A 71,409-nucleotide genomic window follows, 5' to 3' on the forward strand; every position below is an offset into this window, starting at 1 on the left:
TAATTATAAAAAAGCAACATCATTTTCTATTAATTTATATTTGACTAGCAACCGACTTAGGTTATTGAAAATTACACATATTGTCACATCTCAAGTGCCCTACATTTTGGGTAAACGTGATCAATATTAAATACTAATTGGTGGGTCATCTTTATAATTGCGATTAGATGGAGAAAATGTTTAAAAATGGTGATGAGAAAGGACACTGTACTTATTTGGGCGGCGGCCCCATCGGGGGTGGGGGGTCGGTGTGTGTGGACGGAAGAAAAAGAAAAGGTAACGATAGAGACATGGGGTTGAGACAAAGATTATAATGTTAGGATCATGACAGGGGGAGATTATAAGGTCCAATCACACAGCAAAGTGGTTAGGGGGTTGTTTGTAGGCTTGTAGCCTCTTGAACTTAAGCTAGAAGAATCCTGGCCTGATTCTTGATTCCAATCAAAGATGCTCGAAGAGTGTAGCACTCTTTCTAGCTTTTTAATGTATTATATTATATTATATTAGAATTATGATATTTGTTAATGATTTGTTTTGCATAGATAACCTGTAACGAAACAAGAAGACGGTATGGTATGTTCAATAAAAATATAAGAATGAAAGCAGTAAATATATTATCTTTAGATGTTTTTTATAAGAACGTGAAAGACTTCGTATAAAGTAGAGTAGTCACCTCTCTTATTAGTTGAATATGTTATTTATTCTCATTATCTATAACGTATATGAACGAGACCAATCTTTAGATTCATAGTTCAGCCCCTAGCATATTAGATTTGGACCCTTTAATATATAGGCTTATTCCTCCGAGCCCCTAAGTATCCCAAGCCCCTAAGTATCCCTTCCAGTATTGGTACATGAATTATGAGCATTAGTTAACTCTATACTAACAATAATTAATACAAAAGATGCAAACATCATTCAAAATAAATGAACGTAAAACGTTTGCAGATAATGTGACATGTTTTAAACAATTTTATAAATCAACTACTTAAATAATATTCAGTTAGTATATATCACATAGAATCATGCATGTGTGATTGAGAGAAATAAAATCTATTAAGAAGATTGAAATCAATAATTTTCCTAATTAAATATTTTATATTTTGAGATATTAACAAGCATTATCTAAAATCTAGATTTAATATGATTATCCATGGGCTTAACTTTCTTGCTAGCCCCTCAGTCCTCAGTTACCTGATATATAAGACGATGAGTTTCATGGTTTAAAGGTTTAATTAGGCATTGGAGCTTGCTGCAACTTTCCTAGCATGAGGAGGGTCTTATTTCTACAACCTGATAATTGCGAAGTTTTAAGTTTTTATAAATGTGGCAATCTTCAATTATTAATTGTAATAAATCGTATAGTGAAAAAGAAAAAGAGAACGAAACATTATAGATAGAAGAGTATAAAATTTTGTGAACTTTCAATATTACTAATTGCCTTATATTTTCCTATCAAAAAAAAAAAAAAAAATTGCCTTATATTTAGTGACATGAATTTTTAAATTCTTTTAAACTTAAATGATCAAATAAATGATCATTTAGTATAGAGAAATGTTTTAACCACAAAAATATTTTATAAAAATAAATTTATAAAATAACGTGGTTTAATGTGATATGTTAAATTGTAAAATTACTTTTATTATAAAGTAACTTAACGTTGATGTCATTAGCCTTGGTAAACTTAACGTTAATAGTAATAGCTTTGGTAATCCTAGTCAAAGTGGAGGTAGAGGGATCGTTCGAGATGATAATGGTCATATAATTTTCACCTTTGTCCGATTCTATGGTATTAATTCTAATAATTTTACAGAAATAAGAACCTTAGCTAATGGTCTTAGTTTATGTGTGAAAATGAATATTAAACACATAAAGATTGAAACGGGTTCCATGCTAGTGGTTAATTGGTGGGAGAAAGGTGGGTAAGTTCTTTGGCATAGTCAAAGATTCTAGAAAGAGGCTAAAGAGACAACTCATTAATGGTGATACGACTTAACCATTCTTTTAGAGAAACGAACCAAGTTGCATAGCAGGTATTCAATTCTAGAGACAACCTTTCAAAAGCCATTAAGGGAGTGATTCGATTGGATCAAGCATGTTTACAAGTTATACAATATCGATAACACCGGTGTTAAGTCATTAGGTGAGTGATTCAATTGGATCAAGCAGGTTTACAAGTGACGATGTTAAGCATGTTTTGTTAGTAATTTGTCTGTCTTTGATTGTAGGTTTCTTTGTTAAGCATGCACTTTTGGGTCGTTTGATTTGACAGGTGTTATGTGGATTATGGTTAGTGCTTTCTTTTAATTGTGTTATTGCATTCTATTTTGATACCCGATTTTAGATTTTAGCATTATCTATAATTCTAAATATCTAGCTGTAACTATAATTTTTTTCAACCATAAGTGAGGGCATTAAATAAAATTAGAGTATCATACTTTTTTTAAAAAAAATAAAGATTTAATATATCATATAAAATCATATTAATTTATGAGTTTAGATTTTTTATAGCTATATATAATACTTTTTTTTTTTTTTACTTGGAGGATGGGGGTTCTTGAACTCAAGTTTTTTATTTGAAAAATTGAATCATATGCCATCAAAGCCATCATACTCTTAAATATTAAATGACAAAATATTAACTATAGATAGTACATACACTCGAGGGAATTCCGGTTTAAGTGGACTATAGTCCTGTTTCACTTTAGAAAACATGTGCATCTCTCTCTCTCTCTCTCTCTCTCTCTCTACATATATATATATATATATATATATATACGGGCAAATGGACGGTGGATATCATTTTGCTTCTTCTGTAGTACTCTTTCATTGAAAAATTTGGAAAGAGATGGGCAGTCAATTTAGATACATTATTACTTGGGGTTCGGTTTAGGGTGTTGGGCCTTGTGTGTTTGGAAACATCAAACATCGGATACTAAGTGGTGCATTAGTGGCAGTGAAGTTGTCAATGTTGTTTTGCATAGATATGACATGGTCATGTGCTAAGTACTTTCAGTCATGTGGATTCAACCCACTTCAAAATCGACAGCAGCATATGAGTACAATATTGAATCTTCAAGCCATTGAACATCTCCAACCCTTCTAATGCTTGGAGTTTGCTGGGTGGGTCCTACTTTCCTTTTGCTTTGGAGGATTTTCATTGGAGCATAGAGCGGACACTTGTAAAGGAGATGATAATAAAGAGTTGAGTTCTGTGTCATCTGCCCAGCTTGGCATGAACAACGTCCCTCCTCAGATGAAAATCCAATGCCGTGTGTAAAAAGTACAAAGTTTTATTGGTTGACCGAGATTGGCATCTTGATTTTGCGTCCCAACTTGCCAACAGGTGGCACAAGGGCTGAGCAGTCTGCACAGCCAAGAGCAATCAAATGTTAGTTGGGCGTTGATATTGTTAAATGCGATTTTGAGAGGTGAGATCATTTTAAATAAAAATTAAAAATTAAATAAAATATTATTAAAATATAATTTTTTAATAATAATATTATTATAATATTTAAAAAAAATTAAATTATTTATTATATTTTATATAAAAATTTAAAAAAATTATAATGATAAAATAAAATAAAAGAGTTACTTTTATTATCCAATCAAGCCTATTTGTACGATCTTGTTAAGGAGTGACACATCATTGACCACTTTAGCATCAGAATTTGACGACTTTAAAGACAGGCATTGTCACTGAGGTTTGCAACAAAATAAGGTTCCCCCCTGACAATCATAGTTATAAAAAATTGGGGATGAGATTCAGTTATAAAATTAAAAAAAAAAAGGAAAATACTTTGTTCATTTTGCCTTGATCTAGGATTTTTGGATGTGACAAGTTCTCTCAATAATGAGTGATGCGAACAAGAATGGGTTTCAGTACAGAGTAGAGTTGCGTGAAGTATTGCTAAGGCTCCAATGATATGAATTTGGACCTTTTATTGTTGCTATAAATCACTCGTGCATGAACCGAAAGTTGATTTGCTATTAAAGTGTGGGCGGCGCATAGTCACTATAGCTAGTTTAGATTCAGAGATGAGATAAGGTAAATAAAATAATTTTAGATAAAAATTAAATAAAATATTTTTATAATATTATTTTTTAATATTTTTATTATTTAAAAAAATATTAAATTTTTTATTATAATTTATATAAAAATTTAAAAAAATTATAATAATAAAATGAGATAAAACACTTTACAAATCGAAAGCGTTCGGCAGTACTGAACGTCGGTAGGAAAAGAGAAGGATGGCTCCTATCCTAGCTGTCGGCGTATGAGAAACTCTAGAAAGAGGTGAGTAAATTGGAGAAAACTCGGTTAAGATAAGTGGCCAAAAAAAGGGCTCCTGGATTGGTGGAAAAAAGAAAAAGTAGAGGGTGGAAGATTAAGGGCAGAGGGTGGACTGTGGAGTGGAGGATGAGCTACTTCCTGTGCCAGAATAGAAGAAACAACACTTGGGAGGAGCAGGGAAAGAGGGATGATGGGCGGGAGTGGAAAAGAAGCAAGATTTCATTTTGTTATACATGAAATATTTTAATAGTAATGAATAAAATAATTTTAAATAATAATAAATAAAATATTATTATAATATAATTTTTTAATATTAATTTCGTATTAAAATTTAAAAAAATTAAATTATTTATTATATTTTATATGAATATTTAAAAAAATTATAATAATAAATTAAGATAAAATTTTTAGTATTGTGTAACCAATCCGAGCCTTAAGTTAAGAGCAGCTCTAGTTTTGCACCTTAGCTTCAAAACTTTGGGTGGCTTCTGTCATTGTCAATGTGTTGATTTTTATCGCCTTGTAATTGTCTCACTTTTTCTCATTTCACTATTTCAGTGATAAAGTTAGTATTATACTATTAAAGCAATAAGATATCAATATGGGAGGGAACTTTGAATAAAATAAGTAGCACATAACATAAAATGCAACAATAAAATTAGAACAAATTTATATGGAAAAATGGTAATGTTCTGAGACAGGGCAAATTGAATTCATCAGTTCCATTTCAAGCATGGTCCATTACCCAAGCCCCTCAGCTAAGAATATGTCATTGAAGATTTTGCACGCTCTATATTAACAAGCTTAACAACCCAAGCAGGGTGTTTCCACCACTAATAAATTACAGCCGCAGAGCTATTAAAAAATAAATAAAAAATAAAAAAGTGGGAGTGAGCAGAGATATATGTAATAATATGCATCACGTTTCATTTGCTATAACTTGTTCCAAGTCGAGATAGCGACAATGAAGGCTAAAAAGAAAACTGGCTCAATATAGTGAAAACCAAACCGCCAACGAGGAAATTGAGCAATTCAAACAAGAGCTCAACAAAATCCACAGCATATCAAACAATGGTTTTCATCAGCACTCTCCCATGAATGAGATCAATTACTAGAAGAAACCAACACATGGTACTCATTCAGACGCTTCTGAAATTGAGCCAATTGGGTCTGTAGTTGAAGTATTCCTGCAGCCTTCTGTGAAAGAATGGCATTTAATTTGGAGATATAATCATCCAGTTGATTGCCTGGCTGATCCGCTTCAACCAGCAGATCCATCTCCTGCATAAAATACTCCAGTCATACAAAGTCCAAGCATGGCAAACAAGAAGAATTGAGCCCAAAATAAACTGTTAGTTACCTCCCTAACAATGTCTATTGTCTCTTCCACCTGTCTCCGGTGAGCAGTAACAAGATCTTCCTCTTCCTGCTATCAAGCATGTTGGGATTTTACTTAGCAATTTAATGAGTGAAATGCAAATGCTCAAACTAAAAATGAGTGAAATGCAAATCAGTATCTGATACCAAGAATGTCGTTACCTTTAGCAGGGCAGTAAGATCGTCATCAGCATGAGAATTATTGGCTTCAAAGTCTGCCATGTCCCTCCATTTCACCTGAGTGTCAATCTTCCTCTTATCATCCAAAACTGACCTTTGGTAGGCCTCTAGTTTTTTATTATTCATTCGTGATGGCTTCTCTTGTTCATAAGTCTGCTCAGAATAATCAAAATCATCTTCAGCAATGTCACTTTGACCACCTCTCTGACCTTTGTAATAATCTGAATACACAGATGCAGGCAAGCTTCCCTCCATCCTCCCACTAGTAACACGATCCACATTAAATGGTGGGGAAGGTTCGGTTTCAATCTGTTTTGGCCAGCCAAACCTGTTCTTGTCGTTTGCAACAGAAGTTATGTTATCCTCAAAAATCGATTCAGCAGGTAACGCTGAAGACAGGGGCAATGCAGTTGATTCTCTCAGGTTTGAGGTTGAAGACAAGGGATCCCTCCTGGAGCTGTTCCCTTTCGATAGACTCTTCACTCTGGGAGATAGATATCCATCAGAAGATACAAGAAAAAAAGATCCAATTATCCACCAACTTTTTTGGACAACAAAATATACCTGTCAGCATATCTTAGTGTGTTGAGAGTGTGTTCGCATGATCCCGAGCTAGGTGAAATGCACGATATCATAACAGTGCGGGAGTCTCCAACAAATGAATCCCTAAGAACTTCAGTTAATTTACTCCCTCTGAAAGGAATGTGACCCTGGTCGTTGTCAAGAGCTCTAATACATTCTTTCAAAGCGAGTAAGCTTTTATTGATTTCAGCACCTTCCATTCTAACAAAAATTTAAAATAAGTACAATGATTACAAGTTTAGACACACTGTAACTACGGACATTTGTATACGTGTGAGTTACAGACAGGCCATAAAAGAGACATAATGAAAACAAGTGTTGTAACTTGGTCCAGTTTCTGGCAGGGAATATTGCCCACCTGTAACTTTTTGAAAATGCATAGTTTTACTTCACTGGCATATCAAATGAATGCTCAGATTTCAAGAAAGGATATTCCTACCTTGTTTGCTTGTCATTGTCAGTTGTATCTGCACCGCGTTCACTTCCAGCAAGATCTATAAAGGATAGCTTGCCTACCAGGCGGGCAGGCTTTGATTCACTCCCATCAGCTGATCTCTTGATACAGAGCTGAAGAATAGCATGTGATCGGGAGGATTCCTCATTTGCACCAGTTGTACCAGTACTTCTGGTAGCATTTCCTTTCTCAATAAGCTCCTTGATTGTCTCAACATTTGATACCCTGTATTCTTGCAAGCCCACAATGCAAACCTGCTGTTTCCCATCCTCCCTCATGCAAAGCTTTCTGCAAAAGTAGGATTGATTGAGGAAACAAACCTGGAAACCTGATGCGTCTTTTGTATCCTACAGGATGAAAAACTTACTTCCGATCATTGAGGAGATCAAAAAGTTTCCCTCCATATATCTCAAAAAAACTGACAAATAATTGAAACCCTTGGTTCCGGTATGTATGATGCATTAATCTTAAAATATCTTGGGATGCTTCAAGGGGAAGTGGTTGCATTGTGTAAGTCTTTCCACTCCCTGAAAGAGCAAATATGATAAACTTAAGCTGAACAAAAGAGAACAACCATTCTCACAACTAATATTAGAACTCCAAGATACAATTCTCCCTATACTTTTCTCAATTGAGAAGACCTAAACCACTTGCCTGTCTGCCCATATGCAAAGCAAGTTGCTTTAGTTTTGTGGAAAATCAGTGGGACTATGGGCTCCACGGTCTCAGAGTACACCTACAGTAACAAAGTATGAGATGTAATAAAGCCAGCTTACTGATGATCATAAGATAAACCAAGTCTTGCCATATACTCACTTCGTCATTTGGCACACCTTCATTCAGCACGGCATCAAAAACAAATTCATGCTTCTCAACATATTCTGTTAAGTCAACCTGCAGAAGGTGATGAATTAGATTTTGGAAGAAATCAAGCCCTAGATCACAGCCCATTCATCATACATAGCATTTCAGTTCAAAGATACAGCACATGGATTAAAATTAGTCGTAAACCTGCACAATTCGTAGGAAAAGTTAAATTGACTAGATGAAAAATACCATACGTAAGTTAGCATACCTTCAACCATTATAAATGGAACTTGATCTCCAAACTTTGGTTGAATAACTCAATCTTTTCTCCCCTCGCTCTCCTTTGTTTATGTATTAGTGATAAAAAAAAACCTCACAAACTTTGCTCAAGGGGAGAAAGAGACCAAAAACTCTTTGAAAGGTGTGCAAAAGTAACTCTAGCAATCAAGAATCATAACTTATTGACTCTTTAACTTTCTTTGGAATTCAGTTTTATTTGCTAATTGAAAAAACCAGACTTATGAGAAAAAAAAAAACGCTACCTTTAAATGAGAATTAATAACTTGATTAGATATATCATTTTTCACTTAATAACTTTAACTTAATGGCCTATATTATCTAATTCCAATTTAATAATATAATATGGTAAAATGGATAATGGTGCTTCATTGGAGTAAAACTTCATACTTCCAAAACTTGTTTTTTTTTTATAAGTAAGTTCATGCTTCCAAAACTAAACATTGTAATAGACAGTTCAAAGTATGACCAAGAAATCCAACAGCGATATACAGCCATGATCAACATAGAGAACTATTACAATCATATCTTTCTAATTAGCAATTCAAGGCTCTCCAGTTCCACTCTTCAATTCCAATTTCAGATAGAGTTATAGGAAGGTAAAGTCATGTTCTTGTAAATGCAGATATTAGTTTGACTATCTCATACCAGTTTTTTTTTTTTTTTTTTTTTTTTTTTTTTTATGATAGGGGAACCACCCCACGGCAGAGCCCTTAGGACTCACCCATGGAACCTACACCCCCGCAGAGACTAGCACAGCAACCCACTGCCGTGGCCTCCCACTTAAGTCGTAGTTTGATCCAGGGGGAATCGAACCTATGGCTTGGGGCTCATGCACATAAGTTTGCCCTTACCACTTGGGCTACCTACAGGTGGGTATATCTCACACCAGCTAAGATATGAAACAATTACAATATAGAAAGAAAACTATTACAATGTCAGATATACTCAACTCCTGTGATTTTCATTAAAATAAGTTCATTACCATCAGGAAAACATCAGCATATTCCCAGGAGGATTGGGGGAGAGAGAGGGGGGGTGTGGAGGAAAAAACACATCTAGATATTGACATCATACAAATGACAATGAATAAAATGAACCAGCAAGTTCTCACCTTGAGTTTTGTTTCATGAACGGTCAAAGAATTGGAATTCAGCTCTATAGTAATAATATCTTCCTCTTTCTTTGCTATTTCCTTTTTATTCAGTGGCCTCTTGCGCACCTGTAGCAAAAACCACCAATTATCAGAAGAAAATAGGTGGTAAAACACAGCAAAAATGTATGGTGCACGTCTATGCATTTGTCATGCCATATAGCTTCATTTTGAGGTCGATTTACAACATCCACAGCCTACAACCACCAGCGCTTGACTGATATAGTTGGCAATGCAATTTGTTAAAGGGCTCAAAATTCCCCATTTGCCATGCAGTAAAGACTAGGAGAAGCATTGAAACGGTATCTAAAAGACATACCACAACTTTGATCTTGGCAACATTATTGGCCCTTTCTTTATCTGCTGAGAAACTTTTGAGTAGATTATTCTCAGGCAGTCCACGGGATCTGTTTGTTAGCTTGGCGATATGAGCAAATGGGTCAGAGTCATCAAAACTCTTACCGTGAAGAGTTTGATGAAGTTGCGATCCATCATATATACTTGGAACCTGCACTTAACAGTTGGTTGCACAAGAACATCAGTTAACAGATACTTATACATACGTACATAAGTTATCACAAATCTACCAACAAGTTTTTGATAGGTACAAATTTACCAACGACTAAAAAAAAGTCATTAAATTCTGTTCGATCAGTCGGACAATTTAATCTTTGAAAAACACCTTAGATGACAGAAACTATTTAAAGCTCAAAAAGCGTTTCACAAAGACTAGAAGGTACAAAATTCAGCCTGTGGAATTGCCCATCACAGCAAATTCATTCACGCCTCAAATGATGAGGTGAGAATTTCAAATGTTTTTTCATCTCAAGAAAATCTAAAACTTAAACCTCACCGTTATTTCCAACTAAAGTTGTCATTTCATTCGAAGCGGTTTAAACACATTATAAACCATCATAAGTGGCTACGATGTAGCCATTCAAACTACATCAAATGGGCGAATACGCGCCGAATTAAACATCAGATTCATGTGATGTCCAAACATGCAATACTTTAATTACGTTTATTTTCTTTTATTACGGCTTCTCTATTTTGTTTCTATATTTCAATAATCATCTTTTCTACGGTATGTTGCACAACAAAGGGGGAAACGTCAAATTCAGCATCTTATCGCATACATTTTGAGTGAAGAAATAAAAAGTTGAGAAATTCTGATCAGAAGATGAAAGGCAGAACTAACCTCTGGTAATAGCTCTGTGTCCAAGGAATGGAGATCGAGCAAGCCGGGGCTGAACTCACTGGCGGAGACTTGATCGTCGCCATTCTTTCTCAAGCTCGAGGACCGCGATCCGGTAGGAGTCGAAGGGTCCGCCACGAGGCTCCTGCTCATTCTCGGGCCCTGAACTCCGCCATAGAAACCAAAGTCCTGCACAAGAAATGACTCGTTTTTATGGAAAACAAAAGCGCCACAATCCCAGGAACTATGAGGATCAGTAAGTTTTCAAAAAAGGAAATAAAATGGAGCACCTGAGAGAGACTCGACGATTGAAGCCACTTATTAGACGACGCCGTCTCGATGAAGTGGTCGGAGTACTGACGCTGGTGGTGCGACGACGAACTAGATCGGGACATCTGTCTCCCCACCACGTTCATCTTCCTCAACAGAACTCTCTCTACTACGATCTAACCGATGCGTTTTCGCTTCAACAAAACCACAACACCGCCGGCTGAGCACTGAAGATGAAAGAAAAGTTGTTGTCTTTTCTGCAAATTTAGCTTGAATATGTTCTTGAGTGCTGGGAGCAAAATGTATGAGAAGCAGGGTGCTTGAGCCCCTGAGGGAGCGGTTGGTTGGAGGATATATTGAGCAAAACTGTTTTTTTTTTCCTGCTTAAATGAACCGTACCAGAGAGAGAGAAGGAAAAGCGCAGAGAGAGAGAGAGAGAGAGAGAGTGATTTTTGAAACTTTGAAAAGAAAGGCCGGGGACGGGGGGGAAGTGGAGGGGGCAATTCTCAAGGCGCGTATGTTCGTGTACACGTAGCAAAAAAGTACCGGCGCGTGTCTCCCACTCGTTAATGGGGGCAGGAGGAAGACCAGACGAGGAGCCAGTGGCGGGGTCTAGAGGGGTTTTCCACGGCTTTTATATCATTTCTTGATATTAATGTTCTTTAGATTTAAAAATTTATTAAACAATTAATTAAATTTTGTACGATAGATTCCTTGGTAGATATTATGAAAGATAAAACTTGTGTTTGCCTGGCCGCACCGCTCAAGTATACCGTTCGGTTAATATTTTTTTAAAAATTTAATTATTAAAAAATAATTTTAAATATATTTTTTTATTTTTTAAATATATTTAAAAAATATGAAAAAGATTAAAAAAAAAAAACAGACAACCTGTTCAACAATAAGAGCTAGGCAATATGGTAGCCCGACTCTTTTTCATATAGATTGGATGGACAACTAATGTGGCGAGCCTCGAGTCTTGTCCATTGGAAAAACTTTACTGCTCATTCCATTATCTACTTGTTGGAAATATAAATCATCTTGTTTTATATTGAAATTTTTAATAATTTCTTTCTTAAATATCAGTTAAATATAAGTATTTTTTAATTTTAAATTTTTTATTTTTTTATCTAATAATTACCTAATCTTTACAATTTTTTCAAACTCCAAAACAAAATACAAAAAATAATACAATTATTTTAAAATTTTAAAAAATATATTATATTAAAAAATTATATTTTAACATTATTTTAACTTTATAGTATTTTTTTTTTCTCTTCTCTCCCAAAACCCAACAAATCATCCTAACTTAAACTATTTTAATACTATTTACAAACTATTTCACTGTTATTTACATAATTCTCATCTCATCACATTGCCCAAACATCCCTACCACTCTTATATCACTATTATGAGCTGATGTTATTCATCAATCTTTAAAATCTTTCTCTTAAAACATATGAGATGGTCTAAGGGTAATGGAAAATGTTACATTTATAAAAGAAAAGAAAACGGCTACAGACATAAAGATATTATATAAAAGTAGAAAAGTGGTAGGTCGAAAAACCATTGAACGCTTCAACTTGGCCACTGAAGAAGCAGAAGGTTGGGTGTGGGGACCGATGTAGTGTAATGCCCTATTGTAAAGAAGGACCTGACACTAGTCTTCAAGGTCCAAGATAGCTTGAGTCAGACACATTGAAGAAGTGAAAGAATTGAACAAAATCATAAAAGATCTTAAACAGAACGGACCCACGCTCTATTGATGAATGAAAGAAAGGTTTATGAGCCCTTCCATGATTAGTATAGGTGTTCTTGGATTTCTTGTTTGGGCCCATCATACATTTACCATGGGCTTAGATGTTGATACCTGTTCTTTTTTGGAACTCATAGGCAATTACAGACGCATCATTAAACACTTCGCAAAGTTATAAGAGTGAAAGCTCAACCCCAGGATGTGATGAGTTGACATCTAGGTGCCAAGCGCAAGACGATTCCACATATCGAGGTCGGAATGTGATCGAGTGTTTTCATGTCTCACTGTTGAAACTTGACTCACCCCTGTCTTTCCTATCTCTTTGTGTTTGCTTTGTTCATGACTTGAGTCCTCTAAAAACCAAACTTGATTATAAGTCTTTCAAATGTGTCTTTGTTGCGTATTTGACCCCATTGAAGAGACAAACTCAATCCAGAAAGAAATATCATCACCTTCAGTAGGCCCTAAGCATTGATGTAATGTTAAAGTTTTCACCAATGCTTAATACTATCTAGTCTACATTGTACTCCCATAATAATAAGGCAAGAAAGGGGAAAAAGCAAGTACAAACCATCTTATATGGGATTCTCTTGGTGGTCTATCGTATAAAAAGATAAGATTACAGCTACATTTAGGAGTGCCCTCTCAATTTGAATCGGCTGAAGAGGAATTATTGCTTGAAGCATCAGCCGAACTAACATATCAAGTTTATCCCGAAACAACGAATTCCTCACCCTCAAGAGCCTGAAGTAACTCATTCTCATTAGCCCCAAGCCAAGTAACGAATCTGAATGCCTATTTCTATCTGAATTCATTTCATAAGACCTATCAGAAGAAGCAATTGGTTAAGAATCATATGCTGAATGAGCAAACAAATTGACCGAGGGTCCAAAGGAGATGCTTACACAAACGAACGGAACCTAACTCTACTTTTTTTTTTTCTTTCTTTTGTTGCTATCCTCTCAACAAGTTAGTCAATATTAGTAGTGGAAAAAGCAGAGTAGTCCATGGTCATCAGTTAGTGGTCCTCTTACTTAGCAAAGTCAACCCTTAATGGACAATGATAGGCAGACCAAAGATTTCACATCGCAGTCTAAGCGTGCTCATGCACCGGCACAACAGAATTAGAATTCATTGGCTCAGATGAGTGGTTCACTTCCTTGAGAGGGGGCTTAGGGGTGTAACGATCCGATCTAATGTCTAACAATTAACCTATGTGTTCTAGTCAAGCCTATAACTCAATCAATCAATGAGTTCAGTCTTTAATCAGTATTGAAATACGTAACTGCATCTTTCTTAATTGCTTTGACATATTAGCCCAGATTACGCTTTCAAATCAATAGTTCATTGACCTTCGTACCCCCCCCCCCCTCCCAAAAAAAAGAATGGGAGATAGTAGAGGAAGAACGAAGTATAAACATCTCTCATAGGTTCACCAGTGGTAGCATTAATACCAGCAGCATAGCCTTTTTTTTTTTACTAATAAGAAATGACTAGTACTGAACTAGTAGATATGGTTAAGTCAGTTGTGGATCCAAAAGTAAAGAGGAAAAGGCATTACCAGAAGAATTGTGTGAAATAAGTAAATTTATTCAATTGAGGTACAACATTTCAAACTTAATGGATGAGGGTCTTGAGGGTAATTCCTGAATATTGACTGAACATTAATCAATATTCAAGAAAAGGCACCTCAGGTAATTCAATCTTATGATTCTTTATTATTTGCATATGGCCTAGGTGGTGCAAGTTGTCGTTAGCTCGTGTCGTAAGGTGTTGGGTTAAGTCCTGCAACGAGCGCAACCCTCGATCGATTAATTAGATCGAAGGATAAGGAATAGAGTAAGTGATGCCCTTATTGATTAATACAGTCTAATTAAAACAATTTTCATATATAAGGGACTCATTCTCCTATCCTCTATATAGCTCGTCGTTAGTCTCGACCTTAGTCTTGGACTAATCTAAAGAGCGGACCAAAAACAAACAAGGGGTGGAATACCACAAAATACCATTCGAGGATGTCAGTCAAGCCATTCTAAGAGACAGTAAGTAGGCTGGGACCGAAGCTTGTAATGCCACATCTTGGAATGCATAAGAAAGTTCCACCTAATAGACAGAATGGCAAGCTTCATTACCATTCAATAAATCTCATTGGTTGTTGATTAATAAAAACATGAATTTCGATAGGTCGGAGGACCGATATTATAAGTAGGACAAATGTAGCGAGGAAACTGGATCCTTTATTTTTAGCTTGACGGCTCAACCAACGACACCTAGTATGGATCAGAGCAGCAGTATTGACCTTATTACTTTCCTTTTTTTTTTTGGTTAACCCAAGTCCTCTATCAAGGAAGAGAAACTCATAGCACATACGATCCTTATACTTGAAGGCAGAAACAGTACATGTTGTTAACATAATGGAACTCAATTATTGTATTTTCAAGCAGAGCACCAATAAAAGACCTAGAGGCCTATGAAAGTCATGTTTTTACTTAAGAAAGGGATCTTTATAGGTAGCTAGTCTTTACTTAACTTGGCCAAAACAATGACTAAAGACTCCCATGCATTTCTTGGTTGGACCAGCCCAACTAGCTATTTCCGTCTTCTTGAATTCGAAAAGCAAGAATAAGTCTCTCTTTTCTTTTTTTCTTTTCTTTTTTTTTTTGTTGGGGGGGAGGGGGGAGCAAAGTAGTCAAAGAATGAAGTAAACCAAATGATTGTTCTAGAATGGCTATTCCTAACAATTGTTGTTGTTGATCTTTCCTATGTAGAATAATACAAAAGGCTGAGCCTAGATTAGAAGGAAAGAGCTACTAAAACTGTTTGTCACAAGAGATCTCCAATCATCATCGCCTGCAAGATAAGGCCAAAAACTTGATTTTACTAAACAAGCAAAAGATTGAGGTTTAGAAAGATGTTGCAGCAAGAAAACAAATATGCATTGCTTGTGCACAACGGCTTTCCCGATGTTGCGTGTTCATTAGCGTTTTAGTTTTCTTGCTCGCTAGATGCAATCTTTCTAAAGCGAGGGAGGAGGGTTATTTCAATTGCAAACCCCATTATATTAATATTCATTCTGAATAAGCCATTGAGGATACATCATTTGATCTTGGTTAAAGTAAGGCATTTCCCACCAAATAAAGAGCAGTACTTGCTTCTAATTTAGTTGAGCTCGTAACTACTCTACTTAGAACACCCAGTTTTGGAAGCAACCAAAGAAGGTATTTGAATCGCCCCAGAGATAGGAACGGTTTAGGCATTCAAGAGAGACCATACGGGAGTTCTCGTCAATGGCACTAGGTTAACGCTCAACATCAATACAACTTAGCGGATGCTTCCGAAGTAGTGGTAGCCAAGTGATGAGCTTGAGGCTCATTGAGAATAAAAGGGCCCATTTCTCTTTCATTGATTCTATCTTTTAGCCAGAGGTTGGTTAGGTGTCAAATATATAGAACCCACAATTGATTTGAGATACTGATAAGGTGAATACCCTATCTATTCCATATTAGGCATAATGAGTGTCCGGACCTTTTCTTTTTTCATCCTATCTTATGAACTTTCAGGTGTAAGAAGTTCATTATTTTATTTTTTAAATAGAAGTAGGTAAATAGAGACTCCATTTAACTTAATTTGATCTAGGCTAAAAGCAAACCTGTGTCAAGATAATCCTTCTTTTAAACACTTTGGTAGTGCTTCTTTATTTTGATTGGAATCTAAATAATGAATTAGAGCACACAGAGTCATCTCACTCGATAGAATAAAGGATTCTCATTGTGGACTCTTGTGGATGGAAAAAAAAAGGGTTACCCTTAGCAAAAAGGTAAGAACCTTCGAGGCAAAATACTGAAAAGTTATAGTGAACCAAGGATCACTGTAAGACTTCAAAACAAGAGCAAGGAAGAACTTGCAACAAGCAAATAGTTAGAGCGAAGTGAGCAAGTTCACAATGTGGTTCAATCATCCACAAATCGTGAACTTTCGTCTTGACCTCAACATTTTCACTATCTAGGTGGCAGTTTGCATTCCCATCTATCTTTTCACTCATATGGGGGAACTCTTTCAATGCTAACCTTGTGCAATTATGTACTAAATTCCTCGAAAAGGAAGAAACATCACAAGTGGGGATGCTCCCTCCAACATGGGCTTACCGTTTCACTCGCCCTTTATAGTCATGGTTGTTGTCATAAAAACAAAAGTCCACAGGTCACTCCTCTAGTGAAGTATCATGCCCCTTTTTCGTTGCCTAGGTTATACCTTCAAAATACCCTAGAAGAGAATTTTGCTTTACTTCCCGAAATCTTCACTTTAGGTCTAGACATGCATAGAAGTAGTGGACTAGGAATATATCATTAAAATGGCCTAGACCCACTTTCTCTTGGGCAACAGGGACTATCTACTTTCATTTTGAATTTACTAATAGAGCAAGGAACTTGGAACCATGCACAAAGAGTTTGCCTTAGACCATAAATTGCCCGGTTTAGTTTACAAATGTGTAAAAATTCATAAACTGATGTAGCTTTATAGGATCTGTGATCTACTTTATAATAAAAGTAATTTTATAATCTGACATAACATATAAAGCCACGTTGTTTGTGGGTTAAATTTTGTGTAATTTATTTGTAACTAAAATATTTCTCGAAAGAAAAAGTGTTACACCCCAAAGTAACATCACAAGAATTTAGACTAACAAATTACTATAGCTTAATATAATATGTCAAATCTACTTTATAAAATTAGATGAAATTAAGATAAAATGCGGTTTGTAGCATTACTCTTATTATTATTTTTTTAAAATCTTTTTTATTGTACATTGGGTGTCCGAAAATAAAGTTTAAACTAATCCTAAAGGTGCACATGCCCTCGACAAGAGATTTCTTACAAATGCAGTTCGAGTAATTTAAAAGAAAATCTCTTGGTCTAATAGCCCTTAGAAATTATTTGTACATGAGAGGATTATGCCACCACATCAATACAAAAAGATACATATGAGATGAGAGACTATGGTATAAAATATTTTATTTTTATTTTTATTTCTTTTAATGTGAGGAGAATGCATAAGAACTATACACATTAATATTTATTTTGTTTAATGTGATAGTATCGGACAAATTTCCTTGCATGCATGAAAATAAACTGATTTAATCATTCCTCAATCAAAAGTAAGAGTTAAAATGAATAAAATTAGCATCCGCTGCTCTTCTTTAAAATTGAAGATTCCTTCCATTTTTTAACTAAAATATTATATACGTGCAGAGTTTGAAACGGGATCCGTCGAACCACGTACATGGGATAGGCGGGTGTGTCCAAGCGCGCGTGAATTGTGGTGCTCTGAGGTCTGACCGAAATGGTCCAAGCTTTATTATGTTTAGAGTGTTTGGTAAAGCATGGAAAGGGCCCGTGGGATGGTGGGGGCAGAGCGGCAGGAGAGTTGGTGTTGGCCCGCACGTCGCCGATTGCAGTGGCCCCGCGCTTTGAGTAGATCGCGGGCTGTGCGCTGTGCCTCTGCCTCTGCCCGTGCGTTGTGTGCACGATCTTTAGGCTCTGTTCAAGAGTTTTATTTTTTGGGTGGAGCCCACGTGCTGTTCTTTGTGTTGGCAAACCAATCGCGATTCATTCATTATAATTTGGTTTTTTCGAGTCAGATTTTTTTCCCAGTCTTTGCTTCTTTGATAAGAGTGGGAAATTCAATTTGAATTGAGTATTGCTGTTGGGAGCTTTCATTGTTTGTGACTTTGTACGTGTGATACATGCCAGGTGTGCGTGTGACATGGATAGCCAAATAGAAAGTGATAGCAAAATAGATATGTTAATGTTGTGTTTCGCAGTCTACGTAACTCCTAGGAGGTCCAAGTCGGTCACCTACAACTATAAAGAAAAAAAGAGTTTCGGAGTAGTAGAAGACACATTTGATGTCAAAGTCAATATGATCTTCTAGTGTGAGGATTATGAAAGCCTTTCCTTTTTTTTTTTTTTTTTTTTTTTTCTTTTTTTTTTTTTTTTAATTAAGAAGAGCCGAAACCTACACGCATAGCAGTCCCGTTCCAATTTTATTAAACAACCCTCATTTGTGGCTGAGGAAAATCATGGTTACAACCCAAAGCCTGGGGGCTACAAAAAAATAAAACCCAGATCTTTTTAAATATGAAAGCTTAAATATGAACGTCTGAAGAATCCCTCCCTTCATTGAAGAAGATGATATATATACCTGGCCGGGGTTCTCCCTATTAGGGGAATCGTGGGATTGTCGCTCCGTACTCAGGTCAGGTTTTCCTGTCAACCCTTGTGCTATGCAACAGTCTCGTAGGGTATGGTTGTGGTGACCATTGGCACCCCAGGAGGTACGTCATGGCGTGCCTGCCCTTAGGCTTCATTGGATGCGACATGACTCTCTTGTTGTGGCGTGCCAGTCTTCGTATCCCATTTAATGAGGTTTGGCCTTAGTCAGGCACACCCACTTCTAAGAAGTGCCCAGTTGTCGGGGTTCAGGGACAGGGACTGTCCTTGTTCTTGCACTTAGGGAGTTGTTGGCCAGTAAGGATGTTAGGCAATTCCCCCCTCAACTGTTGACGTTGCGTGTTGTCCAGTTGTTCCTTTCCTTGGGCTTTCTGGGCTGGTTTGGTCTGGTCCATCCTTTGTCCTCGTCCCTTGGATTTGCCTAGGTTTGGTGGGCTAGGCCTATTTGACTTGGCTTGGCCTTAGGGATAACTCCCCTCATAAGATAATTGGTTATTCTTCTAAAATTTGGATGATAAATATTTTAACAATAAAAAGATTTCATAGAAGGAAACTCACAAATTGAGGTCGTTTAATATAATATGTTATATTGTAAAATTATTTTTATTATAAAATAAATATAATAGATATACGATATAAAGATCCACATGAATTGGTGGAAATTGTTGACATATAGACAAATAAAAATAAAAAACTTAGAAAAAAGACTCATAGATCACTAATTCTAATTAGTAAGGTACAATGCAAGTCATAAAGATGGCAATGAAAGAATCCAGTAGCAAGTCGCAGTCCGTCGTCTAACCGGCCCGCGATCCATGGAGTCTTCAGGATCATCAAGTACAAAAGATTGTAAAACAATGAACAACGACACAGACATGAATCAATCATGCCTCAAAGAAGCTGATTGTTTGCAATAAGCAGCCACTGCATGCATGGACTCTGGAGAAACGTCAACATGCATGCCGGTTGCTAACTGTAGTGAACAGCCTTTGAAGGATTTTTATCGATAGGATGGAAAATGGCTACAGCTACAGGGATACACACGATTATTATAAGAAGCCCTGTTCTGTAGGGAAGATGCATTTCTTTTGGGTTGGGGCTTGAACCGGTTGAGGGTTTTTCATTCGACTTGGATTTCTGCGTTTGGTTATCGGCTATCAAATCTATTTCAACTCTGGTCAACTCATCTTATTTAATTATTATAATTTTTTAAAATAATAATAATATTTTAATAATATTTTATTCAACTTTCAACTTTCATCTCAATTCGACTTACAATCCAAACCGTAATGTTGGAAACTTGTTTAAATCATGAAATCTCAACTTCTACAATTCTTGTGCTTCTTGATTGGGAAGTTGCACTCCTCAGTTCCAACTTTTGCTCAGTGCTAATGGTTTCCTTTTCTTTTGGTACATGAATGAAGAATATTTTTTAATAGTATAAAAAAAAATTACCATATCATTACTGCAAGCTGCCAAAGAAGCTAAGAAAAGAACCAAATTTTTGTGCGTAATTTTTTACACCATTGGCAAAATTGGACATGAACCTCATACGTAATGATAGGATTAGAATTCAGGTTAATTTGAATCCACCCGAAATTGATTTGATTAATAATTAAATTTAAGCTTTAGTGTTATGTGTATGCAATATGTATCTTAATATTAAAAAATGCCTTGCTCTCATATAATATTATATTATTATTTTTTAGGAGTTTAAATTTAGATAAATTTAATAAAAGAATTTAATGAAATGTTTTAGCAACTTTCTTATATCAAATGTTTAATGAAAAAAGGTTAATAAAAATAAAAAATTTTATGTGCAGTTATTTTTTCATACTTCTTGCATTTCTATTAATGTGATTGGTTGCGTCATTTTTTTAAAGAAAAATACTCTAGCCACAAAATGATTACACAAAAATAATCCTACAAACTGATGTAGCTTGATGTGATTTGTCAGATTGTAAAGTTATTTTTATTGTAAAACAGATTTAATGAATTATATGAAACTATGTCAGTTTGTAAAATTACTTTTGTATATTTTTTTTGTGGTTATAACACTTTTTTTTAATGTAATTATTTTGGTCAATCACATTAGTAATGTTGAGAGGATTTTTGTCCTAAAACTCAAAAAAATCTAGTTGCAAGCATAATTGTGTACTAATATGTGCACCAATCTATTGTGATTGGACAAAAAGTAGATTTTATTAAAAACAGTGCTAATTTAAAATTTAAGTATGAAGAAATCAATATTGGTACGCATTTTAGTACACGACTTTACTTGTATGTAGCAAAACTCAAAACTCAAAACTCAAAGGGGCTATCAAAGCCTAGCCCATAAAGGAGATTTCATTAGAGGACAAAATATGGGAAAAAGGTGAAAGGCAGGAGAAAGGGAAAGAGAGAGAAGCAAAGCAATGTCAGAAGAACGGAAGGAAAAGAGATGAAAAGATGTGATAGAAGGTAATGTTACATAAAGGAAAGGAATGGAAGAAATAAAAAGGGTGAGACGGACGACTTTTTAGAGACTTTTCGGGTAGACTTTTTGTTAGACTTCTCGAGAAGCCTTCTTCAACCTCCAGATGCGAGTTCTAGTTATGCAGTCGAGACCGATAAGAGATATATATTAAATCTACTATGCAGTGAGGATGAGATATCCTGAGGGACTGTAAATCAAGTTTATTACAGTAGGTTCTCTCCTCCCCAAGCTCCTATGGATGTAGGCTAAGCACTAAACCATGTAAATCTGTGTCTATCTTTCTTATTTTTTTTGTATTTATTTACTATTCACCACCATAGGCATACACACTGATTCTGTACAGTTGCACTAGATCAGTCAGCCCACACAACCTCGACTCAGGTCCAGCATACAGGGACCCACACAACACCAATCTGGACCCAATGCCACCTCAGCGTGTCGGGGATGGATCCTTCTTCTCTTCTGGACCATTGACAAAAACATATGTTAATAAGTAAAATACGTAAAAAATATATAAAAGTGATTATATATAATAAAACTCTATAAAAGTATCCCCTGCAAGACTAGAAGAAATCCAAAAAATTATTCATTGACACCATGCAGCCATCCGTGGCTTAGGTCAGTTGAGTCTAGGGGTGAAAGCCGGTCGGTCCGGATCGGAAAAATCGACCGGACCGACTGATTCGGTCCGGACCGGACCGAACCGGCGTTAGAGCCGGTCGGTCTCGGTCCAACAGATGATGTGATTTCGGTTTTCGGTCCGGTCCCGGTCTATGACTTTTTTGGACCGGACCGGACCGAATGGAAATTGTTATTTTAAAATATATTATATATATTATTTTATATAAGTAATTATGTAATTTTCAACTAAAATATTACCATTAATTTTAACAATATAAAACTTTAAATTTAAATTAATATTCTAGTAATTAATTTATGTCATTTAGTTATTATCAATTGATTAAATTCACCATTAACTAATTAGTAGGTGAATTAACTAATTACTAATATAATTATTATCTATGATCTAATTAAAGTTATTAGATAAATAAGTTATACCTAAGTTGTAACTTGTAACTTTGTAAATATAAATCAAGTATAAATTTTAATTAACTAATATATGATATCAATTAAGTAACCTATCACCAATTCACCATTAACTATGTTACTATTAATTATTAACATATACAAGACTACACTACATCTATGATCTAATTAAAGTTAGTAGAAATTTTTTTTAATTAATACCTAAGTTGTAACTTATAACTAAATATAAAGCAATTATAAATATTAATGTAAATTTTAATAAACTAATATATGATATCAATTAACTAACCTATCACCAATTCACCATTAATTAATTATAGTTTATTAACATCTACATCTATGAATCATGATTCATGATCATATAAAAAAATTTGCATCTATAAGTTTAATATAGCTCATTAATTCATTGACATACTATAAGTCTATGTCTCTAAGTTAGTAATGAATCAATGATTTAGTAATTAACATCATCAATATAAGTTTAATTAATTATTTTTTGAGTTAATGAAATAATCCACATTATTACATCAATTAGTTTTAATGAAATCATAGGTCCTTTGCAAGTCATTAATTTAGACATTAAATCATGGATTTTTTGTAATTTATGGGTCTTTTTTAATTTTCTTTATTTTTTTTTCATTGTAAAATCTTTTATTCAAATTTATTGTATATAGATAATTTTCTTTTTATGCTTAATTTTATTTTGCATTCAAATCTTTTATTTTTAGGTATTTTTTGACTTAAAATTAGATAAAATATTAATGTGATTTCACTGTTGGGCCGATTGGGCCCATGGGCCACATGGTCCATATTTGGACCGACGGACTGACCGGACTGGACCCCCCCGAAAGGGACCGACCGGACCGGTCCTTAGTGCATTTCGGTCCGGTCCAGGGTGGGAAAACCCTAGACCGAATTGGTCCGGTCCGGTTTGCAAATTCCCCTGCGGACCGACCGGACCTGACCTGACCGAATTCACCTCTAGTTGAGTCTGCCATGGAAAGGAAAGTGTGACAAAAAAAAATTAGGTGAGGAAAAGAAAATTGAAAAAAGGAAACTAAAATTAAAAATTGAAATGCTATTTCACCCGAAAATAGCTTTAGAATAGTTCTCTCAAAGCCAAAAAAAAAATATTATTTTTATTATTTTTTTCTTAATAATACTTAATAATAAAAGAAATATTTTTTAATAATTTTGTAAATTTTTTATTCAAAAAAATATTTAAAAATATAAAAAAATAATGAAAAAAAAATAATTTTGTGCTTATCGGGAATATTCGGGCTTCCTCGAGGGATGCAGAACTAAAAATAAAAAAGGGTGAAGATTTGGGTCAGAATCGTAAATAAATAGAGTAGAGAGGCGGTTGGGGTATTTGTATCTCCGGTCCGGAGTCGGAGTGAGAAGGCAGGCGTTGAGAGATAGAGCAGAAAAAATGAATATGGCTTCCATTTGTCTTTCAATTCCCTCCTCCAAAACCCTAGCCATCCCCTCTCTGTCATCATCTTCATCTCCATCTCCATCTTCCTCTTCGTCTTCTTCTTCGTTTCCAGCTGCTGCGACGGCTCACACATGCCGCCTCGTTCGCTGTAGATGCTCTTTGCTCACCGTTCCGACGTTCCATTCTCTGCGCCTCGTTCCAGGTAACCGCGGGAGGGCGAAGAAGCTGCAGGTGGTCCGTATGGCCCCCGACGAAGAGAAACTCACTCGCCGCAATCCTCTCGATTTCCCCATCGTATATCTCTCTCCCTGTCTGATTTGATGAATTCCTTCTAGTTTATACTTAATCTTCGTTAATACACGATGTTAAATTACTGTGAATGATGATTCCCTGCTGAAACTCCACCTGGCATGTCTCAGACTCCAAAATATATTTAAAAAGTGAAATTCTTTCGTCAGAAATCTATTGAATCCTTTAGAAGCAGCAATTGGAAGTTAAGGTTATGAGCTTTATTGCAACAAAACTATAACCCGCAATTTTAATTGTCTGTAAAATGTCTTGGGTCAGAAAACATTGGCAAAGCTTCATATGATTATGCATATTTTTTTTTTTTTACAAGTATTTGATTATGCAATTTTAGAAAATCAGCTTTGAATTGTACCCCACTCAGAGGACTTAGCTGATTTTGGAGCTTGAAATTAAGTCAATCCGGTAAATTTTTTTGAATGACTCTAATGTTGCATTGTATCCATTAACAGTTGGTGCATCTCTACCTATCAAAAAAAAAACAGTTGGTGCATCTCTACCTTTTAAAGAGAGATTACGTGATGGTTGTATTTGCACACATTCACTCTGCTCAGTGGTGATGTCAATTGAATGTTGGTTCTACTTGAACGATCACGTCTACTATTAAAAGAAATGCATTGTCATCTTGACGATGAATCTCAAAGTTCCTATACATTTAACTTGTTTAGAAACTTGTTGCAGTTGGTCTATATTCGCTATGAACATTTTTTTGTCAATGGGGATCTGATAAATCATATACTTGATCTGCATGGCAGGAGTGGGATAGGCCAAAACCAGGGCGTAGACCTGATATATTTCCCCAGTTCAGTCCTATGAAAACACCATTACCACCTCCGTTGCCATACGATCCTCCAGAAGAAGATGAAGAAAAGGAAGAGAAGAAAGAGGAAGAGGAGGAAGATCCTGAAAAGGAAGAGCCAGAACAGCCTGAGAAGCAATAGAGCTCTGTCTGGCAAAGACGTCGGCCTTTAACCTCTTTCAAAATTTTGTTTTTCTTTTTCTAGTTCATGTTACCTTATGCTTTATGTAGTGCAAATACATGATGGATAATAAGGTAATAGTCATCTAGTTAGAATGCTGCTTCAGTGATGTTATCGAAGTTTAGTCACACACAAGTGTTGTTGTGAATTTGTTTCGATTTCTGTTTTGGTAAAACTTTAAAGTGACATAAGAGATTGGATTCAATGAATGATTGCTTCTGATATGGGAGTTGGGTTGACTGTTTTCGTTTTGGACTCTGTTTGTATCTTTACTCGTTTGGTACCATCATTTCGGCTTCCCTCAACAACTTCAAAAGCTAGGATCGTTTCTCATAAGATAACTACAAGATGTAATGGCTTTGGATTGCATGTGCTCAATTACCTATTAGAATGAAATGGTGTCCAGTGGATGAAAGGATTATGCAAAGCTCGTACTGGGGACCTTTTGCAGGCAAATTTAGAAGGGCAGGTTTCAATTTCTGTTCTGGTAATTCTTTCAAGTAATTGCTATACGTGTGAGGGAGCATGCTGTCCATGTAGCAGATAAGTTGTAGTTTAAATTACCTACAGATCATTACACCAAGAGATAGACATTTTCAGACCTAATTCTTTTTCTAAAAAAGGGAAGTGTTATCTAGTGAAACAGATTCAGTCTGATGAAAAAAAGCCTAGGATTTAGAAAATGAAGGGCCTGGCTCTTAACCATTGAAAAGGTAATTATTGCTTTTATTACCATCATTTGGGTGTAGAATGAGAATAGAAAAAATCACTAGGTTGCATGTAACACAATTTCTGCCTAAAGAGTTTTAAGGTTCCTGAATTTTTCAGTAGGATGCAAGAAAACTAACAGTACCTCTATCTTGCTTCCATTACAGATATGGATACACAATTTACCGAATTAAAAACCAACTTTCCATCAGGTAATGTTGAACCTGCTTCACTTCTGCCAATAGAATATGCGGGTTGTTTTGGTTCAGGTAGGAACATGCCCTCATTAGTGAACATGGAGATGATATCTGACATAGTTGGTCTATCTGCTGCACTTTCCTGCACGCATAGGAGACCAACATGGATGTATCTGAAAACTTCACCTCTGGGACAGGAGGAGTCCAGACATGGGTCTATAAACTCAAGAATATCACCTTGCTTCCACGAGTCCCATGCCTGAAATTATTTTCATTATTTGTGCAAAATGTGAGTCATAATATAATTTTAAAAGTAAATTGTTCAATTGTGACTGGAATAGGTATAAGGTTTATTCAAATTCTAACTTGTTCTATAAGGGTAAGAACACCGGATGACGAAAAGACAATGTTCTTCCTGCCACTCACAATCTCCAGCAATAGGACTCCAAAACTGTAAACGTCAGACTTGACAGAGAAGATTCCATTCATGGCATACTCGGGGGACATATAGCCACTGTATTAGAAAAAAGAAAGTTCAAAGATTGAATTCAAATTTCAAAAACCAGATATTTGCAAATACACAAAATCATGATATGTGTGTGTATATGTGCGTGCGCCCATTATGTTACATATTTATTATGGCTTTCGAAATGTAATCTTTACTCACTATGTTCCAACAACCCTCTTTGTATTTGCTCTGGACTCATTCTCCCCAAAAATTCTAGCCATGCCAAAATCTGATATTTTAGGGTTCATATCATTGCCAAGTAAGATGTTACTTGCTTTTAAGTCTCTATGTATTATTTTCAATCTGGAATACTTATGAAGATAAAGAAGTCCTTGTGCAACCCCTTCAATAATTCCAGTACGCATTCTCCAATCCAAAAGTTTCTTTTTGGTGGGATCTGTCATGAAGTAAAAAGCAGAGGTGGTTAGTGGTCACTGTGATGATCATACTCCAAGTAAATGAAAATTCAGGGGCTATTCTCAATTTTGCATGAGAGAAACTTATCAACAAACCGAAAATAAAGGAGTCCAAGCTTTTATTGGGCATGTATTCGTAGATCAGTATCTTCTCGTCTTCGTGAATGCAACAACCCAAGAGCGTAACGAGATTCACATGTTGAAGTTCAGCTATTAATGTAATCTCATTCATGAATTCCTCAAGCCCTTGTCCTGAATTTCTTGCCAGTCTTTTCACCGCAACATGTTGTCCATCTAGGAACACACCCTATTCATCAATTTTCTCAATGTTAGAGAACAACTGTCTCATATAAGCTTGATTCAATAATTTCAATAGCTGACCTTGTAAACTGGTCCAAAACCCCCCTCTCCTAGCTTGTTGGACAATGAGAAGCTTTCTGTTACAGCCGCAATTTCAGAAAAACTATATAACTGAAACTTCTGGCCCTTGTCTGTGCCTCTTTTGATCTTATCCTTGAGTCTATAGGGCGGCAGGGATCTTAACTCGATTAACGCCTTTTCTTGGCTTGTTTCTCCTTCTACTGATGAGTGCAGAAATATACAAACTTGAGTTACCTATACATGCAACTGATAAATTATATGTCAACCGCGAATTACCTCGTACTTACCATTATTTTGCTTTATCCTTCTTTTGTAGCAAAAGTAACCCGCAAATAGCATTGCTAGAGCAGGTGCAATAACAACGATCCACCACAAATGCTTTACACTTCTCCCTGAATCTTTCTCTGTGCCTCCTGTAGGTGTACCCTCTGATACACAATCACAAAAATCAGCTCTAAGATTGTTGGACCAGTTGCTGATGGAAATTGTCTATATATCAGATAAGACAGTCATAATCTTGTTTTAGGCAGTGTTTGAAATCATTACACAAAGCCGTTATGCATTTCTACCATTTGATATCATTCAACGCATGCAAGATCAGACCATTTATTGTGCACCATGTTTATATGCTATTGTTTGTTACATGGTTCACATGATTTTGCAACTGCTGTAACTGATGAGATTTAGGCACTCAAGTTCTTAGAGGGCCACTTAACATCCAACAAAACCAGACAATAGAATGGCTAAAAACTACGGAATAAAACGATTGGAGAAAGAAAATTGCAGAAGATGCACAATATGAGATTCAGTAGCAATTGAAGGTAAATTGTAGCAAAGTCATACGTGCCTGTACTATTTCCTTGCGATAAGATGTAAACAGCATTGAAGTTCGGATTCCGGATGAAACTTGCTCCCTTACTCCAAAATTCACATCCAGTCCCATTGTCAAAATGACTTCCATAGGCAATGCAGGAGCAATTATTCCAGCAGCTAGTGTGACAATCACTGAGAGCCAAGCTGGAATTAGAATTAGAATACATAAATTGCTGCTCCTGATAATAACCTATTGCTGGCACAAACAACTCGGAACTAATTCTGCATTCTGTGGGATTCTGTTGTATGCAAACCGCATTTGGATGGTTCACATTGAATTTGCATGGACTGGTAGTTGTGTTTTGCCATGTAGTACCATCCGAAGCTAAAGTGAACTGCAAGATCTGCCCCCAAGAATTCAGCTCCCACCTTGAAATAGTAGAATTGTCCTTGACAGAATACGAGAAGTACTTTTCATCATCATTTGACACAAAGCTAAATTCATATGTTCTTGAATCAGGGGCCATATTCTGAAAGCGCCCATTATTCCAGACTCCACTAGTCCAGTATATATCCTCTCGCTTCCAGATGATCAATTGATTGGCACTACCAGGGTCCAAACCGAGCCTGAAAGCTCCTAGTGCTGGAATTTGGTCACTTAACCATGAATTGAGTGCCCAACTATATCCACTCATTGGGTTCATGCCTAGTTTCATTCCAGGAAGTAGTGTATTAGTTGGATAATTAAAGCTTTCCCACAATACTCGCCCTGCAATGCCATTAGAATCTACCTCTTCTATCACTAAGTTCCCAGAATCCAAGAGGGTGGCAGTCACATTACTTGAGACTGCCTTGTTGGGATTTATCACAATTGTCTGCCCTCCATTTCGTGTGATCTTCAACAATCCTTGGTCGTCCAAGGTAAGAACCCCAGATGAATCAGTGATCGGATCATCCGGGTTTGCCACCCAGACTGATTCTGGATGATGTGGTAGTTTGCTGTACCATATTCCTAAGTAATAGTAACTTGAAGAGCCAGGCTTGAAGAAGCCTAATTTGAAGATACCTGCTGCAGAAAGTAGACGCTCCCCAACCCTGATCTGTTGGCCTTGCTTTAAAGTAAGTAAATATTCTTGACAAGAAGAGTAAGGATATTCTATGCAGAGACATGAGAAAAGGAAGAGCATGAGGCTTCCGAGTTTAGCCATTAGCAAATTTTATCACAAACAATCTCGTAACAAAAATTTCCTTCAAACTTAGTAGGTTTTTCTTCTTGGGATGGAAACTTGTTTGAACTTCAAAACAAAAGGGCTAGTCGTAACTCATAAGGCAAATTGGGCATTGAGGCATGCTAAAAGTGACTTCCCTTAAAAAATAAAAGATCAAGTTTTTTTCTTTGGTTTGCTGAAAATAAACAGAAAAAGCAAAGTATGTTTGAAATTTTGGACTGATGACATGAGGGTAGGTAGACCTTTGCACTCTCATGTTTGAAAGTCACTGTGACATTGATCGTCAAACGATGTTTTCTTTTAAATGCAAACAAATTCCGTAATCTGATTGCCCACAAGCCTCCAAAGACTGCATTTTTATTCAACTTCGAAGAGTGCTGGTGAAGTGGTACTCTGGTTCTAGAAGGAATGCAAACAAATTAGTCTCGGCTTTTTCTCTCTTGCCTGTGGATGTTTGTTTACCTACACGAATCTCGTGAAAAATGACTTGATAAAAATAACAAACAAATCTTGTATGAGATGTTAAATATATGAGAAATGATAGTTTTCTTTTGTGAGGGCAGTGCAGTGTAATAATTTTGAACAATAAATAAATAAATATATATGAAATTTATATGAAAAGAAATTAATTTTTTAATAATATACTTTACTTTTTTCAAAAAGACTATATGACATTTGCACACTCTCAAACTAGCATTATTCTATGTATATATATATATAAACTTTTACATCTTTATAGTAAGCAAAAGTAAAATGTGAACTTCTTTTATTTTATTTATTTATTTAGTTAAATAAAAAAATATAAAAAAATGATTATTTATTATTAACTGAACTTGAAATACATAACCTCAATTCTAATTTTTCGAGCCTAAGGTATGACACTATCGAGTTCTACTTTGTGTACAAATCATTTCCCTACTGATAATAGTTTACAATCATCTTCATTTGCATTTGTTTAAATTTTAATTGCAAAATTAGTACTCAAGTTTTTATATTTTTACAATTCAAGACTGAGGTTTTTTTTTTTTCACAAAATTGATATTTGAAGAATCTTATAATTATAATTATGTACATGACACATCTATCAATTTTTCATTAGAAAACAAGAGGGAGGTAACGTGTCAATCTTTGATTGACTGACACAAAACCTTAATACTCACTCACATCAGGCAATCGAAGGCTGGCATATGTCATACTTCGTGAGTTACGTATGTTGGCGATTGTTCTTCGTAAAAAACAGGGACGGGTAGGTCTGAATGTCCGGTGAAGGTGGTCAGCAGGGATAACTCCTCCAACACAATAATAATCTCTCTCTCTCTCTCTCGATTCAAGAATCCATTTCCACTTTGCTTGCTTTCTTTCTCTCTGGATTCAAGAATCCATTTCCAGTTTACCTTCTGCCTCCACTTCCTCCTCATCTCCAATCAAGGCCATGGTACGTACCGGCCTCCAATCTCTTTGGCTTCCATATATTGTAACCATTAATATTGCTAATTTGTCAAAAACATGACTTCACATATGTATGCATTCATGGGTCTCTGGAATTTTATGTTTTCAGACTTTGATTCTCTCTTGGCTTCTCTCTTTCTCTCTGTCTGGTTGTTGCAGTCTCTCACACCTTTGATGTTTAGGTCAGTGCTGAGGCTACTGGCGTCGCTCATAGGTGAGCCTGCGGTTTCAGTCTCGACTTTACTGTACTACAGCGATCTTATACCTCGAAATAATATCATTCTGCAGAGACTGGTTCGCCACGATTTGCTGGATGACGAAAACTATCTCTTCCATTTTCTTGTTAATTTCTTGAGATGCTTCGGGTAGCTTTATTATCTTGCGTCAATTAATACTGGACTGCTAGCTGTGATTTGACTGTTCATTTTCCTCTATATATATATATATATTGTTTTGAGAAACTTTCCATATCAATATGACCAAACTTTGTTTAAAGTTAGTGACTAATTTATAATCTTGGTGTTGTGTAAGAAGTCAAATTAATTTAATCTGCTTGAAACGTAGGTGATAATGTAATACAAAATTGCGGTACGAACATCCTTGAAATAACCCCAACAACCAAAGAAGAGAGAGAGAGAGAGAGAGAGAGAGAGAATGAAGCTGATCAATAGTGTTTTGTTTGTTTAGGTCGAATGATACAAGAACCACGACAGGAGAACAAACATAAAGCGACAAGCTAGCTGACTTTCCATTGATCATCGATCAGTCGTATATATCCGTACCCCGTCCTCAGGCAAAAAGCCATATTAAGAACATATATTGTCGCTTCAGAAGAGAGCTCCCATTGCCCATTGGAATGAACTAGGGCTGAATTCGGTTTGGTCCGATCAGTCTATAGAGGGTTTTGAGGATTAGACCAGATCAATTTGGTTTAGAGTTTTTCTATCTTGGACCAAACTGAAATGCTATAAGGACCGATCTGGTCCGATCCCTTTTGGGACGGTCCAGTCTTTCGGTCTAAATCTGTACCATGTGGGTTATTGGCCCAATCTATATATTTTGACCCAACAGTGAAATTCCACTAATATTTTATCTAATTTTAAGAAAAAAAATTTGAAAGCAAAATAAAATTAATCATAAAAAGAAAATTATCTATATACAATAAATTTGAATAAAAGATTTTACTAAAAAGAAAAAAAGTAAGAAAAACTGAAAAAGACCCATAAATTGCAAAAGACCCATGACTTAATGTTTAAATTAATGGCTTGCAAAAGACCCATGACTTCATTAAAACCTCAAGAGCACCACTTTTACATCCAAAAAAAAAAATCCATGTATTCATGTCAAATCCTCACATACACAGAAGCAATATTTATGTCAAATGAAATTTAGTACATCTAATTCTATGCGGCCAACTAAACATCCATATTTCAAAAGAAAAAGAAAAAAGTTAAGAGTACATCTAATTCTTAACTAAACATCCAACTAAACATGTCAACTAAACATCCAAAAGTCCGAATAAAAGGAAAAAAAAATTAAGAAACCAAAAAAAGTTAAGCAAATGACACAAAAAATATTACAATTTACAATCCATGCATCTAGGCTTCTAGCCATAATAACTAACAAAGTGATATTACGAATTACAAATGACTAAATAATAACTAATATAAATAACAAATAACTAAGATTTGATCTCTAAATGGCAAATACTTAATCTCATCAAAGCTTTCACCACCAAACGAAATGCTGCCAAATAGGACACAAAAGTTCAATAAGAGACAATACAAAAGTAAAACTAAATTGAACAAGTCACAATTCAAGAAAATAATCTGAAATTTTAAAGAAAACACTTCAAGTTGTCACCTCATGCATTTGCATTAGATGTAGACATTGTATTTGATGCCTCCATAGAATTTTCATCCTCCTGAGCAAGTGCTATACAATAAAGGAGAAAAAAAAAACGATTTATATAAATTGTCACTACATATATAGATCATAAAAGTTATAAAATGAAGTAAATAATAAACATACCCATATCCAACTGCCTATCAGAATCTTCCACATCATCCATTATAGTCTTAAGGCTGATTGAAGTAGAAGAAGAATGAAACCAATTTTGTGCATAAATGAGGCTCTCAACCATCATCGAAGATAAACTACTTTATAAATGATCAAAAACACAACCCGCCTTACTAAAGCAAGATTCAGAGGCAACTGTAGAGACTGGTATTGCAAGTACATCGTGTGTAATTTTTGAAAGCACATGATATCTAAATGAATTAATCTTCCACTAAACTAAAATGTCAAAAATTGCATTGTCTGTCTCACACTTTTCATCTATGTATTTATCAACCTCTGACTTGATTTCAAGAGAGTCCTCTGACTGCAACCGTTGCTTAAATATGGCCATTCTTTTTGCACGAATGTCCATGTTTGTACTTGCATCATCTTCACCTGTAAGATTTATATCTTCAAGTGATAAACTTCTAAACTGCTGTTGTTGTTGTAAAGAATTGCTCACTTCTTCATTTGCAAGGTATCCCTCATACATGCGGGTTAAAGTATTCTTCACTGAACAATTCAAATCAACTGCTTTTGTGGGATCATGGGAATACATCCTTTCCAATTCAAAGTCAAGATATCGCATCTAATACCAAGGATCAAGAAGAATCCCAACAAACAACAACATATTCATATTATTTAAGTTGCCCCAATATTTGTTAAATTTTTTCTTCATATTTGTGGCCATTGATCCCACCACAAGGTTTTGATTTTGACACTCCAAATCAATTGCATCGGATATTGTAGCTAACTCTGAAAAAAAGGAGTTGCAAGTTACATACAGGCCCCCCAAAAAGCATAAAGTTGCATCATAAAATAGTTTAAGAAACTTTACAAAAAACATTTGCCTTCTCCCAATCGATATTATTGGGAGGCCTCAACTTTTTTGACGTTCTCCTATTCACTATATGCTCCACATCATCCTCATCATCATCTCCAATACTAGTAAGGAAAGCCGAATCTTCTTCTTCCAACCGTTCAAAAGCTTTCAAAAATTTGAAACTCTCTCTAATATAAGATAGGTGGAGTTCCACTTAGTCGGTACTTCCAAACAAATGCCACTTTTGCATGTAATTTCTTCTAACTGTACACACTTTTTAAACATACTCCACCTTTGAGCTGAGGACTTCACATATTTTACAACATCTCTCACCTTCGTAATAGACTCATCAAATTCCTTCAACTCCTCACGAACAACTAAATTTAAGATGTGGGTATAACATTGAACTTGCAAGAATTCATGTTCCAAAATAGTATCCTTCCTATACTTGATTTTTTTCTTCAAATAAGAAACTGCACCATTATTAGAACTTGCATTGTCAAGTGTGATAGCAAGATATTTGGTTGCCCCCCATCATGCAAACACATCTCAATGGTCTTACCAAGTGTATCCCCTTTGTGATTCTCAACCAAACAAAAAGAAAGAATCCTCATATGTAGATTCTAATAATCATCAATAAAGTGTGCAATCAGATATATATAATTGAGATTTTACACAGATGTCCATGTATCCATAGTGAGGAAAATTCGTTGCCCTTGGAGAACACTTCTCAACTTATTTTTTTTCCCTCATATACACACTAAAGCAATCCTTCGCAATCATAACACGGGATGGAATCGTTACCCACTCAGGGCAAACAGTAAGCATAAACTTCTTGAAACCCTCTCCTTCAACAAACCTAAATGGTAACTTATCAAGAATTATCATCTCTGTTAAGCTTTGTCTGCAAGCCTTAACACTAAAAGCTATGGACACAAGTTCCCCACTACCACTTCCTCTATCCGCCTTCCAAGTTAGAGTATTTTGAGACTTATCCGTCCTATTAAAAGGACATTTTTTACATTATTTTTCAATGTGATACTTCATAAATTTTGTATCGTTGGTTTTCGTATCACATGCATACGAAATAGTACAATAATTATATTTAACCCTAGGTTTACTTGGATCACAGTTTGGTATTCTTGTAATGTGATCCCAAACCATTGACCTAGGTCTACCACTGACACTCAGTTTAGTACCACTACTTACATTGGGTGCGAGTGGAGGAATGCTTCTAACACTTTGTGTAGGCATAGTTAACTCTACATCATATGTAGTAGAGTCTTGTGGATTCATTTCTTGAATATGGTCTATCTACAAAAATAATCAATCAGTATATGGAGATTGGAGAACATAGTTTTTGTCATCATTTTATGAAAAAAATAAAAAATAAAAATCAGTAAATGAACTTGCATGCATGCATGCATGCTATAAATGTTATAAACTTTACAAAACTGATAATAACTTGAGTTATTTTAATTAAATAATTTATATTTAGTAATCAAACACACAACTAAGATACCAAAAAGTATTACTTGTGGATTCTATTTAATCAAACACTCCCATCATCTGTCATGCCATTTTCAGTTTCTAACTTTCTGATATAAACCTTTGTGCAAAATGTGGGGATGGTAATATTGGTAAGATTTTCTAGTGCTGGTTTTAATTCATACCCAAGCTCTAAGTGAGTTGTGAAATGATGTGTACATGTTCTATGCAGAAAAGTGGCCCCGAGTCTAGGATTGTTCATTCGGGTTTCAGATCGGATATCCGGATACACCTGCCCTGGAACCCGGATTTAAAACCCGGGCCGGTTTTCGGCCTAGTATACACGGGTTACAACCTGGGCCAGAACCCGGGCGAACCTGAATTTTTTGAAACCTAGAATCTGGGTTCCAGATTGTACCCGGGTTGGGTGTTTTTATTCATTTATTTATTTATTTATTTACAAAAACCTATATTATTTAGTTTCTTTCAAAAAGCATTTTTCTTTTAAATCTAAGTGCTTACATTCTATTGTAAATTTTTCAAGAAAATATGTTGCAAAGCATATTCTTTCATATATAAAACTAATTGCCTTTTTAACTAAATGCATCTAAAAAAACATAATGCAATCACTACATATTTCATTATTTGGTATTTATACATTACAAAATGAAAATTACAATATATGAAATTACATATCAAAAGTGGATTATATAGAGCCACCAATACATGATATGTTTGCTTCATGCAATCGATCCATTCCTCCACAATTGAATTTACTTTCTGATGAATTTTCTGTCTCAGAACAGCCACTGTTGGTCCAAGCTTATTTGCAAGGTGTATTCAGCAGAAATGTTTGTGATTATCTGCATGTATGTACATGTTGAAACAAAATCAATATATTATCTGAATTATTAAAAATTATTAATTGGCCTGATTATATTAAAGAAAAACGTATAAATTAATATCTTACCATAACTGATAGGGGTGAGGCACATACATGATATTGGAGAATATGGTAGTACCAAAGCCACATAAAAGCTTCTTGTTCTTGACATGAATTAATGAACACTTACCAAATTTTTATTCTTGATCCGATCTAATAATAATCTAGCAGTTCAATCCTTCAATGGTTTCACATTCAAACATTCTCATGCATCATTTAGAAATTACCAATCTAGCAGGTCTGTTTGGTGCTATCTACTAATGGGAATTACAAAATTAGTATCACAAAAAGCATGTTGGCAAAGAGTAGGAGCAGCATCAAAGGAAAGTGCAAACCCATTCATATGAAAACCATGAAATGCCTTACATTAGCTTATACTGGTATATTGCTTCCGATACACTTGTAGTCAAAACATCCTACAAAGACCAAGATAAAACATCCAACAGAGACCTACCACGAGCAAAAGTTTGACAGAATATAGCAATATGACTCGGAAGGTTTTATTCCAAGAAAAGACCAAGAAAGAAGAACGTGCTAAAAAGCCAGTGTTACAAGTGAATGCAACAAAAAGACCGGGAAATAACAATTATTGAAACAATTCATATATTGACAATTCATCCTCAATCAACAAGTGAGAAGGGATCTAATAACAAGTTAACAGAACAGAGACGAGTTCCAAAAATTTGAAAACATCAGTTAGGACTACATTAAAAAGCAATGGGCAAATAAAATTACCTGTAGCCCCACTCGTTGTCACACCGAGAGTAAAGTTCCACAAAATTGTCATTCAATGCGATTCTAGTCTTGGCATCAGATATGCTAGATCTGCAAAAAGTATATACAACATTATTAGAATTTAGAATAACCATGGTCTATCAGACCTTCACCATCTTCTTTAGAAAGTATAGAAGAAACAAAAAAATCTCATACAAATACTATCTTCTTTAGAGAAAGTATAGAAAAACAAAATATTAGAAACAGAATAATCAAAACAAAAACGATCAAAAACTTAAAAGAAAAAAATCATGTTTAACAAAAAAGAGCAGATCTAGCAAAATAACAACATATTCTTTATACCCACATCAGATTTGTTCAAAGACATTAATCATAGAACAAAACAGACCAAAAAAAAAAACCCCACGTTTAAAAATAAAGAGAACAGATCTAGCAAAAGACTACTTTTTCACAACCCAAAAAATAATATATCCTAACAAAATAGAGAGATGGAGAAAAAAGAGCAGATCTAGCAAAATAAACCCATATCAGATTTGTTCAAAGGCATTGATCATAAAACAAAATAGACCAAAAACAGATCTAACAAAAGACTATTTTTTCACAACCCAAAAAATAGCAGATCTAACAAAATAGAGAGAGAGACGGCGAAAAGATTTGTTGATCGAAGTGGGAGATAAAGGGTTACCTAAGTGAGAGAAAGAGAGAGAGAGAGAGAGACTCACTGATCGAAGTTCGGCCAGCGGTGACGGCGAGAGACAAACGACGACAAGATTTCATGGAGGGAGGTTAGGGTTTCTAATTCTGCTGAAGTTCATAACGAGAGAGCGAGAGACAGACGGCAGCAAGATTTCATGGAGGGAGGTTAGGGTTTCTAATTCTGCTGAAGTTCATAACGAGAGAGAGAGAGAGAGAGAGAGAGAGAGAGAGAGAGAGAGAGAGAGAGAGAGAGAGAGAGAGAGAGAGAGAGAGAGAGAGAGAGAGAGAGAGAGAGAGAGAGAGAGAGAGAGAGAGAGAGAGAGAGAGAGAGTGGTGTGTAACGACCTTATAAACAAATCCGGTTGTTAACCGGGTATAATACGGAACCCAGTTTTATACCCCGGTCTGAACCGGATGCATCTAGTTTTTGTAAATTCAGGTTTCGGCCCAGATAAAACCATAACCAGAAACCTGGTTATCCGGGTTCTGGGCTAGGCCGAGTAAAATCTGGCCCATAAGAACAGTCTTACCCGAGTCTAATATTTTATTAAGAATTGTTGCAAGTTGAAATTTCTCCATATTATTCTCCTTTAATCCAAGATTCTTATAATTAATTAATTCTGGTAATTGTTAGAAAAGGCCTTTGGGATTTAAATTTATGTCTTGGAATATAGGGGCGGGTCCTACCCTACCCTACCAAGCTTTCCATGTCCTCAAAACGTGATTCATATAAATTGAATAATGCTACCATCAAGTTTATTGCCTATGCCATATTAAACTTTAGCTATGGGTTGTGCAAAAGAAATCAAAAGTCCCAAAAATTTTGGTGAACTCACCCTACGATATACTCAAGGTTTAGTTGTGGCTTGTGTTTGATTAGAATTATTAAAATATTGCCATATGACACCATATTCATAATAAGTAATTAATCACTATGAATTACTACAAATGCTAGTCTAAATTTAAAACGGATTCCCAAGTTAATTACTATGAATTACTCCATATTCTTACTCACAACATACAAATTCATGAAACTACCTAGACTTCTATACTCCATTGATATTCCAACTTCAGTACATCAAACAATTCCTTATATGCACTGGCTTTATATTACATCTACCTCATCTTTACAAAAATGACAGTGAGATTGAAAAGCAAAAAATTAGTTGAATATCTGATATAGAATTTCTCATCATCAACCCTCTCTCTCTCTCTCTCTCTACACAATCTTGAAGCAGTATAGCACAACATTTTCAAGCACAAAAAATAAATTTGCAAGCACAAACATAAAAAAAAAAAAAAATAACAGAGACGTGGTCACATGAACAATATAAACATCCCTTTCTAAATCTTAAGTTTCAAATCATATTTATTCATTCTAGCAAATATATTACAATAAAACAATCAAACCGAGCCATCTCAGATTCACCAAGTAAATGTTATTCAAGCCATATCAGATTCACTAAATCACTAATCACCACGAAATCACACAACAAAGAGATTCACCAACAAGAAACCTATATTCAAGAATCATAAATTCACAAGAGAAAATCGAGATGCCCAGATTCACGAAATCAAGAAATAAAACCGCAAAAAGTAAATACGTACAACAATAGAAGGTCTGCAGTTGCGAACTACGAATTCTGGGGGGTGACCCAACCAGTCTACGACAGAATGGGGTGGGGAAGGCCTTGCAAGTTGAGAGTTTGTGTTGGTCACGGTCCCACTCCACAAACTTAGCCTCCAAGGAATGGAGGGCTAGGGGAGAATGAGAGAGAGAGAGAGTCTGAGAGTTGAGAGGGAATGAGAGGGAATCGGGAGAGGGGTAAGTCAATTAAAGTTGTACAGAACGACGCCGTTTGGATTGAAAACAATACTAAACGGTGCCGTTTTAACACTGGAAAGGGCAAAAAAATAAAATTAGTTGCAATTAAACGATGACGCCTTCTCCCAGGACCGTGCACAATGTCATTTAGGTCCATTTTTGCACTAAACGACGCCGCTTCTTCCCTTAGTAAATATGTATTCTCATTTGTTCTATGTTTTTAACACATAAATTAATAAAAAAATTATTTTAATTAGTAAAATTAAAATTAAGTAAACTATTCAATATAATTATTTAATTAACTCATTAAAAAATATATAATTATAATTATATTGATGATATTAATTGTTACTTTGTTACTAACTAGAGTATATCAAAGTATCAATGTATTATGATAGTTCTAACTTCTAAGCTAATGCATAATGAGGAATGAGTTATATATTTATATTTTGTACATGTTGTATAGGAAGTAATAAGCATAAATAATTTAATTATACATACATGCTTTATATTTACTTGCAACTTAAGTCATAGATGTAGAATTGTAGATGTTATCATGTTGCTAATTAGTTAATGGAGAATTTGTATTAGCCATTAGGTTAGTTAATTTACAATTTACCAATTACTTTATATTTACTTACAACTTAGGTAATTTACAAAAAATTAATCTATACACTTTAATTAGATATAGATTTAGATGTTAGTAATTAGTTAATGGTGAATTGGTGATAAGTTAATTGATAATTAATATATTATAATATACATTGGTTAATTAATAGAATATTAATTTGTAATTATATATTTAAAATTTTATATTGTAAATGGTAATAACCTAGTAGGTTAGATAAAAATGATATATTAATTATATAAAATAAATATATAAATTTAAAAAAAAAATTAATTCGGTCGGTTCAGGAAAACCTGGACCATGGACTGGACCGAAGACCGATTTTAACAAATTTTCAAAACCGAAACCGACTATCTATTTACTCGGTCACGTCTAGTCAGTTTCTCCAATCTGGACCTTGTACAGCCCTAGAATGAACGATCGATCAACACGACCCTCCACGGCCTGTTTTTAACATCCTATAATATTATTCAGAAGTTGAGAATTGATCCACTTCAGAAAACTGGTGTACTTACGTACCCAAAAAGGCTGTAATCGATCTTTTGATTTTTAAAGTCAAGTCGCCCAGCTCTTGCTTTTGCTAATACGTTAGTATTTTGAACTTCTCGAAGTCTCTAATATTTAAAGCTAGCCTTCTGTTTCCGATGGGCCATAATTACTTTCTTTTTGCTAATCGATTATTAATCCAGCTAGCTAGCTAGAGAAAGAGTCCCTTTAAATTTTCTCGATCCCCTTTACTTTTGCTCCACCAATTCTGCATTACTAATGCTACACAGCTTTCTCAAAAAGTAGAAAGTTGAATTCGGAAGACTGACACACAACATATGTGCATGGGAATGGCCCGCACGCACAACCAGCTATAGCTTTTGTCAAATCTTAGATGAATCGAGATTCTGATTTGTGAGCAAAGAATTGAAGATGAAAGCAGAACTATTGAGATGAAAAAGAGATGAAAAAATGCTTGAATGAATTAATTATTACATAGTACTACCATCTATTTATATCTATTTATACAAGGCAAAGTAGGAAATAATAGACTAACTATTTTAACTAACTTTTCTTTCCTTCTTCCAGTACACGTGTAGTTTTAGATTTTAACTCCATTTGTTCAATTCTTGAGGCTATATTCCAACAGCTTTCATGAAAACTACTTCAAATTATTTCCATGTTAAGAGGACTGATCAGCAGGCCGCTGCGGTTTCCTTCCAATCAAACAAGATGATCAAGTACTTATAAGGGCATCTCAATCTCTTAAATCCCATGCTATCTTCTAATCGATCGAGCTTAATTTGTCTTTGACCCATTAATAGCCAATATTGTTTTATTATCTACCCCATGCATTAATTTGTCTATAAGGTAAGTACCCTGGCCACTTTTATTTGTATATAAAGTCATGTGGGAAAGCAAGAGGACTATTAATTTTTTATCCATGCTTTGATGAGATCAAGGCTTCGTTCAAATTGTCCATTAAGTAAATTGAGATAATTGATGCATCCATGTGGCCGATGAATGCGCGCAACTATATATACAGTTTTCCAATCCAAAAACTGTATTCACATGGCGTAGATATATATATATATATATAAATATATATTTATATATATATATATATATTTGGGGGATTTTTCATGCGAGACCATTAATATATAAAAAAATGTATATATAAAGATTGTAGACATCATGAGCAGCCTGATTAATTTAGACCACCGAGGGCAATCCCACGAGCTTGCTTGCAAGCTTTTTATTTTCATTTTTTATTTTTTAATTTTAATTTTTATAAAAAATTGAATGATGGCTTATAAGCTGTTTTTTGTATTTTTTAAAGTCTACTACAAATGTTTATTTGTTTTGGAACGAAAATATTTTTGATTCAAACTCTTCCTCTAAAGTGCTCAAACAGGAGTTCTATATAAGTACTAATGATTTATATAAATTTTAAATATATAAATTTCGTGCAGATTTTTTTGCAATAAAACGAACCTCACCATAAAAGTATTAGAAAAATATCATTTTTTCTTATAAGATTCATATTTTTAGAAAAGATTTACACAAAATTTATACACCTAAGTCTTATTCTTAACATGAATGGTGATAGTTACAATGGCATAGCTTGGTTCTGACTCGAGATTTTAGTGGGGATTTCTTGTCTTTATTTGTGTCTTGCACCTTGTCTAGCTAGCTATCATTTATTATTGAACAATGCTACATACAGTCGTGGAATTGTAAATGCCACGCAATCGCTTTGAAAAAGAGTGGGGTCCACGATTAAAAAGTTAGTTTTTTTTTTCATGTGGGTCTCATATTAATTCATTTTTTTCAAATCGACTGCACGCCGCTTGCATAACCACGACTGCAAATATCATTTCTTTTTATTATTAGAAGAAAAATTTGTCGGGGTGTAACGCAAAGATGAGAGAGAGTTATGGATTTTGGGCCGAAAATAAACCATCTCATTTTCTTTCATCTTATCATTACAATCTTTTTAAATTTTTATAAAAAAATTTAGTAAAAAATTTAATTTTTTTCAAATTTTAAAATAAAAATAATATTTTACTCAATTTTTTTTTTATCTTCTCTTGTCTATTTTATTTTTTGCAGAGACATTCATTTTATTAAAATAGAATTTGCCAGGAAGAAGTCTTAGATAAAATCATGGCGGCCAACATGTTCCGCATGACCCATATATCTTATATTAAGACGTGCCAATAAGCAGGTAGCTGTCGTACAACTTTTGTTACCAATTCTATCCATGTTTTTTGTAACTATTTACTCCCCTCTGTGCCATGGTGTATTATTGTGTTTTCCGCTTGATTTCCTAAATTGCAGTCTGTCATTTGTTTTTGCTTCTTTTGTCGGCTCACGTTGGTGCCCTTTGTGCCGTTCTTCTTAGTGATACAAAGTTGGAGGAGTGCTTTTTTCAACCCGTTGTGAAGCAAGACTAGTCATGCGTGCTTTAAATCAATAAGTTCCGATATGACCATCATAACGTATTATTTATGCTATCTCCATGATGTGACCCTAATTCTAATTGTTACCTTTTTCTCTGTTAGGTTGGTTTAGATTTAGAAAATATCTCATTTTATCATCATAATATTTTTAAATTTTTACATAAAATATTATAAATCATTTCGCTTTCTTAAATTTAAAAATATTAATAATATTAAAAAATAATTTTATAAAAATATTTTATTTCAATTTAATCTAAAACCACCTTATTTCATCTTTAAATTCAAATCAACCTTAAATATATATAGAGTTTAAATAATTACTCATCGGAAGACAAAACCCATGGTCAGATATTGGCCATTTTATACCCTTACACATAAATTATATATACGAATCACATTATCCATCTTTCTAAGCTTGGATGAAACTTGAAAATTGATTTTAAAGGACAAATAATATATACTTCATAGCCACGTGATAACATATTTTCTTAAAATTATTATAAATATGGTTAGGTTTATTCTACAAATTAAATATTTTTGCAAACTAAATTAAACTTATTATGTCAATTTTTATAAATAGATTATTAAGAATATAATAACAATAATTAAATCTACTTATTCTTATTAGGTTTAAGTGGCCACAGAAGCGGGGCAGTGTTAATTCTCATTTAATCTCGTGTCATCTTATCTCATTTTAATATTCAAACATCATAAATATAAACACCTTTCAAATTCAAATTTTCAAAATTTTCATATAATTATTATCTAATCATTATAATTTTTCTACACTTCTAAACAAAACATAAAAATTAATTTAATTTTTTCTCTCATTTCTCAAAATTATATAAAAATCTTAATTCAAATTATTTTATTATTATTCATAAACTATTTCATTATTATTTAAAATTAACCAACCTCACAACTGTCCAAACCAGACCTTAATTTAACGGTAATGCCAAAAGTGAAAACAGTGGGCGTAAGTCGTTTTTATATTCTCCGCATTGACTAAACGACTCTGCTTTTGTAGTCGTTGTCGTAATTCATAGAATAAGGCAAAAGACAAGAGTAAAGTAAGCACTCGTACCTATGGGGACCCAATTAACAACGAAAATATGGGGTCCAGCGGAGCAGGGAAGATTCCAATTTCCATCGACCTCCTACTGGTGGTCCACACCTACCCTCACCCAAATCCACCCTCCACTCCTTCCCTCCTTTCAATTATTACAAATTATAAACATAAGGACTTTTATGACTATTTCCATCCTATATTTTATTCTATTTTTACTTGGTTCGAGTACGCATTAAACTCTTAAATTATAGATATTTAATATATTTTATTCTAATTTAATTATATTATTGTAATGAAAGAAAATAATTTACTTAATAGACTCAGAGGATTCAAGTCTCGTATATTCTATTTTAAAAAAAAAATCTATTATTAAAAGTGAATTTTTTCATATAAATCTTAAAATCTACATCCATAAAAACTAAAAAGAGCATAAAATTTCTTGTATATAAGTTTTAATGGTTTAAAAGTAAATGTTTCTCTCTTTAATTTCGCTTTTTTGGAGACAACAAAAAAACACTTTTTAATAATTTACTTCAATTATAATTGTAAATGTGTAAGTATCATATAATTATTTTAAAAAAATAAATAAATATGAAATTTACATAAAAAAATTAATTTTTTATTTATAAATTTTTTTAAAATAATTACACGATAATTACTTTACTACTATAAAAAATATTATTCTTACAAAAAAAAATAAATTTGCTAAATTTAATATTTTTTAAAAAAGTCTTGGAATCTATCGGCCGCGAGCTACGAGACCATACCCCGTAGGAAACCCTGTATTCCCCAAAGTACCCTGGCAACGTTTATCAGATTATGAAAAGGACAAGGACATTATGGTAAGAAAGGACAAACCAAGAAGTTCTTTCAGAGCAGGGAGTCGATAGAGTGGATGAGTATTTCAAAAGAAAGTGTGAGACTCTGACGCAATTATAGCGGCTTTTGATGGGCACAGACCTTTTTTGATTTTTTTTTTTTTTTGAGAGCTATGTTTTCGTTCATGTCGAGTCCTTCTCTGACTCCAATTCAGAACTGAGAGATCCACAATGTTGGACGGACTTCTCGGCCGCGGCTTTGGCTCCAAATGGTTTTTTCTTCTCTATCTATCTATGGCTGTTTTAATGTAAATCTTTTGGGTTCTTGGATTTTGATTTGTTGACTGGATTTTGCTTTTTGTGTATGTGGTTGTAGTAAGTCGTTGGTTAAATTGACCAAGACTCGGATCGATGTGATTCGGAGGAAGAGAAAGGCGACTGAGAAGTTTCTGAAGAAAGACATCGCCGATTTGCTTGCCAATGGCCTCGACATCAATGCTTATCAGAGGGTAATTCTTCGTGCTCTTGACTTTTCATTCTGTTTCGTTCCCTTCATCCGATTGGATCTTTCAAGTCGAGTGTTTTACTGAATCTCGTTCACTGTCATTTTTTGGTTGCCGAGTAAGTTCAGCAGAGGAAGAAATATAGATCCTGGATTTATCAGTTTAATTATTTATAAGAAAAAACAACAGAAAGCAAAAAAGCTCACAACTTATCCTAAATTGTAGATTTTTTGGATGCAAAATCGTCTCTTTGAATATATATGTATATATATATATTTATCCTCTCTAGACTTAAAAATTATTTTTCATTTTGATTTTATTTTCCCCTGCGTAGCAACTTCTATGGTCGAAACAGAGTGTGCTCTTTGTGCTTCATATTGACAAGTAGTTGAAATGCAAGGAGAGAGTCGGCTAACAAAAGCCAAATGAAGATTAACCTTGGTTGAACAGTAATAATACGGACTTTCTTCATAATTTCATGACACTGGTGCAATGGAGTTATCATTGTTTACTATGGAATTGGATTTTAAGCACGGGGGCCCACAAAGGACTCATAACCTGAGCCACTTTCAAAAGAGCTACTGCCTTTTCCTGTTCACTCATGGATTGACCAATTGCAGAAACGCGGCCTCATGTTTCTTTGGACATTAGAAAAGACTCAGAATTCTTGGAGGGAAGTTAGAATTTTATGATTGAGATATAACTTGTTAAGTTGTAAACCCCGTGCAAAGGGTTCAATACAAGTGCATTCCACACCTCTGTTGAAGTGTAAGTCCCACAACTAGTCAAATAAAAAAAAAAAAAAAAAAAGGTCCCATAACTAGTCAAAGTGAGTCTTCAGGCAGAGTGCTGGTGATCCAGAGTCAAACAAATCAATCTAAATATTTTTTCCCTTGTGGTTTTGTAGTCTGTGTTATCTGAAAGAAAATTTTCTCCTGCACCTGCATAGATGGACTATACATTTTCAGCCACTGTAAATCATTCATCAAGAAATCTGGGGATCTCCTGGCTCTCAATCAAATCATTCTGTTCGTTTCCAGATTAAGAGTTTAACTCATTAGCTAAGATCCTGTATCCCATATTCGGATCTGGTTAAGTAATGGTAGGAAGTGGTGCTTTTTGGGACATCAGACTTGGTGGATTTTTCTTTTTTGGATGGATGATTGGGACCTGATTGCACTCGTAGATTGTGCCAGTTGCTCTGTTTTTAAATCTTCTAATAGTTTGTGTTTCCAGAACCTTTGCTCAAAGAACTGTTATTGTTTCTTGCGAGGTGGTGAAACAGGCTGATGGGCTTCTTGTCGAGTTGGTGCTTTCTTTCTGCTATGATTATGTTGAGCTATCATGTGATTTCGTGTTGAAACATCTTTCAATAATCCAAAAACAGAGGTAAGGTTTGATTTTTATTGTTACAGTTTCAGATGAGCTGTTTGCTGGCCTCTAAGCAGAGTCAAAATTCCATGATAACCCAGTATTGTAGTCTAGCTATGCGATACATATGTGTTTAAGATATATTTTATATATGTGAATCCATATTTCAAAATATATTGGGCACATATCAGTGGCTATATTAATATTCAGAAAAACAATTTATGAAAGCCTTTTCTTTTAGTTGGGTAACGCTTTTTTCAAAGGGTTTGCACGCACTTGTATTTTGCATTATTCTAATGTCAAAGGGGTAGAAAACACAGGATAATAGTGTACTATAAATTGCAAATCTATCTCTTTATCATACTCTATATATTTAGTTGTAACGATCCAAGGAAGGCCCAAACTACATTTGGACCCATACTTCAAAATGACTATTCAATGGTATAATTGGAACCCATTGTAATTATTATAAAAAGCAAGAACTTCTCCCTCTCAAACAATGTAGGATCTAATTCATCACCCATACTCACTCAGTACAGATTGTTTGATATTCATCTTAGTGAGTATAGGTGGTGAATGAAATCCCATATTGTGTCTAGGTGGGAAAATTTCTTGCTCTTTATAATGATTTTAAGGGGATTCAATTGTACCATTGACTAGTGTATTTGGAGTATGTGGCTTGGGCCTTGCTTGGGTTGTTACATTAATGCACCATATTGGCTAGAAAATCCACTTCATATGCCAAAATTTGAGGTATGAAATTCTTTTTCATTGACCTTAACTATTAGCTGGTTATCCTTCATCTGATGATAATCACCTATGGAGCTCATCTTGTCCGCATAATACCATTATGTATACTGATAAAAAAATAATAATAATGTATTGTTGACCTATCATGTAACAATTGGACAGCATGGATGACCATTCGAATTGGATGTATGTTTTGTACCATTTGTTATAGGATTATAGATTTAGATGAAATCTAGTGGGTGCATTTTTGTGGGAGCTGGCATATGAAAAAGTCAGGATAGATGCAATATGGCTGCCATTCTTTTAGACGGCTTCCTTTTAATTGGATATTAAATCTTTACGTCTTATTTATATGTATAATTGCTGGGTAATTATACCGTATAATTATTGGGTTGCTTGATCTATTTTTTATTTACTCTTTGCTGCTAAATAAACATAATAGAGTTTTTTATTTTATAGGTAATAAGAAATTTTATTTCAAGTAAATAGGCTTATCACCTGGTATAACATGTTGATTTCATAGGTAAATGTTTATGAATAGTTGAATACCATATATATCCAAAATAAATCCTTTTTGAGATTTGCAATTTTTTCCTAATCCGAATGTATGCTGCCTGGACGTGTTGTACTTTTTCTTGCAAACATAAGGATGCTAATAGGTCCTCTCTCTCTCTCTCTCTGTCACACACACACACACACACACGGTGAACGATTAACTGCCATATGATACCAAGCTATTTAACTTCAACATGTTTATTTTTTAGTAGAAAATTTCCTTTCGAGAAAAGAATGAGAAGTCATCCAATCAGTTTGTTTGGATGCATATCCTCATAGTGAGTTTGGCTTTAATAAATTTCTGGTGGGTCCTGTTCCACTAGACTTACATGTTTAGATATGAGTTATGTCCTACTATTTTGAAGGCTTGGTCTTGAAGGCCAACATGAAAGTGAGTTACAGTTTTTGTTAGTTGATCTTCAGCAATCATACTATTCTTTTCTCTCAAAACATCTTTGTTCAACATTTCTCTTGCTTCACCATCTTCTCTACAGGGAATGCCCTGAGGATTGTAGGGAGGCTGTGTCATCCCTAATGTCTGCTGCTGCAAGATTTTCAGATTTGCCAGAATTACGTGATCTTAGGCAAATATTTCAAGAGAGATATGGGAATTCCCTGGACTTATTTGTGAATCAAGAGGTAATGCTTTATTAACTTACTTTAAATAAAATAATTCAACATTCATAACTGTTCTAGTACTAATTGGTTGAGCTGCTCATATATAGTTTGTTCAGAATTTGACTCCAAAGCCATCTACATTGGAGAAGAAAGTTCAATTAATGCAAGACATAGCACTAGAGTTTTCAATAGTATGGGATTCCAAGGCTTTTGAGAAGAGGATGTCTATGCCCCCCACAAATGTAAAGGTGTGTCCTGCATTCTATCATACTGGATATTAGTCCTATAAAAATAATTTTTCTATGGATATTCTTGATTTCTTTGTTTACCTCAAAAAAAAAAAAAAAATCTATGGATATTACTGGCGGATAGAAATAGAGAGCAGACCTGGGATTGTTAGGATTACTGGGACGACTCATTTACTGAAAAGTATCCTTTTTACCTTTTTTTTTTTTTCAAAAATTTGAAGCCATATTGCTATCCTCAAAATGTCTTCCACACATTTGAATATACTTGCAATTTCTGTGCTTGCTGCAGGTGCAACCTAAAATCTATGGCTCTTTCAACGTCACTGTTGATGAAAATAAGTCATATAGTGGTATGGGAACCATCCCAAGAGGAGAGAAGCCTGATGTTTCATTTAAAGAAAGAAGTGAACTTACTAATGGGCGTGGGTTGTGCAATGGCCATGAGGGTACTGTATTAGAAAGAGAGCTGGACTCTCGGTCTAGACATGAACTTTCTGGTAAGGATTACAAGGGGCCCAATGGCAGAGAACGAACTATCCTAGAAAAGGATGGTTATCATCCTTCATACCAAGGACGGCAAGAGGTTGCCGATATCGGACACGAAGCACGGAATTTTAAAGGTGATGCCACCCCGAAATCTTTTAGATCTGGCACTTCATCTCGAGGAAATCGAGGAAAGCAAGTGGAAGTCATTGATGGTGGACCCAGGTTGCTTATTGGTAGGGAGAATACCTCCCCCAGAAGAGACTACCCAGGACCTTTACTTCATGGTCATCCAGAAATTTCTCATAGTTGTGCAGGACAGCAGTCGAAGGGCAATGGCAAAGAATTGTTAGCTGGTAATAATCATGCTGGTCAACATGATATTACAAACTCAGTGAAGAAATTTGAGGAGGATGTAGTTCACAGTGTGAAGCCCCACTATAATAATGCCATCCCTCCTCCTTATGTTAAGCCTAAAGCAAAGGCTAGCAAATCTGGACACAATTTAGGATCTTCACCTGCTGGTTTTGACAGCAATGTAGCCCTTACTGACCCTCCAACACGCAACAAAGGCAATGAGGGTAGCACTTCAGAGAGGATCCAATTAGGATCATATCATTCTGTCCACGAGAGGCAGGTTGTTGGAACTGCAAGCGTGAATGGTCACGGTCAAGAGAAAGATCAACTTTATCAGGATGGTGTAGCTGGTAACTCAATACCAAAACCAAGATCAGCCCGAAGGAGACACACAAAACCACATCCCGAGTACAATGATGCTGGCTATGTTGAAGATACAGGGCTTGTTGCAAGAAAATCAAGAAGCAAGGCAAGGGACCACTCAAGACGTGGTTTGCAAGTTTTGTTTGATGATGAGCACTGTCAGAAAGATGAAGAGGAAAGGATATTGGACAAACTGCTGATGCAGTATAGTAAGACACCGTCACCTTATGAACCAGGAAGGGTGAGAAAGTCTAAATCTCGTCGGTCACATCAAGTAAGCACTGATGTGAGTGTATCCCCACTGACTAGCAGAGATGTGCATGATGAAAAGCCAGAGATGGTTCCTCCGCCTCGGTCAATTTCTCTACCTCATGAACATAGAGAGCAATCAGAGGCAGCCAAAGTGTTTTCTCGTGCTGCTTCATTTCAGCCTGATAGGTCAAACGCAGCTCGGCATGTGCATCCTAAGCTGCCAGACTATGATGATTTGGCTGCCAGGTTTGCGGCCCTTAAGGGTAGGTAAAGGGGATGAACATGCAGATTCTCTTTATCAGCGCGGGTTCAACCATTCTAAACTTGCCGCTTTTGTTTCCCATCGTGCATTTGGTTCTGGCATAGAAGAAAAGTAGCATGGCTACACTCTTCATAATTGGATCACCTTACAAGCTTGGCTTTGTTGTTGCATTTATGCTACTGAGTATAGCTCTAGTGTATGGCTGGGATTGCTGTTTTCTGAAGTGAATGGATGGACAATTGCATCTATAGTTCACATATTTTGGTACAGGTCCTGACCTATTATTGGTTGTGAGAGTTGTAACAATGCTGTGTAGCTTCAAATACCAGAGATTTTATTGTGTTTCGATAGAGGTTGGGGATTGAGATTGCCTACAAAAAAAAAAAAAAAAAAAAAACGATGCTCAAGAGTTCCACTGTCAAAGGCGAAGACTTGTTTCATGGTTAACTAATTATAATTTCAGTTTCGTTTGAGCTACATTTTTAGTTGCTCTATGGGGTAAATTTTCAATCTTTCGATCTTGTATTAAGTGCTATAAAGCTAATTGCTAATACCAAATTGACCTATATGACCTTAAATTTCAGAAAAATCCCAGTTAGCCCAGCTAAAAAGCATTTTGACATTCCCAGAATCCCGACGTCTGACAACCCCTTTTGAAGATTCATTTTCACTATCAAAGGTTAAACACTGTTGCCCCAAGAAGGCACAGTTCCGGCAAAAATAGCTTCTCACCGTACCATATAGAACATTTCGAGAGACGGATGAGTCTAGAAACGGTTAAAGAAACGGGAAAATGCTAGGTTCTTAAACAAATTATGAAAGATTCTTTTATAACATTTTTTGATGTCTTAGGTCAATTATATATATATTTTAATTATATCTTACGTAATATATTCATTTAGCATATTTGGTTAAGATATCTAAAATTTTATAAACGCACTCTCATCTCGATGAAGTGATATTGTTTATTAATTTTTGATTTTTTTTAAAATAAAAGACAATCTAAATAATAAAAATACTATATTTTATTTAATACAGTAAATGTGAGATGAGAATGTGATATCTTACGTCAATATTTTTTAACATTTGAATGTTTGTTTTGCAACTAAGCCTGAAAACAAACAAAATCCGAAGTTGCAGAAGCTGCACATTAAGGGGGGAAAATCCATGAGGCTGAGTAGCACCACCGTTATTTATATTTGTCAGGAAAATAAAAATTTTTGACACCCGCCGTGCTCTTTTTGCCTACTTTTGATAAGGACGAGTCTTGTTGTTTCCCTTTTGATGATCATAGGGCACCATCTAAGTTTACGGTACTACCTTGGTCCCTTTGTGAGATCCCTGATTTTCTCTTTTAGTTCTCCATTAGTGGACTGTTTAAGGTACTGTTCATTGGCTAACAAAGAGGAGGAAATACTATAGTTGTTGTAGTAAATGATTCAATGCACATATTCCTTGGACAACTTCTGGGACACTCGGTTATTTCACAACAAAAAAAAAGGTAAAATCATGGCAGGTATTTCTCACTGTTCAAGTACTTTGAGTCCCTCCCTGGCTTATTTGTCTGCACTACTTACTGCAAAATCGATTCCCAGGTCATTTGTATGCACTGCTTAATAGTTATATTGCATACAATTAAGTAATCAAAATTTGCTCTTTACCTCTGACACTTCTTACTTCAGTGTTTATTCACTTTGTATTCAATAATCATTGTCTCGCCCATACAGAGTTATGCAAGATGTCTGAAAGTGTTGCAAATTGTTTTCTAATGAGATCTTAAAATGTACACACAACAAATGTTCTTACAGCATGTTTGTGAAGCTTGCATATCAGTCTTGACCTTTGATTAGCCACAATGAATTTCCATCTGATTGAAGTGATGATGTCCGTAAAAGTGATCAAGGAAAACCTGCTATAAGATGGGAGCTGGCAAAATAAGGGAAACGAATATTTCTTCCTGTCAGTATAAATTGTTTGAGATATTCTATATATAAGCACTAACTAATTACATCACCCGCAAGCAAGGTAGCTCGATCACTGACGGATCAAAATAGTGAAGGAGATCTGGACCATTACTTTGACTTCATGTTTTCAAATAATAAATAAAAATGGTGACTGCACAATAACTAATGGTAAGTTCACAAGATTGCAAGCATTACATACAGTTGCAGAGGAAGTACGGGCATCATGCAGAGCAGCAAAACAGTCTTCCTCCACTTTCTTGTGACCTGCCCTGTAACTTCATCCCAGTTGTACGTGAAGGGTTAGCTTTCGCCAGTCTCTTTGCTGCAAAATAGCTCATCTCTATAAGCATGAAAAAGTTCTGGCTAAAACAGGAATCAAATTTAGTTAACAGTTGGTTGATGTCACCATACATGGATAAATGGCAGGGCCATATTAAAAAAAAGTTGTCACCAAAGGATGAAGCCACCATTGGACATAAAGTATCCAATTAAGAAGTTGTTTTGAAGCCATAAGTGACCTTGCCCACCGGATTCTTATTTCTTGAATTTTTTTCCCTTACAGGGTCAAATATTGGGAATGCCATCAATTTGAAGCTTGAGTCAACCCTCGATATTAAATAGAAAAAAGTAGCTAAAGTTACCTATCTCATAGAAGAGCTCGTTCACATTCTGTGCAGTTTTTGCAGATGTTTCAACAAAAGCCATGCCATTTTCTTTAGCATACTGATCACCATCCTGCAACCATTATTACAGAGGATTGAAAAATTTTGTTTTTGGCAATCGCATCAAACAATGGACTCATTTGCAATAATGATCATCGCAACCAACATATAACCTGCTTGAACAATTAACAAATTCTCTCCTTGTCAAATTACAAATGTCAAGGTGCAACCAATGTGCCATTGAGTACACTCAACTACAAACGGTATAAAGATAAGAATATTGGAATGTAACAGTTTAGCTACCTCAGCTGGCACTTTCCTCTTCTCTTCCAAGTCAGCCTTGTTGGCAGCCAAGAACATTATCAAATTTGGATTTCCTGATTTGGTAAAATAAGAAAGCAGATTAGCTTTTGAACTAAATTAACTTGAATAATCGGTTTATGTGCATAAGTGGTCATAATATCAAGTTGAAGGATCCAGCCAACAGATGACCTTAAGTTCGATTTCTAAATTAATTCTTTTTATGGCTTTCATTAAATCCTCTATAACTCGGTCAATTTAAGGGGTGGTCGAACATATAAAAGCCTTGAGATGGAATTTTTTCAGAACTGATAAATACTGTCAAATTGAACCCAAAGGGTCATAACAATAGTGGCACGTCTCTTTTCCATTTTTTCTTTGATAACATATTCACACACACACTCAGTTTTGAAATCCATGACCCCACCCTCCACTTATTTTGCAAGTTGAAGAGGTTTCATTTGAGCTATAATTCATTGGCTATAATGAAAAATTATATAATAACAAAAGTTTATCTTTAAGGTATCACCGAAGCAAAATTGGCCCCTGCATATTGTGAAGAAATCAAAACATGCCATGAACATATTGTAAAATAGAGACTACTATGGTTCCACCACAGAAGAAAATATAGAAGGTTTTAAGTAACACATATAATCTCACTCCTAAAGGAAAGCAATCCCAGGCAATTTATTGTACAGGAAACCACCCATGGATATGGGCATACATACATCCCATCTGGGTGCCACAGGGGCCTCACAAAATGGATAGTCCGGATAAGTGCATCTCAAGAGGGTTAAGGACTTCCATTGCAGGTGATTTGGTCCTGATTTGAAGTATTACAGCTTGCAAATTTCATACACAGATTGATGAAGAGAGAAGAAGCAATAGGGAAAAAAAAAAAAAAAGATTATACAGATATAGTTTTAGTCTCAGCTTGTATGCGTTGAATTCATTATTTTCTGCCAATTACCTTGTCTTTGCAATTCCTGAACCCACTTTTTGGCTCGTACAAATGAATCCTAAAAAATAAGCACATGCATTTAAAGAGTCAGATAGATCCCTAGCTTCAGATTACATAACTCCGACAAGTTCCTTTTTTTCCTAAGAAAGATAATTTAATTGGATATACAATCCAAGGCTCAAAGTAACAAAAGAAGGGGGTGGGGACCCCTATAAACATCCCCTCCAAAAAAACACGTTGCAGGTAAAATGAGAACGAACTGAAAAAAAGTTCTTAATGAAGATTTTGTCGCTCTTACTACTTAAAAAAAGAATTCACAAAATCACAGATAGATCTCAAGATTATAATCAATGTGGGTAACATCAAGAGAGGACACACAGGGCCATCTGAACACCACAATGTTCAAAGAAATGTGCACAAACACTAAAGAGAATTAAGGTAATTGGCTACTAAAGCTTAGAATTGACATTCGAAATCCTGCTTAACTTTAGATCACTACTAACGATATTAGTTGGACACAAGAATGAGGATGTGAGAGGCTAAAAATAAAACTAATTCTTGACGAAATTAACATGTGAAAAGCTAGTAATAAGGTTAGTAGATTCTTGTAAAATAGCTACCATGCTTGTAATGTCATAAACCACAACAGCTGCTGCTGCACCACGATAGTACATAGGAGCCAAACTATGATATCTCTCTTGTCCTGCTGTATCCCATATATCAAATTTAATAGTGGCCTCATTTAGTGACAGGACCTGTGTGAAGAAGGCCGCTCCAATTGTTGATTCCTGCATCTTATACTCATGTTAGAGGTTGTACACTATCATGATTTTGAGGAAGGAAAAAGAGAGTGCAAATAAATAGTAACGAAACAGAAAAGGAACCTGGTACTCAGAAAATTGGCCTTTGACAAATCTCAACACCAAACTTGTTTTTCCGGCTCCCATGTCCCCAAGAAATACCTAGGGTAAAAGCTTGATAAAATCAAAAACAACAAAAGCTTTCTCTTTCGCTAATGATCCATAACCACTACTATCAATTTCGAAATTCTTATCTGTAAAACAACTAATAGCTAATTCAAAATCTTTCTTGCATTTCCGGTGGATAAGCTGGGATCATACCCTCCACGCCACAATACGATTTTAACAATCCATAAATCATATATCATTGGCAACCGAGCTCATGAATTCCACATAATCCGAAAGGCGACGACCAAGAAACAAGAATGTCTCACAAGACGGACGCCGATTTGATGGCAATAATGCATAAAAGCTATCTACGATCCTAAAATCATACAATTCCCTCCTTTCTTCACACAGCTACGTGTAGTATTTAAAACATACGATTTGGCAAATAATTATGTTAATCAGCATCTATATATCTATAACAGGTTGTGTTGTATGAAAAGTCCGTATTCGAAGGTACCCAAAGAAACAAATTTCAGATGCTACATATCAAGTTGTTAAATTCGTGTCTCAAAAATCTTATCTATTTGAAATAAAGTTAAACCCTTTCCATTGTTTGGGCGAATTCTAAGAAAATAAGGAAGACATACCCACCAGCTTGGCTTGTACGTTATGGTTGCCCGTCCTCGCCATTCTCAATCCAAAGTATAAAAAACTCTTCAAGTTTTCAACCAAAGGAGAAGCAGGGCTGCGCGCAGAGAAAGACAGTTTTGAAAGCGAAATCTAAGCGAGCGAAACACCTCTTACTGCTTTCGGAAAGGTATAGAAGACGATAAAAAGGAGATGGAAACTGCTATTAGCGAAGAAGTGTTTCTTGATTCCACGAAAGCTTGGATCAGTCTAAAGTTGTAAACACACGTAGGAGAGCTGTAAATTGGAAATAGTGGAAATGGATTGGTAATAGCGGTTTTAGAATGGGACTGGTAGTTTTGTCCGTTGACTGGTTGGTTTCTGAATTTGTCCATTTTTGTTTTTGAGGTGGTTTTTTCATTTTGCCGGTTCCTCAGTTCTCACTCTTTTTGTCTTCTTGTTCCGCCCACTTTATGTGGCTCAGGTGGATTTATCTTCGATCAAGGTTCTCTTGGTTACAAGTTTTACGTTATTGAGATTTTCTCTTGATTCCAACATATTCTTATCTATAATGATTTTGAATAGAGTTTTATTAGGTATAAATTAAGTCATATATTCATATTAATATTGATTCATTTATATTTAAAATTTAAATTAATATTATTTTTAATAAAATATACTTTTTGACCAATTACATTAAGTTTATATACATATTAGTGCGCAGTTGTACTTACAACTAGATTTTTCCTTTTGAATATATGAATCATATTTAACTCGGTTTAGATAGAAGAAGTGTTTTATTTCATTTTATTTAATTTTATAATTATAATTTTATTAAATTTTCACACAAAATATAATAAATAATTTAATTTTTTTTAAAATCTCAAAATTATAATAATATTAAAAAATAATATTTTATTTAACTTTTAATTTTTATATTAATTTATTTTATCTCAACTCATTATCCAAATGAAAATTATGAGATTAGATAATCATGATCTGCATTTTCTATAATAAAGCCTTTCAGTTTTTCTAATCTAAATGTTTTGATTTTCTCAATTTATGTTTTTTTTATGTGAATTTATTTTAATAGTGTGTACAAGTTCTGAACACTCATTTTTTATATAATTGTTTACTAATTGTAGAAGAAGTTAACTCTTGATGGATAAGTTACATTGATACAATCTATGAAAGACTCTTGTGCTCATGATCTCTTCATTGAAACAAAATTTATATATTTTTCATTGGCATACGAAATAAGAATGTAAGGGGGAGAAAAGACCAAGGTGTTCAACCAGATTCTAGTGATCAAGATGATACAATGCCTTAAGAATCTTTGGGTATATGAAATGTTAGAGTTGATTCTGAAATACTTTTTGAAAATTAAAAAAAAAAGGAATAAAAAAGAAAAAGGAAAAACTATATAGTTTCTAAATATTTCTAGAAACTAATAGGGAAATTATATAAGGTTTGAGTACATATGTTTGGTTGAGAGAAATTTTGAGAATGTTTGAAAATAGATAACTTTTTTTTAGATGAGATATATATATGGGGTTTCATGGAGGTAGATATGAAATTCTATATATATATATATATTATAATGTTTTGCATTGAAATTTGTAAAAATAGATAAATAGAAATGAAAAGTTATTTATACATAATTTTCTAAGAGTATTTTTATTCAGCTCTTCTACGTACAGTCGCTTGATGCAAGCGGTGGGAAGTCGCTGACGACACGTCAGCAGGAAAAAAGAAAAAAAATGTGCAAAATAAAAACGAAGAAAAATCAAAACAGAGCTTCCGGATTTCATCTAGCTTTCAGGTGTTTCTTTCTCATGTTCAATCGTCTATATCTTGTGTGTGTTTCTTCTTCTTCGTGCTCGTTTTAATTGGTTCCATCCCTTTACTAGCATAATGCAGTGCGTCTACTCTAGGTTCCCGTAGGTACTGAAATGGCATTTGAGAGCAAATGCCTGCTTCTAAACTTTGCTGGAGGAGGCAATCCAAATCCCTTGCCACCAACAATGCGAATGTTGGTAATGGGATCTATCTGAGGTCTCAGATTGGAGTTGGAGAATGAGCTTCGTTCTGATGAAACAGAGGCTAGAATTTTAATTTTTTTTTTTAAATCATGACTTTGGAAAGACAAATTATACAACCAACTAAAACATACCCAGATCACAACACAGAATGAAGAAGCAAAACTTACTAAGAAAACTAAAGCAAATCATTCACAGAAAACAGAAAAGAGAAAAAAGAAAGTGGGAATTGAGTTAGTGAAGCTAGCCTCTGTAACCCATCGACACCCATTTTTATCAAGACCCTCCGTGAACATGATTGCTAAGACTGTCTTCGTCACCTCACCTGTGTAACAGCCCGTTAGAAATTCAATTGTGAAATTTCTATTAACTTTAGGAATCTCGTGAAAATCTCATAAGTTTTCACGAATCCATTAATCGTATAGGTTTTTGTCTAACTATATAGTTAGTGTTATTATTTACTATGGTATCATAAGTTTATTTTTGATTATTGGAGATAGTTAGAAGTGTCAAAATATATTATGGTTTGTGCCATTAGAATCGGAGGATTATTTAAAGTCTTATGGCCCAATAATATTTTTTCATATTTTCGGACAAAACGCCTGTTCAAAACTGTAGATATTATTGGATAAAAAGAAATATCTTGAGGTAATTTTCGTGAATATTATTGGGTAAAAATATTTTGAGTTGATAGATATTATTAGATAAAAATATCTTAAGTTGATTTTTTTTTAGATATTATTGGATAGAATATTATAAGATAATCATTTATAGATTTTTTTTGGGTAGGAGAAAACTACACTCAACTCTCAACTCCAGTCTCATCTCTTCCATATCTCATCTATAAGTATCTTCAGCCACCTCTCCCCACGAAATTATCTTCATTTACACTTTCCATTGAAAGAATATCAAACACTCTCTCTCAGACAGCTTTTAGGAGGTCTTTTGTACACCCATTTCGAAACTTTTGTAAGTATTTTATCATAAAGTCTCCTTCATATAAGTTGTTCCTTTTTGAGTCTAGTTTACATGGATATCTTATTTGCCCCATTTGAAGATCATTTGGTCAGTCAAATATTGTGTAAACTATAGAAAGGTCATTCTGGGAGATAAACTGGAGAATATGTTATAGTTTGGAATTTTTGACCAAACTAATGGATAGATATTGATCCAAAATTTTTATGGAGTATTTTTAACATGTATATGTGACTATTGGTTGAGGATTTTTGCATGATTAAAGGTTTTGATGAAATATTTTCTTAGATTTAGAAACTTAGAAATTGGAAGAAGAAAAGCAGTTTCTGTTTTGAGAAAGTTTAACTCTTTGGTGGTCTAAACCTATTCTAATGACTTTGATAATTTTATTGGAGGATCCTAAACATCTTATATACATGTTATATTATTATTTTGAATATAATTGATGTTAGTTTCAAAGATATGAAATTTTATGCAAAGAGATATTCAGATAAGCCAAAGTGTGGATATTCTTGGCTAAATTTATATTTTGGTTAATTTCTAACCATGTGATCTTGAATTAGAAGCTTATATATATTTTAGGACATCTTTTTAAACCATGTAATGGTTTGGTTTGAAGATCATATATTTATAAGTCATAGATCAAGAGATTTATCAAAACTAGTTGAGGAAAAAGTTTCTGTTTTTGGACTAAGTGTAAAACCAAAAACTCCAAATGTTATTTTGTGATTTTGGTGACTTTAGTTTGATGATTTAAAGCATGGTTGATGTTAGGATGATATTATGAATATGTTAGAAGTAAGATTTGATTTTTTGAAATTCTTGGAGATGTTTTGATTTAAGGTCAAAACTTGTGATTCAAGTGCTTGGATCTTTTTACAAAAAAGTTTGGTATTAATTATTAGCTTTTTCTAAATGGATGTTTTAAATATGGTTTTGAACTTAGGATTGTAAGATGTTTGTTGCAAAATTTTGGTTTAAGCATGAGTTTTGAAGTTGGAAGGAATTGCAACAAAAATCAAGGGAAATGGCCTATGGATGTTTCGGCCATAGTGTGTTCTTCATAGTTGTATTTTGTTTTAAATTTTTTTGAATTGATATTTAAATTTAGGACAAAATTTACATGAAAAATGTAAATTTTGGAAACTTTTGGAATTAGTATGCAAAATCCTTAAGTTATGGGTAAAACGGTCATTTTCCCACATGTAGAGAGTAAAATGAAAATTTTACTCTTTAAGTTAGTATTTTTCATATTTCAAATTTTTAGTGATTTAGTTCTAACTTTTAGAATCACTAATTACAGTTCCTCGTGATCGCACTTGAAGTTTTATAAGAAACGCGGAGATCGAGGTAAGTTAGCTTTTAACTTACTAGCAGTCTACTGTGTATGTGTGCTAAGTAAAAGAACTACAGTGTATGTATGTGTGTTATCATATATGTCATGCTATGCCAAGTTATCACGTAATTTTCTATTATACAGAATTTATTCTGTCATCAATTTTTATCTGTTACATAATATATTCTGTTATGTATTACTGTACATTACAAGTACGTCATGCTAAGTATGCCATCTATTACATGTATGTCAAGTCATGTAATATTTACTGTTGCAAATATGTCATGTTAAATATGTTGTCTATTATATGTTATGCCATGTTACGAAATGTTTCTATCTCAAGTTGGTCATGTATTTCAAGTTATATTCAAGTCACGTTATGTTACGTCAGGGCTTCAGTCCTTTTGTATTCCAGTCACGTTTCATCTTGAGTACATTATGTTTGTGTAGAATACATGGGGCCACAACAACTGTGGAGTATGTATTTAATTACAATTGTGATGCGTAGAATACATGGGGCCACAACAACTGTGGAGTATGTATTTTTCATGTTAAGTCAAGTTTGTGTAGAATACATGGGGCCACAACAACTGTGGAGTATGTATTTATACGTATAATACATGGGGCCACAACAACTGTGGAGTATGTATTTTTCATGTTAAGTCAAGTTTGCGTAGAATACATGAGGCCACAACAATTGTGGAGTATGTATTTACACGTAAAATACATGGGGCCACAACAACTGTGGAGTATGTATTTTTCATGTTAATTCAAGTTTTAAAGCAAGTTCATGCTAAGTCAAGTTTCAGATCAAGTTCAGTTCATGTTTCAATTTAAGTTATGTCAATTATGCTATGTTGTACTCCAAGTTATGCTTTAATTACTTATGAATTTGATTATGCATTTATGCTTTTACTGTCATCCATGCATCATTAGCTTGTGTGGAAGTTTTTTGTTAACTTACTGAGATTTGTAATCAAATCTCACTTTGGTAGTCCCAACTACCATTCCCCCGAATGGTAGATCTTGTTACAGGACCTGAAGGAGAATCAGGAGCTGATCAATTAGACACGGTTGACTAAGTGACGGTGCAACATAAATGTTGATATAGTAATTAACGTAAATTACTACTTGTATGATTGAGTTGTATCTCTACTACTTTTTGGATCATAACCATTTTGGACTAGTGTTGTGATCTTAGTTGTTCGATGGATTTTTATGTATGAAGTATGTTTTAAACATTTGGGATATTTTCAATTTGGTGCATAGTATTGCTAAAGAAAAAATTTATCCGCTGCGAATATTGCATATTGTTAGATGCATGTTAGGAATATTGCATCTTATATGTCATGAACGGGGGCATGTAACCTTGTGTTACATGTCTCGACGCTTCAAATGTTCATCCGATCCCAAACGGAATTTGGGGACGTCACAACTTGCACCCAAAATCAAATCTTAACTACCTTTTACACTCAACAAAAGATTAAAAAAAAAAAGACTAAACAAAGAACTCAGATGCGACAAGTATGGAGATTACAGTCCTCAAAACAACAAGGACTTTGGGAAGACCCTTCGGACAAATGAGTTCATCGCCATGCTCTGCTGTGAGGTACTGGACTCCTTCCTTCGCTCCAGATGTGAGTCCCATGGAGCCAACCTTGTCTCCGGCCTCGTCGCGGATATTGAGGTCCCCAACACCTCTTCGGCAGCGCCGTACGCTGTGCACTGCACGGTCAACAACTCTCGGCATGCTCTTTTCAGTTGACGTGGTGGTCAGAGCTGATGGCACCAACAACGCGAAGGAATAAGGGGGAGGAGATAGAGGCTGTAACCTAAGGATCTGAAAAAAAGGGCATCATTTCTCCAATTAATAAAATGACGCCATTTCATTAAAACATGCCACATCATATTGCCTCGCCGTTTTCTCTTACCGACTACATTTAGCTTTTTTCATTTTTATTTTAGTTATTATAAAAGTTAGGAGTGGGGGAGGGGTCACCCGCCCCTAGCCTGGGCGATACCGCTTATCCTGACAGAGCATGAGTAGGCACCTCGCACACCCTAGGCATAGGTGTAGGGCACGAGTAGGGTACCCACCTGCCTGTATGCCTACTATTTAAGTTATAAACAAATCCTAAGTTTACAAACTCTTGCTCTCTCTCTTCTATTTCTTCCAACGCCTTTGAGTCCCTCTCATTTTCTCTTCTCCTAGTTGTCTTCTTCCCATGCTCGTCTTCTTTTCTTTCTTTTCTTCTTCTATTACTCTTCTTCTTCTCCTTGTCTGGGTAAAACCCCATGCCATGGCCACATGTCACTCAAGATAGATCTATGTTTTTCATTTATTTATTTATTTATTTTGTATTCTCAAGCTAGATTTGTATTTTCAAACTAGATTCATGCTTTGTAGTTAGAGGTTTTTTTTTTTTTTTTTTTTTTTTTTTAATTTATAATTTATAATTAATTAATTTTTATTTTATTTTATTTTTTTATTTTTAGATTTATTTTAGATCTTTGTTTTGGTGTTGATCTTAGCCAACTCTATCGGTGGAAGGGATAAAAAACTCGTTCATCCGGTCAACTGAGACGGACAGACATATAAGGGGGCAACTGGGCAAGGGGTCGTATAGGGTGGGTAGCAGGCCTAGAAAAAGTTGTATAGATATATATATATATATATATATATATTTCTGTAAAAAATCTTTTAATTCAAGCGTTTATAATCCTACACTTTTTCATACTCTCTATGTAACCTTTGCCTAAAAAAGATAGAAAGTAATACACTGCCACCACGAGAAGGAAGAGGCGGAAGGAAACTATGAAACAGCTACTGGATCAAGTGAGATGAACAAAGAACACCGTCAAACAAAAAGCTCATGTGAACAATCGTAAATACCAATCCGAAAAATATGATTGCTTGATGTATTGTTCTTCCGCTGCAGATTTTTATGTACCGACAAAATCATCAACAATAAGACTACTAATTATAATAACAGTCATCTTAATAACATAGTTTGTAAAATCATTATCATTTATTTTAAAAATTTAAGTTGATAAAGAAATATAGAATTTTATTATTTATTTTATATTTTAACATTTCTTTTACTTGTAGTAGACTGGCCCTCAATATAGAGCCAATATTTAAACTTAGGATCTCTATTACGTTACATGTGAAATCATTATTTTATTTAAAAAATTTAAACTGATATAAAAATATAGATATTTTTATTATTTATTTTATATTTTAACAATATTTGACCATGTGAGCGGTGCAACTAATCCTTGCCAATCGATTATCCTTGCCAGTTGTTTGAAAAAAAATATACTATACTTGCTGTGTGCTTTTGGAATCTGGGTATCTATGAAAATAAGGATTCTTAATACTACTTGGCCTATCGAAATCGATCTTATTATTTTTTCCAGGGAACTCAAAGTCATTAACGAACTTATACCAATTTGATATTTTTAATTTTTTTGGCCTCAACAATATGGTCAGATGACTCTGATCTATTCGATCTCACATGTTGGTTCTTGGTAATAGTCTGCTTGGGATGTTCATTCGTGACTTGTTTAATGATATATGATAGGAAATAAAGAAGATCAGTATTTACGTGACCTTGCACTACTAAAACTTACGTCCATAGGTCCATGTGTAAAATTCAATATAAATAGAGCTCGATACAAGCTTTCCATCATTATTGAGCTCTCTATGATTACTCCCTTGGACTTCTTTTTAGGAAAAATGTCTTTGAGCTATCCAATTCTTCTCTTTCTACAGCTGTCATCTCCATCTCAAATTAAGCCAACCTCCCCGTCTACTATCTTATCCCTAAATTAAGCCAACCTTCCCGTCTATTATTTTTTTTTTAGGGAATCGATTCGATTTTAATTGGAATAAAATTTAAGATTAAATCGCGGAATATATCGATTTTTTATTTTTTAAAACTGATTACGTAACGGTAATCCTCCTAAATCGATATCTCTGGTTTTACAGATTTTCAGTCTAGTTCGATCTAATTTTTCAGTTTTAATATATTATATTATATATTTATATAATATATAATACTATAGTGATAATATATTGTAGTATATTATAATGTATATTATAATTATATTATAGGCTATAGTGATATATTATAATATATAGTATTATATAGTATAACTATTAATTTGACCTATAAATATTAGTATAATTATTAATACAATAAATTGTAGTGATATAAGATTTTAAAATTTAATATTATATTAATTAATAATTTATCATATAATACAAAACCATTTTATATATAATTATATATTATATATAAAAATTATATACAATATAAAAAATTTAAATATATATATGAACCAATCTAATTTTAAAAAAAAAATAGAATTAAATTGATTTTGATTAATTTAAAAAAAATAAAACTAATATCGAATCCAACTAAATTCAATATTGGACCAAATCCATTAATTGGGTTTGATCCGGTTTTCAATCCACTAATTTTTTTTTCTTTTTTTAACAACCCTAATCTTCTCTCCCTTCCAATTGCTTTATGTCTTGTCTGCAGCTTTATGTCATGACATCTTCCTTTTATATCCGATCAAGCATTGTCTATTATCAGACCGTCTCTTTCTCCTTCCCTTGCTATCATAGTAGGCTTTCATCTTTCATGGACGATCAGTGAGCTTTACATTTGCACTCATTTTATCCCAAAAAAACCATTATAAAAGTTTCTTTCAAGGAACATGAGATTGCAGCATTTGCCCAATCACAACATTCATGAGCATTGGCATTCGCTTAGCCATATGCTAATGTAACTTAGTTAATTAGACCTATAACTCTTTGCATTGGATTTGGCATAATCATCTCATTTTATATATTGTGGTGGACATGATTTTTACATATTTTGATTTCTAGCTAGTTGGATATGAGCATGAAACTGATTTTGTATATATTTTGATACCTTGTGTTCGAAAATGAAGTTAAATATTTAAGTTGCTAGACAGGTTTTATATATTTTGATGTATATATTGTTGGAAATTATGAAAATGAATATAAAAAAGTATTTAAATAACAAATAAAAGAATGCATTAATTACAAAGAGATAAAAAAAAAAAATTATTATTATAGAGAGTGAGATGGTTAATGGGTAGAGAAATTTTGGAGGTTCATTGATGATCCTGGTATAAAGTCACTGTACAGTCATACACTCACTTTGATTTCTAGCAAATATAGTTTAAAGCTTTAAACCTCAAGGCCTACCTGAAAATCAGTTTTTTGTTTTTGGAGAAACATCATCCTTCATTGATGTCATGTTTTTCTACATGATAAGATAAAACATTGAAGTTTCCTCCTTGTCTACAATGTAATCTGATACATATATAGTTGCTTTTGCTAGACTATGGGCAGTAGAGTTGCCCTCTCTGTTTATATGACAAACTAGGCTTGCAACCCGATGAATTTAGTTAGGCTTTTGACCCAATCCGACCCAGCTTAGCCATATGGACTCGGACAACCATCCGACCAATTCGGGTCCAGTCAACCCGTTTTATTTAATTTTTTTAAATAAAAAAAATACTAAAAAATGAATATTAATGAAAAGAACTGATTAATTTACAAACGTGCGGAAGGGGAGAGAATCTGCGGAAGCTTTCTTGTAGCTCTGAGCTTTTCAGTTTTCCCCTTTCCTCTTGCTTTCAATCTCATTTCTTTCGCACTTGATGTTTGGTATTCTCTTTTCCATCTCACTCCCAAAATTGGTTTTTCTTCCATCTTAGATACCCATTCCTCCCTCTCTCTCTAATTTTTCAAATCCAAAAAAGATAAGAATACAAAAAGGTTCCTAAAAGCACTTGGCTTTTATTGCTATCTGCCATTGAAGTGATGTAAAATTAAATCAATCTAATCTCTTGTTGCCCTCCCATTATACCATCCCCTCCCAACTCTCTCTCTCTCTCTCTCTCTCTCTCTCTCTCTCTCTCTCTCTCTCTCTCTCTCTCTCTGTGTTTCCGAGACAATGGGTGAACTTCTTCTGCTTAGTTTTCCTGGGCTTCTTCCTCCCAACTCTTAAAGCACCCCTCGTTTGGCTGCACCCCTCGTTTAGCCACACCCCTCGTTTGGTCATTTTGCCTCACCCACATTTTCCTTTCTGGGTAATCCTCAAACTCAAAGCCAACTGAAACGATCACTCTCATAGACACGTCCTCATAGTCGTTGTGCCTCACTATGTGGCTATGATCTTAGCTTACGACTCTCTCAAATGGTGGAAGATATTTACCCCCGACCAATGCTCATGCATCAACCGTTTTGCAGCTCTTTTTGCTTTGCCTCTCCTTTCCTTTCACTTGGTCTCCACCAACAACCCCTACACGATGAACTACATATTCATAGCCATTGAAACTCTCCAGAAGGTTATAGTCTTGGTGGTCCTTGTTGTCTGGTCAAGGACCAGCTCAAGAGGCTCTCTTGAACAATTCATCACCCTTCAAATGTTAGTTGATGACAAACAGAGGGGAACGAAGGCTATGAGAAATGAAGGTGATGAGATGACGAAGGGAATGGAGAGGGCTAGCGGCTAGGGCTGATATGAAAAAACTTAAAAGTGAGTTTTTCTTTTAAACGTTAGTCGGTTGAAACTGGTGTCTATCAAGTTTGACTCGAAAAGTCCGTCTAAATTGTTTTTTTTTATCAGGTCGGATCAGATCATTCGGACGGATCGGACGTTTGGTTTTTTTGCATAGGAGTATGACAGACTATACATGCTTCCAACTTTGTCATTGTAGCTTGAGTATCAATTATGATCATCCCAAAGTAGCTTTCATTTTGCTTCTTTAGATTGAGTTTTCGCTAGTTTAAAGTCTCATTCGAGTATAACTTTTCTCATACCCAATTCTAGTCCAAATTTTATTGCTATACATGCTACTATGGCCTCTACTAGAAGAGGATTAGGCATCGAGTCTTGTTTTTTCCTCAAGGTAGCTAAAAAATTGCCTTTTTCATCTCTTACTACCACTCCTATTTCTATTTTAAATTTTTTTTTTTATCAACTGCCACATCCCGGTTGACTTTACAAAAATCTTGAGATGGACATTCCCATGTAACTGTCCTTCTGTTTTCTGTAGAGACTTGATGCTTGTTTCTTGATTCGATTACTCTACATAATTCCAGCTGCAATTGTTTCACTTTGTGTATAACAGTCTAAGGATTTATCAAAATGTTCTTGAACACTAATTGATTTCTTCCTCACCGGAGGTTCCAAAGAGTTAAGGACAACTCTATCATTTCTTACTTGTCTGACTTGTTGAACATGTCTTCCATCAACTCTCTAAAACTCTTGTATGACCACTTGCATTTATGGATTGTTCTGGAACATTGGCTCAATACATCATTAGCTGAAACACACTCCCATAATATATGTTCAATTGTTTCAGGCAAATGCATTGGACAATTTGAATAATCCAATATATTCCTTTTGTGCCGATTAATCTTGGTGGGCAGTATATTTTGATAGGCTCTACAAAGAAAATTCTTGGCTACTAGAGGTATGTGAATCTTCCTTAGTTTGGTCAACTATTCCTTCTGATTACTGTTGTAGGAGTTTTGGCCTTTTTTTTCTATCTTGCAATTCTATACATTTGAGTTCTCCATGATAAAAATACCATCTACTCTAATAAACATATCAAGAATTATGCATGTCAGATTTTTTGGGACTTATGGATGATTTCTTAATACTAAATTACATAACTACAAAACTTAACTTATATAGAAAGAGCTAAATTCTATGGTCTGGGATAGGTGATGCAGAGAACAAAAATCATAAAGGCTTACTCACTGATTGCTGCAGATAGCAATCATGTTAGATGGGGTGTAAAAACTGTTGCACCATTTTAATGCCTTATCATTACTAATGGCATGAGAGATTATTGCATGACTCGAGAACTCGAAGCATGTGTGCAAAGATGTTTAATGACTGCTTCTTTAAATGAAATTTAATTATGTGCTGAAGTACAATAATTCTGATCCTGCTGCATATCAGACTTTTTCTTCAATGACATGAGCATTTATATAATATAATGTTTGCATTATGCAATGGCCACCAATGAGAGAATGCATGACTATAGAACCAAAACAATGGTAAAAAGATGTACTACTGCTGCTCACATAATTGTTCTTTAATTATGTGCCCCAGGTTTGTTATCCTCAAAGTCACTACTATAAGCTACTCCCTTTAGATTGTACATTCCAACATGTGAAGTTCCAAGAAGACCAAAACTCTAGCTGATGGTAGCAGAAAATTGTTGATTCCATGGAGGGAATTGTGAAGAGCAGTCAACAGGTACACAAATACCCAATCTTGTTGAATGAATGAACCTGTTTATTTAGTGAGATGAGAGGACACAAAAAATTCTGTTTGAGGGACCTTACGTACAACTTTTTTGCATGTTGTTACTTGTCATACTAGCTTTTACACTTGAAGACACTAGAATTCCATTAAGTGTCTCTGTTGCATACCATGACTGATTCAAATAGGTGGCTTTCGATAAGAATATCAGGAGTTATGCTTTTGTATTTATTGGAGTTTTGGGTTAGATACTCCATTTAAAAGTAGCTTTGGATTATATACCACATTTCTTATCTCCAGGCTTTTGTTTTTCCTTCTCAAGAAAATTAGGAATCTTTCACATCTTAAGAGCAGAACCAACCTAAATATAATTAAGAATATCCACTCCTTTACTGAAATTTTACAGTTTTGATGGCTGTACAGCTCAGTTTCATCTAAGTGACTAACCTGGGGGATAAATTTATTATCCCCGTCAACTCATGAGTCAATGCTGCAATGGATTATGAAATAAATATGGTAAACTTTTTTCTTCTATCATATGCTTGGTTTTAAATCTACTCTAAAGTAGTTAGACATTATGTTTAATATACAATCTTTTTTATTCTAAGTATAATGTGAGATTTGATCAGTTTTTTGTTTCTTGGGTAAATATCTTTGATCAACACCCAATAGATATTTTTTAGCAACTCCAAATACTACTGTGGCATGAACTTCTAAAAAAATAAATTGCGTCATAGGACAAATCGCTATAATTAAGTATTTGCAATCATATGACTAGAAATTTATTAATCATTGGCAGGTTGGAGTTGGCTCCTTTCAGCATCTTATAGAGTGCGATAATGAATTTCCCACACATTGCTGCGGTTGTCTTGAAGTTGTTCTGGCCTGATCTACAATGCCCAGGTGCACATGGTATGATTATCATTTTTAAATATGAAGAGCAGGATAGCTTGAAATATCTAAGAGAATGTAGTGACGGTTTGATCTAATGTTTAGAAGCTAAAATGTGTTCTATTTATTTAGTAGTTTGTAAGTTGTAACTTCTTGGTTCCCATATACCACCCCATGTATAGCCCATGAACTACATTAATGTGAATTACTCTTTTGGATTTAGATGAATGAATGAGTGTGTTTGCTTAAAAAATGCTATAAGGAATGAATGTGTTTACATTAATGTGCTTTTTCTTATTAATAGGTTATAATAATCAGTGCATTTGGATGTATCATGTTTCAGGATTTTCTATTTTGTAGACTAACGGCTAAGCAGTTGCTATTGGCTTTTGGAACATTGTGGTCATTGGCGTGTAGGTGAAAAAGATTTGAAACAAATTGGACTTTTAATTAAGTGCAGTACTTTAAGGTATTGAAACAAAATTAATAAATTATTTAATCAGGTTGCTTGGGCATATAAATAATTAGGTATTTTAAATTAATTAGTCACTAAATTGGACTTTTAAATAATTTAGTGACTTATATATATATACCCCCACGCCGTTAGTAGAAGCGGAAAAGAGGGAAAAAAAAAGTGACATATGATAATTGCAGCTTTTTATTTATTGCTGCAAATTCCCAATAGCAAAGTATTCAAAACGCTGCAAAAGATATATAAAATGCTGAGATAATCCAATTGCAGCATTTTTTGTTACGTTGTAATATCTAAAACGAAATGATAAAAGAAACATTTTTTTTGTAGATTACAGGTTTTTGCAATGCATTATATATTTTTGCAGCGCTGTTATGATGTTGCAATAGATTCTTAAAGCAACGAAATAAAAAATTGTTGCTTCTGCTTTAGGCTTATTTGCAACGCTTTATAATTTTTTGCAGCGATATTTTGACGTTGCTACTACTCTCAAAAGCAGCGCACATACGTAAATGTTTCATTTGTAATTAACCAGTTGCAGCGCTGAAGGATCTATTCCAACGATTTAGAAGCATTGTAAAAAATAACTAAAGCAACGACAACAAAATAACGCTGCTGTTTCCTAATATTATTGTAGCGAAAATTTATATAAAAGCAAGGATAAATATCGCTGCAATTAATCTTTTGCAGCGTTTATGAGCTTCCGTTCAGATGGTTTTCGCAGCGTGGAATTTTGGTATCTGCAGCGATGCGAAAACGCTGCAAAAGAAATTCATAGCAGCATTTTTCATGTTGCGCTGCAATTGGTCAAAAATAAAAAGTTAATAGCGGCGATCATGCAAGGAAGGTTAGAACGCTGCAGCTGATGTAGTGCAGCGTTTTTAGGAGGTTTTTGCAAGGATTTTCAGCGCTGCAAAAAGTCTAAATCCTTGTAGTGAATATACATATTTTGACATGACAAGAATATGACCCGTTAACATGATTTGATACCCCTATAAAGGACAGTCACCTTACCCAAAAAGGAAATAAATGACTTGTCTCATTTGCTGAATCTTGCTTGAAAATCAGTTGATCATCTCATTGGCCGTTTCCAAATATTTTTGGGAGGCAATTGTCGTTGTTGCTAACTGTTCCATAAAGCCAAATTGATATATATGGAGAAAGGAAGAGACTCATGTTTGTCTTATAACGCGCGTACGTACATACAGGGATCAGCAGAATATGGTAAAGATATATGGAACTGAGATGGATAAAGTATCGGGAAACAGTCCAAAATGGTAATTCCGCACTTCAAGACTAAAGAGCTTTTAAACTGATCATGGAGAGTTTCTGCAGCATGACCATGCATGCCAGTCCCGCGATGATCTAGGGTCCCATGCATAATCATGAGATCAGAGCCACCAAATATTGCTCCCAACTACGCGAGAATTATATGTATATATGCAAAGGTGGTCAAAATCTGTTGGTAAACTTTGTGATTAGGAAATTATATCAGAAAATATGCCAAGCGTACGTAAATTTAGCCACATGTAATATCGACGGCCCACTTGGTAAACCTCATCTCTCCATGCAACCAGTGGCAGCACGTGATGCATGCGCACCTTTCGTTTCTT

The 71,409-nt window shown here is 34.6% G+C and overlaps 5 protein-coding genes and 2 long non-coding RNA genes across 10 annotated transcripts in view; 4 read left to right on the plus strand and 3 right to left on the minus strand.

Annotated features, from left to right (window-relative positions):
* Nucleotides 1-5,197: 5,197 nt before the first annotated feature.
* Nucleotides 5,198-11,073, minus strand: LOC122305024 (kinesin-like protein KIN-13B). Of its 2 annotated transcripts, none has more exons than XM_043117288.1 (12): nucleotides 10,630-11,073; nucleotides 10,343-10,528; nucleotides 9,464-9,652; nucleotides 9,106-9,213; nucleotides 7,704-7,781; nucleotides 7,542-7,623; nucleotides 7,255-7,414; nucleotides 6,873-7,175; nucleotides 6,416-6,634; nucleotides 5,834-6,335; nucleotides 5,655-5,723; nucleotides 5,198-5,575 (listed from the first exon to the last, which is right to left on the minus strand). In XM_043117288.1, exons 1-12 carry the CDS (start codon nucleotides 10,753-10,755, stop codon nucleotides 5,399-5,401), a joined length of 2,199 nt encoding a protein of 732 aa, XP_042973222.1. In that variant the 5' UTR covers nucleotides 10,756-11,073; the 3' UTR covers nucleotides 5,198-5,398. The 2 variants fall into 2 exon arrangements, with proteins under 2 accessions (XP_042973222.1, XP_042973223.1); XM_043117289.1 differs by having other exon boundaries at nucleotides 5,655-5,720; nucleotides 10,630-11,072.
* Nucleotides 11,074-23,458: 12,385 nt separating this feature from the next.
* Nucleotides 23,459-25,067, plus strand: LOC122305025. The gene is made up of 2 exons (XM_043117290.1): nucleotides 23,459-23,851; nucleotides 24,619-25,067. The coding sequence occupies exons 1-2, from the start codon at nucleotides 23,552-23,554 to the stop codon at nucleotides 24,802-24,804; spliced, it is 486 nt and encodes a 161-aa protein (XP_042973224.1). The 5' UTR covers nucleotides 23,459-23,551; the 3' UTR covers nucleotides 24,805-25,067.
* Nucleotides 25,068-25,587: 520 nt separating this feature from the next.
* LOC122304894 (G-type lectin S-receptor-like serine/threonine-protein kinase CES101) lies at nucleotides 25,588-29,359 on the minus strand. The gene is made up of 7 exons (XM_043117157.1): nucleotides 27,897-29,359; nucleotides 27,341-27,528; nucleotides 27,054-27,253; nucleotides 26,769-26,979; nucleotides 26,416-26,653; nucleotides 26,115-26,262; nucleotides 25,588-26,007 (listed from the first exon to the last, which is right to left on the minus strand). Exons 1-7 carry the CDS (start codon nucleotides 29,072-29,074, stop codon nucleotides 25,699-25,701), a joined length of 2,472 nt encoding a protein of 823 aa, XP_042973091.1. The 5' UTR covers nucleotides 29,075-29,359; the 3' UTR covers nucleotides 25,588-25,698.
* An 853-nt stretch (nucleotides 29,360-30,212) lies between these two features.
* On the plus strand, nucleotides 30,213-31,039 carry LOC122305731. The gene is made up of 2 exons (XR_006241217.1): nucleotides 30,213-30,530; nucleotides 30,704-31,039. It is a non-coding gene; the product is annotated as an uncharacterized LOC122305731 (long non-coding RNA).
* A 13,616-nt stretch (nucleotides 31,040-44,655) lies between these two features.
* LOC122305026 lies at nucleotides 44,656-50,814 on the plus strand. The gene is made up of 6 exons (XM_043117291.1): nucleotides 44,656-44,847; nucleotides 44,952-45,084; nucleotides 46,364-46,467; nucleotides 48,249-48,393; nucleotides 48,480-48,620; nucleotides 48,910-50,814. The coding sequence occupies exons 1-6, from the start codon at nucleotides 44,807-44,809 to the stop codon at nucleotides 50,344-50,346; spliced, it is 2,001 nt and encodes a 666-aa protein (XP_042973225.1). The 5' UTR covers nucleotides 44,656-44,806; the 3' UTR covers nucleotides 50,347-50,814.
* Nucleotides 50,815-52,014: 1,200 nt separating this feature from the next.
* Nucleotides 52,015-56,125, minus strand: LOC122305028 (ras-related protein RHN1-like). 3 transcript variants are annotated; one of them, XR_006241015.1, is made up of 9 exons: nucleotides 55,780-56,125; nucleotides 55,109-55,186; nucleotides 54,845-55,012; nucleotides 54,234-54,282; nucleotides 53,267-53,340; nucleotides 52,943-53,036; nucleotides 52,713-52,856; nucleotides 52,501-52,623; nucleotides 52,015-52,263 (listed from the first exon to the last, which is right to left on the minus strand). XR_006241015.1 is itself a non-coding variant. In XM_043117292.1 (8 exons), exons 1-7 carry the CDS (start codon nucleotides 55,820-55,822, stop codon nucleotides 52,523-52,525), a joined length of 603 nt encoding a protein of 200 aa, XP_042973226.1. In that variant the 5' UTR covers nucleotides 55,823-56,096; the 3' UTR covers nucleotides 52,015-52,263; nucleotides 52,501-52,522. The 3 variants fall into 3 exon arrangements, 1 of the variants encoding a protein (XP_042973226.1); XR_006241014.1 differs by having other exon boundaries at nucleotides 55,784-56,120; XM_043117292.1 differs by lacking the exon at nucleotides 52,713-52,856 and having other exon boundaries at nucleotides 55,784-56,096.
* Nucleotides 56,126-66,062: 9,937 nt separating this feature from the next.
* Nucleotides 66,063-71,409, plus strand: part of LOC122305732 — a 6,470-nt gene continuing 1,123 nt past the window's right edge. The window contains exon 1 of the long non-coding RNA XR_006241218.1: nucleotides 66,063-66,094. This is a non-coding gene — a long non-coding RNA (uncharacterized LOC122305732). The remainder of the gene's footprint in view (nucleotides 66,095-71,409) is intronic.

Source organism: Carya illinoinensis, chromosome 3 (assembly GCF_018687715.1).
Source record: "Carya illinoinensis cultivar Pawnee chromosome 3, C.illinoinensisPawnee_v1, whole genome shotgun sequence".
Taxonomy (NCBI): Eukaryota; Viridiplantae; Streptophyta; class Magnoliopsida; order Fagales; family Juglandaceae; genus Carya; species Carya illinoinensis.

Excerpts from the sequence above, each read along its gene's own strand:
- LOC122305024 (XM_043117288.1), bottom strand. The coding sequence starts at position 10,755 with ATGAACGTGGTGGGGAGACAGATGTCCCGATCTAGTTCGTCGTCGCAC. Across the intron at positions 9,653-10,342 it reads ACACAGAGCTATTACCAGAG|GTTCCAAGTATATATGATGG; the intron begins GTTAGTTCTGCC and ends TGTTAAGTGCAG. Across the intron at positions 6,336-6,415 it reads ACACTAAGATATGCTGACAG|AGTGAAGAGTCTATCGAAAG; the intron begins GTATATTTTGTT and ends TCTATCTCCCAG.
- LOC122305025 (XM_043117290.1), top strand. The coding sequence starts at position 23,552 with ATGAATATGGCTTCCATTTGTCTTTCAATTCCCTCCTCCAAAACCCTA. Across the intron at positions 23,852-24,618 it reads ATCCTCTCGATTTCCCCATC|GAGTGGGATAGGCCAAAACC; the intron begins GTATATCTCTCT and ends TCTGCATGGCAG.
- LOC122304894 (XM_043117157.1), bottom strand. The coding sequence starts at position 29,074 with ATGGCTAAACTCGGAAGCCTCATGCTCTTCCTTTTCTCATGTCTCTGC. Across the intron at positions 27,529-27,896 it reads CAAGGAAATAGTACAGGCAC|CAACTGGTCCAACAATCTTA; the intron begins GTATGACTTTGC and ends AATTTCCATCAG. Across the intron at positions 26,263-26,415 it reads AAGAGGGTTGTTGGAACATA|TGGCTATATGTCCCCCGAGT; the intron begins GTGAGTAAAGAT and ends TTTCTAATACAG.
- LOC122305026 (XM_043117291.1), top strand. The coding sequence starts at position 44,807 with ATGTTGGACGGACTTCTCGGCCGCGGCTTTGGCTCCAAATG. Across the intron at positions 45,085-46,363 it reads ACATCAATGCTTATCAGAGG|GCTGATGGGCTTCTTGTCGA; the intron begins GTAATTCTTCGT and ends GTGGTGAAACAG. Across the intron at positions 48,621-48,909 it reads TGCCCCCCACAAATGTAAAG|GTGCAACCTAAAATCTATGG; the intron begins GTGTGTCCTGCA and ends TGCTTGCTGCAG.
- LOC122305028 (XM_043117292.1), bottom strand. The coding sequence starts at position 55,822 with ATGGCGAGGACGGGCAACCATAACGTACAAGCCAAGCTG. Across the intron at positions 53,341-54,233 it reads TCAGGAATTGCAAAGACAAG|GAAATCCAAATTTGATAATG; the intron begins GTAATTGGCAGA and ends TTACCAAATCAG. Across the intron at positions 52,624-52,942 it reads CGAGCTCTTCTATGAGATAG|CAAAGAGACTGGCGAAAGCT; the intron begins GTAACTTTAGCT and ends GCTATTTTGCAG.